The 71,467-nt window shown below is 41.9% G+C and overlaps 3 protein-coding genes across 4 annotated transcripts in view; 2 read left to right on the forward strand and 1 right to left on the reverse strand.

Annotated features, from left to right (window-relative positions):
• The window catches only part of barx1 (BARX homeobox 1), a gene marked incomplete at both ends in the record, with an annotated part of 5,890 nt that extends 3,619 nt beyond the window's left edge, over positions 1 to 2,271 (reverse strand). The window contains 2 exons of the mRNA XM_080728017.1: positions 130 to 427; positions 2,049 to 2,271. Coding sequence (XP_080584143.1) covers positions 130 to 427; positions 2,049 to 2,271 — 521 coding nt within the window. The remainder of the gene's footprint in view (positions 1 to 129; positions 428 to 2,048) is intronic.
• Positions 2,272 to 26,834: 24,563 nt separating this feature from the next.
• Positions 26,835 to 53,873, forward strand: ptpdc1a (protein tyrosine phosphatase domain containing 1a). 2 transcript variants are annotated; one of them, XM_080729073.1, is made up of 15 exons: positions 26,835 to 26,963; positions 32,574 to 32,678; positions 38,533 to 38,704; positions 39,313 to 39,393; positions 40,204 to 40,322; positions 41,337 to 41,474; positions 42,195 to 42,532; positions 43,576 to 43,822; positions 45,014 to 45,139; positions 45,548 to 45,741; positions 46,510 to 46,635; positions 46,708 to 46,869; positions 50,025 to 50,210; positions 50,680 to 50,790; positions 51,723 to 53,873. In XM_080729073.1, the coding sequence occupies exons 2-15, from the start codon at positions 32,582 to 32,584 to the stop codon at positions 51,834 to 51,836; spliced, it is 2,211 nt and encodes a 736-aa protein (XP_080585199.1). In that variant the 5' UTR covers positions 26,835 to 26,963; positions 32,574 to 32,581; the 3' UTR covers positions 51,837 to 53,873. The 2 variants fall into 2 exon arrangements, with proteins under 2 accessions (XP_080585199.1, XP_080585198.1); XM_080729072.1 differs by having other exon boundaries at positions 46,510 to 46,869.
• A 9,731-nt stretch (positions 53,874 to 63,604) lies between these two features.
• The window catches only part of stab1 (stabilin 1), a gene marked incomplete at both ends in the record, with an annotated part of 79,376 nt that continues 71,513 nt past the window's right edge, over positions 63,605 to 71,467 (forward strand). Inside the window, 3 exons of the mRNA XM_080728018.1 lie at positions 63,605 to 63,709; positions 70,326 to 70,459; positions 71,369 to 71,467. The exon at positions 71,369 to 71,467 is cut by the window's right edge and continues 20 nt beyond it. Coding sequence (XP_080584144.1) covers positions 63,605 to 63,709; positions 70,326 to 70,459; positions 71,369 to 71,467 — 338 coding nt within the window. The remainder of the gene's footprint in view (positions 63,710 to 70,325; positions 70,460 to 71,368) is intronic.

The raw sequence follows: 71,467 nt of genomic DNA on the forward strand, positions 1-71,467 counted from the left end.
TGCCATAGGCTATATTTTATTTGAAAATCTTTGAGAGTGTACACAATTAAATTAATGCACTCTCGGAGGTTGAAATAAGCACCTACAACGCAGTAGGCCTACAGGTGTGTGGTGTTTGAGCGGACCCACCTATCCGGTGTGGAGAGATATTTCTGCTTCTCAAATCTCTTCTCTAAGCCCATTAATTGCAGTTCGGTGAAGACGGTTCGGCTCCTGCGGCCCTTCTTGGTCTTCCCGCCGGCCTCGGAGCCGTGCTGCTCCAGCTTGCCGCGGAGGTGGAGGTCCAGCGGGAGGTGGTGAGACGCGGGGCCGACCTGGAGGCCCCCAGGGCCGGACAGGAGCGGGGAGCCGAGCGGGGAGCCCAGCGAACACGACAGCGGCGACATGGGGAACTTCAGCAGGCCTGTCTGGTGGTCGGCCTTCAGGACTGCACGAGAATATCATCCAAAATGTTACACTCGCTGTCTGGGACTGCTAGAAATGTATTAATTTAGCTTATAAATATATATATTTAGCTAAGAGAGCGGGCGAGTGCCAACTATTGCAATAAGGCTATTCAATGCCTTCAACATAAAAACAAACATGACCTCGAAGATTCGCAATTTATTAAATACAACCATATATATATATATATATATATATATATATATATATATATATATATATATATATATATATATATATAGACCTATATTATATATATTATTGTTTTCTTTTCTTATAAAGGCCTATCCCCAAAAATCATGAAGGCTTATTTGACCTTTGAGACAAATACTGGTAAAAAATCCAGTTTGTCCAAAGACAGTTACACATTTGGCTTGGTATAGGGATGTCCCTGTATGACAGTTTAAAATATTCAAAATAAGGTATTTTTCTTCCTTATTATTATGTATTGCGTAGATAATGCTGTAGCGTTTCAAAGCTCGTGTGTGCTTTAACACACAAAAATACATTTAATCAAGGCTAAACGGACGCAGTTTTAAATGCGTTCTTGTGGAATTATTGTTTAACAATAATAGCCTACACACTACGTAGGAATTATCATCCCACATTACTTTATTATCAATTATTATTATAATAGCACACAAATTACCGAGTGGCTGACAATAATTCCTGACGTTTCAATCGAGTCAACAACATCGAACCCGCTCGATGACTTTCACGCATGCAGCAATTATTATTATTTTCTCTGGCCCCTAAAAAACAAGCAGCAGTCATACTTTTCTTACAGCAGCAAATGAATATTTAGTTGAGTTCTTGGTCCACGCGGCATTTCTTTGGGAATTAACCCTGGGATTCATTCAGATCGCGCATTATTATTTTTACGCATTTTACGCGCTGGTTTTATTCTGCACAACTCACCAAACGGAGCCTAAAGCGACCTATTTGGTTACATCTGCTACACTTTCCAACTGAAACGATCACTATTTAGTGCATGGCGTTTTCAACGTGGGTGACGGGGCACCCTGGGGTGCCGCGACGCCAGTCCAGGGGTGCTGCGAGATCATTTGATAATATTTGGAATTTATTTGGACACGTATTTATTATTATTTTATCATTTTAAAGTTTGTAAAGTACAAAGTTATTTTCAGTCAGTTCTAACCAAAATGGCTATTATCTCAACGTTTTCCTCGCAACATAATCACTAAAATATCTTCACTGTCGGGCAGAAACCTCGTATCTACAAGTTTCAAATGTGTACTTCTTTTGGTAAAGCAAAGCCTTGCTTCATCATACAAGACTGTTGCATAAAACTAGTGAAACAGCCGATCTACAAGCATACAACGCCTCCGTTGCGAGTCGTTGTGTGCTTGCTTGTAGATCTGCTGTTTTCACTAGTTTAGTAGGCTACATTTTATAGATGATAAATACAAAGCGAACGGTTTTGGACATACAAGGTTTCCACGCGACAACGACGATATGCTATAAATATAAGGTGCTGGGAGTGAAAATTATAATGTAGGGTTGCCTCGGATTTAAAAAAATATTCATGGGGTGCCCTGAGACAAAAAAAAGTTTGGGAACCCCTGATTATATAGTGAACTCACGCAGATGGCTGTGGAAGGGCCGCGCCGCGAGCAGAGCTTGTACTCCGAACTTGAGCAGGTCCCCGGCCGGGCCGCCGTGGGACACCTTGTGCTCTGGGTGCTCCGTCAAGATCTCCTCGATCATGAAACTCCGGTAGCGGTGCGATCTGTGGTCGGGGCCGTGCAGCGCGTCCCCTACCGCGGGGTAGAAATGCGCCCCCATGTCCAAGGGATGCTGCATCATGGTTTGGTGGTCCTTATGTCACCACCGGACCACGAGCCGGCCTGTTACCGGGGATGAAGGGCTCCCAAGTCCGCGGGACTCGGGAGGGGAGATCCCCCGCGGCCGGTGGATCGAATCCTGGGGTGTTACTTACTGATCTCGATCACTCTTATCTTGATAACTTTGATCCACCCGTTCAGTTACTCTTTCTCCGAACTCGCATTCCTTTGCGCCGATCGTCGCAGCCCTTGCTATGGAGTGGGGTGGAAATTAAATATCCTCAAGTTTCTTAAATCGGGTTCAACTCAAAAATAGAAAACAAAGTCCACAGAAGCAGCAGTCTTGAAGTCCAGATTCTGTCTCGGTTCGGGTTGGAACGGAACCGCGCAATCACGTGTAAAATAGGACCGTAAAAAAACGGTCTTGTTCGTGGCGCTCAATGCGTCGCGCGCGTCACCGTGACAGTGAAATGAGGAATATGTTTATGGGTTTTATGAGTCTAGTCACTTAGCTCCACCTCCACCTCGGAGCAGCACACTGTCAAATCCACAGCAGGGCTGGGGAAAGTACCTGTTTGTTACTTGAGTAAAAGTATCAATACTGCAATGTAGAATATACATAAAAGTCCGGAATTTTGAAGTTCAAAAGTATTGGTATCAAAATGCACTTAAAGTACCAAAAGTATAGAATGCAGAATGTCCTATATTTGAAGTTTTCAAATGTATAACAATCTTTAGAAAATAGCAGATCTACAAGCTCACAATGTATCACATCGTGAGGTGTTGTGAGCTTGTAGATCGGCTATTTTCAAATAAATTGATATGGGTTGGTTAATCATGTATGTTTTGTAATAGTATTCAAAATCTACAAAGTAACAATAAGTTTTCAAATAGCCTAATTATAGTGGAGTAAAAGTACAATATATGCCTCTGAGAGAGTGGAAGTAAAAGTAGGCCTATTGGAAATACTCAAGTAATATGTAGCCTACAAATAGGACTACCTCAAAATTACAAAACCACAATTACCTCAAAAGTAGGCTACAGTAGGCCTACTCAAGTACGTATAAGTTTTCTTAAGTAAATCTACTTTACGCCACTGTATTTTGAACTTTCACAGTCTCAGAGTTGCTAATGGACATGGATTTTACGGGTGTAGCAAATAAATCGACCCGTTGGCAACATTTGCAGTGTGGATATATAGCATCATCATAGTCTCGCTGGGTTCATCTTGACTTTCCTCTGACAAACCAGTGGTGCATGCATGCAAAAGGCGCGCTATTTCTGCATGAATTTGCATCATGTCAAAGGAACAAAATCCAAAGCACCAGGAGGTGGATTCTTTATACGATGGACATTGATTGAAGCCTACATTGCACAGAGGTGACGCGTCCACGTCCACGAGGTTAGGATAGGTGATGATGTAAAAAAAATAGGCTATAGATAATACTCTTGAATATAATTTGAGAGAAAGAGGCTGTGGATTTAAAGAAGAAAAATAGATAATAGGCTATATTTCATTAAGGGGGTTTAATAAAGTAAATTGAAGTGACTATTGGCTGATCGCCCCTTGCAGACTCCCCTCAAGGACCCCTGGGTGTCCGCGTCGCGGACCTCTCTTTGAAATTCTCTGCATATAAATATTAGGCTACATTACTCCATCCAACGGAAAAAGGCCTGCATGGTCAAGATGTTATTTTAAAATAATAAAATACTGGAATGCAACATTTCTTATAGCCTATTAGGCCTACGTATTTTTCGAACGCGGTGAGCTTTCGTCATTGCACAGGAGAAGGAAATTCCATTTTAATTTGGTGTTTAATCTGCAACCCAAAAAAATGTCTCCTTCTTCCTCAACAAAAATCTGTTTTTATGATTGTTATTAGTGATATTTGATCTGCATGCTCCAAAAATATGGTAAAGTATTTTCATATTTCATCATGCCATTATAAAAATAATAATTATATATCAGTTTGATTTAGGGTTTTTAGATTTACGATTTATTTAAAGGATTTAAAAAAAGACGTGGTTAATTTAGCTTAATAGTGCTAATTCATCCATCAGTAACCAGAGTGTACAAATAACCATTCGGTTACATATTTTACAATGCCTAAAGGTTTATTATAATGCACTGTTTAGTCTAGAAACTCAGTTAATGATGATACAGTATGCATGCTGACTGCTGAGTCAACAGGTTGACCTTCATTTTGACCACAGCAGAACTGAGAGCTTACACATAGTGGCGAAAAAAAGAACCTCTGGGAACTCAGATTGACACATTAGTGACACATGACAAGATAAGACACTTTTAAAATAACACCATTAAAATAAAATAAAATGTCAGAAGTTGCGAAATTATCAGAACGCGTCGCCGGTCGCTCACTGCTTCTGTAGCCTATATGCTACTTTTAAAAGTGTAAAAATAAATATAGTAAAAATAATTGGAGACATCTCTAATACTTTCTGAGTGAAGGATTGATATACCGTATAGGCCACTTACTGTAAAATAATGTATAACCTATCATGACCATTTGTCAATCTACGCAACAATATCACGCACACACACGCACGCACACGCAGCATGCACCCCCCCCCCCCCCCCCCACACACACACACACACACAGGCACACACACACACCTGACAAATTGTGACAAATAATGGAGAAACGTTTGTGTCCTATCGAACTGTTACCCACAGCCAGTATGCTGACCACATGAATAGCCGCGGATCATAGATTATAGTATGCCCTCAAAAAAGTCTAGAACACACCACTGCCCACAGCCTGTATATATAGTGTGCGATTTTGCTCCAGGCCTAGCCAATGAGTTAAAACGGCATAAATACATAAATATAAACAGTTCTGAACACCTGAATTTAAAACCAAAAATAGGCTCAATCTTCAACAATATGTTGGTTGATTGATTGATTGACTGACACACTTATTTGCAGTTGCTGCCATAACTTGGCAAACCAGAGAATTTGGCTAAATTCAGCACACATTCAATGCGCTTTACAGTCAAATGTCTCAATCTGGATTATTGACTGGGCCAATGCATCATTTATTTAGCTATATTAAACTGGTACCGATCTAGAATGACACAACTCACAAGTTATTTGAAGTATAAAGTCAAGAGGTCACACTGCCACAATTAAAACCAGTAAGACTCCCTAATCGGGAGATAAGCGACCGTTGGTCGCTTATCTCCATAAATAGGCCAAAAAGTAGTTTGTGCAAAATCGTCCTGATGGTGGCGCTAGATGGGACAGATGCGTTGTGATTACATGACTGTAGAGATACTGTGTACTGGTGTGCATGATTTTAGGGCAAAATCTGTAGGAGCAGGGTGACTGTAGAGATACTGTGTAGTGGTTTGTGGTGGTCATTTGGTCATTTTTGCACATTTGGTAATTTTTTACACCTGGGGGTCCCCCAGGGACCTGGGGGTCCCCGAAACTCCGGGGGTCCTTGGAGGTTGTAGTTTGGCAGGCAAGGAGTGTGTGTGCAAAATCTGGCATGGATCGGGGCAACGGTTGCAGAGATATGAGCAGGGCAAAAGTGTGACGTGTGACGTGTGACAGAGGGAGTGACGGAGGGAGTGACGGAGGGACAGCCGGTGGAGGTTTGGATAGTGTGCAAGTAACTGCGACCTACGGTCGCAATCACAACACTGGAACATGTCTGCCTCTGCTGGCCTCTAAAGGGATGGCAGTCTCCCCCCACTTGTTTTATATTTCGTCGTACGAAGGAGTCGCGCTCCAAAGATAGCCGATCTACAAGCTGACAATCTGTGTCATTGCTGCCAGCTTGTAGATCTGTTATTTTGGGACATACAGCATGACTTGTTTCAAATGTAACTTCATCCTTCAGCAGCACATGTGCAAGGGAAAGGGATTTGATCAAGATGTTTTTGTCCTTAAACATGCCTGAATAAAATATATAGGCCTACCTGCATTGTCAAAATTGCGTGCTGCATTCCTGTAACTGACAGGAAAAGTAAGAAAGAAAGAAAGAAAGAAAGAAAGAAAGAAAGAAAGAAAAGGCAAATGCCAATTAGGAAGCTTTCTTGGAATATAAAAAATAGTAACCCATTATTCATTTGATAAATTATTGTTATTGTTCATGTCTACTCAATATCAATGGTTCAATGGCACTAACATAGGCCTGTACAGCATTTAAATTCTTATGCATTGGTATCACTTTTTAAAAGCGCGACACATTATGAGCTTGTAGATCGTCTATTTTCAAATGTCCGAAAAGGCCTATATATTAATATAGGGATGAAGTTAACATTCTTGTATTTGTAATAGGCCAAATAGCTACCAAGTAATTAGTAAAGTTTTCAAAAAAAAATGTAGTGGAGCAAAAGTTGCCTACAATATTTGGATTCGAGATGCAGTGGAGTGGACAGGAAATTGGAAATAGGCCTACTCAAGTAAAGTACAAATACTTCAAAATTGTACTTAATTAAGTACAGTACTTAAAGGGGCACTCCACAACTTTTCAACCTATGTTCATATAATTGGTCCTCACTCAAAAATAGCTTTTTTCTTCTTTTTTTTTTTTTCTCAGAGGAGGGCTGTGGGCAGGTCAGAAACCCATCGTCTTGTGACATCATCGATTGCCAATCCAGCTTATAGAAACGGCAGGCTTTCTATTCCTGAAAAGTTGCAATTTTAAAGTGGAAGCCATTGTTCTTGCGATAATAAAAATCTAAATATTTTTTTCAAAAATATTGATTAAATTTTCTTTTGGGAAAATGATGATGTCACAAGACGATGGATTCTGAACTTCCCACAGCTCTCCTAGGAGACTTGAACTGAGTAGAAAAAAATTGTGATATTTTATCATGAACATTAGTGAGGACCTATTATATGAAGACAGGTTGAAAAGTGGTGAACTACTCCTTTAAGTAAATCTTCTTGGTTACTTTACACCACTGCTGAAGACTGCCATCTGCTGTGGGGAATTAGTTCACTCCACACATATTGGTGGACTTTGATGAACCCCATGGTGTTCCACTATGCAGTGGATTAGCAGGGGGCCACTCAGCTTGGTGATACATATCGTTGAGACAATAGAATCTCTCCACGATATGCCTTTTCAGAGGTGATACAATGAGGGATCTTTATTAAAAAATCCTGTTGAATTGTTAACACAGAGATTCATTGCAGAATTCATTTAAAGGGATATTCCACTTTCAACAGGGAAACAGTGGAAGGGCTTCTCTCCCCACACACACCCATTGTAACTTCAAAATCCATTTTAACCATGATAGATTCATTAAAAACACCCATTATTTTTTCTAGTGACTCATATTACCCTCCTAATATGTGTGTAAATGAAAAATGTTATTGAAAAAACACGTCCTGCTCACGTATTAGGAGGGTAATATGGGTCACCAAAAAAAATAATGTGTGTTTTTAATGAATTTATCATGGTTAGAATGAAGTTTGAAGTTACAATGGGTGTGTGTGGGGAGAGGCCTTGGGCGTGGAGGGCATGGTAACATTTACATCAAATATCTAAATATTGAATCAAGCAAATTAAAAACTGTTCAGGGTGTTCATAAAAGCCTGATAAATAAAATGACAATGAATGAAGTTTTTTGAAAGTGTAATATCCCTTTAAACTTGCATTTTTGTCTAAATCACTGGTCTAACTGGTCTGTTTATGAAAGGATCCCCATTAGAGACACGTGAATGAGCCTCTAGTCTTCCTGGGGTCCTGAATGAAGCAAATTAAACAAATACACAAATAACAGTTGCATAGTTATGTTACGTGGCAAAATATTTCTTGATATGTTTTTTGAAAGTTATTTTGTTATGGATTGTAGACAGGATGTTTTTCGGCAGAGCATTCCAGAGTTCTATTGACCTATAGTATAGGTATACCGTATACATACCAGTAGGTTTGAGAAAATTTGATTTTGGTGCCACTTTTGTTCTTATTTGACCAGAAACTGCTCCTCTGGTGTTGTACCTATGCTCAGAAGTCATTTGTAACTTCTTTTAGTTGTTGTTACCTTGTACTGTAGGTGGTTGTACTTTTAACTAAGTAAATAACCATAAAAACCAACATGAAAAAGAATCGTGATAAGATCGTGTATTGTGATACAGTTTGGGAAAATATTGTGATATTGTATTGTTTCCATATCGCCCACCCCTACTATAAAGTCTCCTCTTGGATATGGCTGTTCAGGAGACTGCCAGCTTCGGCAGTGGATAATCCCTTCTTTTGTCGTCTCAGACCAAACCTAATCAAACCTTCATACCAACAGGGCGCCCACTGGCCTAGCGGTCCAGGCACGTGCCACATAGACTCTGATGCCTGACAGTGTGTCATGGGTTCGAATACTGATCCCGGTGACCTTTGCTGTGTGTCTCTCCCCATCTCTCTCCCCATTTCCTGACTCTCCATATTTAAACTTTTTATTTTAAATGTCCTTTGTGGAAATGCACTACTTCGCCATACTAGACGGTTTGGCTCTGAAACAGACTAGCTGGTGGTAGACAGTCAAAGTTAAAGTCAAAGTCAGTTAAATGTATTAACTAGACTGCACTCTGTCAAGGTGCCAACTTTCCCCTTGTGCACTCGTGGCCATGTATGGCCTACTTGTGTGCCAGCAGAGCTTGCAAGTACTGTTGTCTGTCTGTATGTATGTGGGTGGGCGGGCAAGTTGGCAAGTTGACACTCAGCCGAGGTGCCAACTTGCGCCTTGTTATCTATATATTGGGTCGCACTTGTTGATGGTGACGTCACCAGGAATGCTGGTCCCTGATTGGCTACGGCGTAAACACAGACAGATACGTGACAGATTGATTGAAGACTTTATTAGAGGTTTCCACGGGAAAAGGTACAGTTTCATGACGGTATAGTTCACTGGGACACGGTCAACTAAAAAGAGATCCTAGAAAGCACTTGGCTTATTTGCACAGGAAACCATTTAAAGTATCTCATATAAAAACTTGACTGTGTTGACTGACCCTTGACTGTTAAGTATAGAACGCGTGCAGGAACAACTGATAGAGCCAGTTGTTTGAGAGCTCTGGACAGACAGACAGACAGACAGACAGACAGACAGACAGACAGACAGACAGACAGACAGACAGACAGACAGAAAGACCCACCTTCTAGCCTCATTCAGAGCTACACACCATAACAATAACAACAGTGTGCCCGCTGCCAGTGCATTCCTGTGGACATTGAAATTCTTGCCACAGGGTCTGTACACCTAATTCATATAGTCTGAAGATGTTATGCAAGTTATTCAGCATAGTCTGGAGCAAGTCAGCACTCCCACAACACATCAGGTGGGAACTGGCGATGATTGAAAACAGAAACAACTAGAACTGCACTCTGTCGAGGTGCCAACTTGCGCCTCATGCTCAAGCAGGCCATGTGTGGTCTGCTTGTGCGCAAGCACAAGAGTGCGCCACGAGGTGTGCACAGTGCACTGCTGGCCTCATGTCCCTATATGTCTTTGCCTGTTAATGAAGACATTACCAACAGCGCTCTTATATACCAATTTTACCAAACCCTTCTGACAGTAACTGAGTAAGCTGAGTGTTTGGAGTAAGCAACTGGTTCGATATACTTACTAGTCTTACTAGTATAGCGACATAATAATGAAAGGTTGCAGCCACTGTCTGATGGCGTAACGTGACGTAAGCGCCGGCTATTTCACAATCATATAAAAGTGAGTGAGCTTGATGCGGTGTCTCTCATTTGAGCTTTCATTATAGTATGGATCTCAACGCAGAGCAACCACACGGTTCGATGTATGGTCAACGTGACCCCGGGGACGTAGGTGCCGACCTGAGGGGAAAGAGCATTGTAGCTGGAAAGCAGCAAGCTTGGGAAAAAGAAAGACAGGAACTTCTTAGAGAGAATGAGGCTATCTCTCAAAAGCTACTCTATGCGGGGCAGAGACTTAAAGATTTGGAGGAACAGATGAAGAAGTCAGAGGAGGAGTCCATGGAGATGAACTGCAACATCTCTGAGATGAAGGTTCACCACTTTAAAGTCATGAACTCCCAACTAACCGGCGTCAGGGGTGAACTGAAAAACAAAGAGATCATATGGGAAAAGAACAGGAATGCCCTCGAAGACATCTTCAGGACGACCATGATTGAAAAGGAGAAGAGATGGGAGGAAGAAAGGGATCACCTGGTCAGAGAAAACAAGGAACTATACAGAGAAACACAGAATTGCAAGGCAAAGTTCCTCTACGCAGAGCAGAGGATGAAGGATCTGGAGGCGGAGATGGAAGCGTCGGCGAACGAGAGACAGGCAAAGACGGAGGCCCTGCTCATGAACCTGGAGGAGCTGCACAAGAAATGCTCGGCCATGTTCCGGTCCGACAAGGAGCACACCAAATACGAGAGGATGGAGATGCAGCGGCACGCTTTCAAACAGCTCCTGGATACCAGGCAGGTGGTTGAGCGTCTACTCCGGTGATCCTGCATCGAGGAGAGTCATTTTGGAGCAGTGTTTGCCTATAGAAGTGATTTTCACTCTTTGTAATTTCAAGCTCCCCCGTCCCCCGTCCCCCAGTTCTCATATGACAGACACAGATCTTTTATCTTTAGGATCCCGATCTACACAGTAAAATCCTCAGTGTTTAACTCTGAGGGTACGAATGTATCCATTTGGTTCCATTTGTACATTTGGATTCATTTTTAGTTTAGTTTTACAGGCCTTGTACCAATTTGGTTCCTAGAGTAACTCAGTCTATTTAGCAGGGGACCCCCTGGAACCCCCTGAGCCCCACGTTGAGAATCAATGGCCTAGAGGGAAAAGACAGGACCGCACGGTGAGGACGTTCAAGCTGGAGAGCGTAACATGAACAGAGGTCCCACTCCCCTACATGTCTTTTCTTGGGAGAATCTCCCCACTGCCCGTCTGTGTTAGAGGAAGCCCATGTGTGTTTCAAACACGCTGGCACATGCACAATGCTGTGCACCCAATGTAAATGCACACATATGCACACATTTATACACATACTGAGCAGTGTGCATGTACGTACTGTACACATTAGGTTAACGTTGAGAAGTGCCAACCAAGCAGCACCTTAAGCGCACTGTGACCACTGCATGACCAATGTACTGTACTGTTTTTATTCTCTTCTTACTACCATTTCTGCTATGAGTTTCTATGGTAAAGATGTGACTAGTGTGCTATTCCAATTGCCACATCTGTTTCAGCAAAACCTGCTCATTTACCGACCTGGTTTTTACAGTTATTTCAGCTAGGCTATTAGTGCTAATAATGATGATACAATCACAGCGACTGTTAGTAGGTTTGAACGCTGAAGGCGTTAGTCTGGACATGCGCTTCTCCGCTCAGAAACACTTTCTGGGGACATGGCCCCTATGATTATTTCTTTGTTGTTGTCTTACTGTTGCTGCTACAAGTCTGTGTTGAGGAACCAAAATGTGCTTATGTACTTGTACACTTACTCCACTCATCAGTAAACACTTTGAGAGGCTGGCGAGGGACTACATTTGTACATCCATGGCAATTTGCATATCGTCAAAACATCCACTGTTGTGGGAAGAACAAATGTGTGTGAATGTTGTTTGTTAGTTACAGTTCGCCATTCAACACTATAGTTACAGCCAGACTCAACTCAAAGCTCAAAGACCTATAGGCCTACACCCGTAAGCCCCTTAGGGGCTCCCTGTCCCTATAGACTAGAGCCCCCCAAGGCTGTGTGCTGAGTATGCCCTCACATCCTCAGGGCATTCTACGACAGCAACAGCACCACCAGCCGCTTGGTATGGGAACTGCACCGCTCTCGACCACAAAGCTCTGCAGAAGTGGTGAAGTCTGCTCAGTGCATCATAGGAGGCGAACCTCCCTCCCATCATGAGAGGATGTTTAGCCAAGGCTGTTAAGTATCATCAAGGACATTATGCCACCCACAGCCTGTTCACAACACTGCTTCACCCACTGCCTGGCAAGCGATACCAGAGTATCGAGAGCTACAACAAGAGACTGTGGCAGAGTTTCTATCAAGCAACTGACAGACTTTTGAACACAACCAAGCTTGTCGCCTGTGCTTTATTTTGGTCTTATATTTTAAGCGACATGATGCTGACTTGCGCTGTATGAATGCGCCACGTGATTTAGGACTTTTCATTTAAATGATACAGATTTTTACATGCTTTCAGTCTTTATATGCTCATTTTATTCTCTGTTCTTTTACGTCTAATAATTATCTATTTATTACTCTTAAACTGCAAGGTGAAAGCCTGCACACAAAATGTTTTCACCTCACTTTTAGCTCCAATTGTGTTTGCGACTGTCACCCATGCACCTCCACTGTGAGTGGCTCTGCTGCTATGCTGGGCTAAGCAAACTAGTAGTTTAACCACATTTTTAAGTTAGCTTACCGATTCAAATAGTTACATTATTTTATTTATTTATTTAGCCATTTCTTGTGTAGTCTACTGATATAAGAAACAATTTCACTGCATAGAATGACAGTAATTCTTTTTAACGTTATTTGTTATTTTGACCATTGTTTTGCTACTTAATTGAACCCCCTTAGACAGCCCCTTCCCCTTTCTGCACATTCCCTGTTGCTGCTATCTAGTTTTCTATGTTATTTTATTTACAGTACAGCCACCTCTTCTTCTTCTGCTGCTTCTTCTTCTTCCTCTTCTTGTGCCGTTGTTGCACAATCTTTCGGACAAGTGACATCCAGGCAATGCATTCATTGCCATTGTACATTACATTGATTTGTATACTAAAGTTTTGCTTTTTAAGTAAAGCTGACATCCCTTGCACTTTTTTCCTATGGATAGTGGTCCGTTTTATTTATTTATAAGTTATGTTTATATTTTATGTATGATCTGTGAACAAGTTCACAGATCATACATCAGATCAGACACTTCTTTTGCAATTAACTCTTTGATGGTGACTCAGTCATTGTCTCTATTAAATTCTGTTATCACTTTGTATCAGATATAAATTGTAAAATGTATTTTATTTGTTATTACTATTTTAATTATTTTTCAAAGTAGACATTTCTCTCCTGGTCTTTGGTCTGCCATGGGGTCTCCATCCTAGTGGGACGTGCATAGAGGCCCTTCCTAGGAAGATGCTTGGGAGGCATCCGTACTAGATGCCCGAAACCACCTAAACAGACTCCTTTTCAAGCGTAGGAGCAGCGGTTCTACTCCAAGTCTTTTTCAGGCGACTGAACTTCTCACCCTAAGGGAGATGCCAGCCCCCGGTCTGAGAACTCATTTTGGTCGATTGTACCCGCAACCTTATACCTTCGGTTATGACCCACACTTCATGACCATAGGTGGGATTAGGAACGAAGATTGCTCAGTAGACAGAGAGCTTTGCCTTCTGGATCAACTATTTTTTCGTCAAAACAGTGCAATTCAGCGACTGCAATACCGCTCCTGCTGCTCCACACTGGTCTGGGAACGCCTCAGGATACCCCCGGAGAAAGTGAATAACGTTTCTCAGGAGAGGGAACACCCCCACGACCCAATTCTGGATAAGCGGTTGAAGATGGATGGATGGATGGATGGACAGACAGCCATTCACACTGAGCACTATAACCATAAATAAGCCGTTCCAAGCAAAGTGGATTGCAGTGTTCATACCAAATATTAAAAAAATTAAATACAATGGTGAAAGATATAGTAGTTATAGTTATGTTTATAGTTATCGTGCACAGTGGGAATGGCACTTTGCTGTAGAATGGCACTTTGCCATTGTGTAAATGGTTTACTGAAGGCTTTCCAAACACAGTGGTGTGTGTGTTTGTGTGTGTGTGTGTGTGTGTGTGTGTGTGTGTGTGCGTGTCTATGTGTGTGTGTCACTCTTCACCTTTTTTTTGACAGATGCTCCATCCATCCATCCATCTATCCATCTTCAACCGCTTATCCGGAATCGGGTCGCGGGGGTAACAGTTCCAACTGAGACTTCCAGACTTCCTTATCCCGAGCAACTCCCAGTGGGACGGGGTCTCCTCCCAGTGGGACGTGCATCGAGGACCTTCCTAGGAAGGCGCTCGGGAGGCATCCGTACTAGATTCCTGAACCACCTATGCTGACTCCTTTCCAAGTGTAGGAGCGGCGGTTCTACTCCAAGTCTCTCTCGGGTGACTGAAATTCTCACCCTATCTCTAAGGGAGATACCACTTGTTTTCACGTTTTTGTTGTTAAGATTTGTTCTTTCTTGGCATGTTGTTTACGTCCATTGTTTACCGTATCCTAATTTTCTTGAGGCACTCCATTGCATTCTCTCTGCACTTATCGTCACTGTCGGGCAGAAACCTTGTATCTCCAAGTTTCACATTTCTAGGTTTCCTTGTAAAGAAAAGCCCTGCTTCATCGTACAAGACTGTCGCACAAAACTATAGTGAAAACAACAGACCTATAAGCACACAATGCCTCGGGGTGCGAGGCGTTGTGGGCCATGGAATTGATTTGCTAAAACACTGAACAGTAAACAGTTTGCTTCATTTTATGCGCACTATTATGTTTTTTTATGGTACAACCTGAATGAGTAGGACAGAGATACCAAAGTTTCTGGAAAGTATTTTACAATCACTGATGACAGATCAGTGTGGGCAAAGAGTATCTGTTTATGACTTCTATGTCATTTTGACTGTTTTGTAGGGGAAAAACCCAACTCCATATGCAATGCATTTTAAAATGTGATCCTTGTTTCCGTGTTTGTTTACCTGAGTTTAGTTCTGTGCGTGGGTCCATCCAACCTTCGGTTTTGAGAGTTCCTGACAAGTGCGTACTTTGAAGGGCTTGCATAAATATATTGTGACTTATGGGAAGGAAATATAGGCCTATGTCATAAGACAGTCATAAAAAGGGTGAATCAGCTTATCAGCTGCACTGTCAGGGGTGATTAAGGAAACATTCCATATAAAAGGTGACCATCTATGTTTGTTCTTTCAGAACTCGGCGAAGAAGAATGGCGATCAAGAGTATTTCTGTCGAATACGACTCTAACAACTCACAAAATGTCTTCAGAAGAGGGGACACCAACACTGGCAGAGTTCTGTTGGTGATTTCCAAACAAACAACAATTCAGTCCTTTTCGGTGAGAGCTATAGGTGCAGCTAAGGTCATGTGGGATGAAGATATGGGAGATGTGACTGTTTTCTATCAAAACTATGACGAGATCTTCTCCATGGAAAACTCACTCCTACAACAAGGAAGAGATGGTAAAGATATCATATTTATTATTACTATTATTGTTGTTGTTGTTGTTGTTGTTATTATTATTATAATGTTTACATAAACACTTAAACTCTCTTTTTAGAGAACCAGACTTGAACTGTCCTTTTTCGTCTACATACTAATCACTGCCACAAATAGCGATCTACAATATAGATCTGCTGTTGGGACCACTTGACAGATTCAAGTTGTCAGAAAGATATGATTCAATAAGACTTGCTTTCCTCTGCTTTTAGCCTACTTCCATCATACATCCATGGTGCCTATCCCGAAAATCACCGGATTTTGCTTTTTATTGCATAATCTTGCAGGTGAAAGTAGGCATTCTAATCTTCATTCAGAATGAAATTTGCTCATATCTTACTATTTTTGGATTCGCTGTGGCTCTGCAGAGTTGTGACAAAATGGTCAAAAAAGGCTGGCACATATACCCACCCAAATTGGAAAAGATTCTGGCACTAAATAACATCTATTTATCAAGATGTATTCAAACTGGTTCAAGGGTCAAATCTTGTGTTTGTACTTGACCACACTGTAGGCACTGAAACGCTGAGTCCAGGGAGACACGAGCGTCGGTTCTCTTTCCAACTACCGGACAGGTAAGCAAGACAGAGATCTTACACTGTAACATCCTCCTCACTGTTGTGTGCAAATGGAACCAGTAAGGGTCCACATTTGTACTGTTACAAATGGACAGATTCACATTCTAGTGTGTCCAGTTGACAACATAAAGAAGAAAACTGCATTCAATTATCCTTCTCTGGATTTGATTACTTTCCCTGAAGTAAGCCATTTACCATGAGAGGGAATGGGTTGTTGGCTGATTTACCACTGTTTCAGGGTTGTGGCACGAGGCGAAACCCACAACCCTCAAATGGTAAATTGCTTTTCTACCACTTCTACCATATAAATGAAAGAAAACACAGTTGTAACTTGCATTGATCTTGGAAATGTGTGTGTGTGTGTGTGTGTGTGTGTGTGTGTGTGTGTGCGTGCGTGCGTGCGTGCGTGCGTGCGTGCGTGCGTGCGTGCGTGCGTGCGTGCGTGCGCGCGCGCGTGTGTGTGTGTGTGTGTTTGTCCAGAGCTTACAGTATCTCGCAAACCGCTGGACCTTTGTGTTATAATGTCAATATTATTATGAAATCTTATCAATTTCTCAATATTATTCAGAAATGGCAGATCTACAAGCTCTCAACAAGTCGCGATGCATTGTGACCGTGTAGATCTTCTACGTTTTAATCGCCGAAGTATAAAATAGTTTTAAAGTGATGAAACAACGTTTGAAGCTATATTAACCCATTTAGCTGATGGCCCCCTTGAATCCCCTCAAGGACCCCTCGAGAACCACTGTGACACCACGGCTGCGGCCACATGTCATTGTGACATAAAGTCTGAGATCCACACAGTGGCGTCGGTTCAGCAAAAGCTAAGGTTTGGCTACCATACCTTTAGCCTGGCGGGGCCCGACGTTATATCTGTGTTCATTCCTTCCACAGTATACTGTGGAAGGAATGAACACAGATATAACGTCGGGCCCCGCCAGGCTACCATACCTTAGCAACAGGCATGATGAATTTATTTTAACAAGTACAGTTTATTTTTCCCCCTGTAGCCAAGGTATGACAGCTACCATACCTTGCCATACCCAATTGACATACATTAACCACTTTAGCCCTATTTTATACCTATAGGCTATTTGAAAAATCTATACAAGCTCGCAACACATCGTAACGCAACACATTGTGATCTACTTTTACTTTTGGTATACTTGTCTTTAAGTACATTTTGATGCCAACACTTTCACATTTTACATTTTTAATTCCGGACTTTTACATGTAACAAAGTATTTCTACATTGCAGTACTGATACTTTTATTAAAGTAAGGAATGTGAGTACTTTTTTCCATCTGTGCTGCAGTGAGCTGCCAATATCCTGGGAGGGAGAACATGGTAAGATCTACTACTCACTGAAGGCCAAAGTGACATGCAGATCCATGAGGAAGGCCAGCAAGGCCAAGACACGTTTTACCGTGGTCTCCAATGCGGACATGTCCCTCCCCGATCTGATGGTGAGTGATGCAAACCTGTGTGACATCTGTCAAAATTAATTATTACATAATTGTCTAATCGCAATTATTTGACACCAGTAAGACTCCCTAATCAGGAGATAAGCGACCGTCAGGTCGCAGCGTGATTTTAGGCCAAAATGTGTAGGAGCAGTGTCCAAAAATGTGTTTGAAAAAATCGGCCTGATGGTGGCGCTATATGGGACAGATCCATGTTGATGACATGAGTGTACACATACTGTGTAGCGATTTGCGTGATTTTAGGGCAAAAATTGTAGGAGCAGTGGTCCAAAAATGTGTTTTGCAAGAATAGGCCTCATGGTGGCGCTAGAAGAGGGCCATGTGAGAATTGAAGGAGTGTGTGTGCAAAATTTGGCATGGATCGGGGCAACGTTTGCGGAGATATGAGCAGGGCAAAAGTGTGACGTGTGACTGACGGACGGACAGCTGGTCGAGGTTTTGACATTAACTGCGACCTGACGGCCGCAATAATCGCAATTATTTGACATAATCACAATTATTTAACATAATCACAATTATTTGACATAATCGTCATAATCATTTCCATGTTGGAGAATGTTCATATATTTTCAAACATTTTCAAAAATAGTGGGAATAGCAGATCTACAAGCTCACAATGCGTTGCGTTGCTTGTGAGCTTGTAGATCGGCAATTTTCAGTATGTGTGTAAAATCAACCATTACGACGCCATCAAGGTACAGCTAAAATACATTTTTGCCGACAAAATCAACCGTAGATTCGGTCATTAAAATCTTATGATATTTAGTTGGCAGAAACTAGACTAAAACTAAAACATTTCAGATGACTAAAACTAAATGAAACTTTTCTCAAAATACTATGACTAAACTCCAAAATATTCAGTTGACTAAAATAGGACTGAAATTAAATTTCATTCAAAAGATAATGAATAAAGGAAATAAAGAAATAAAAACTCGGTCTAGTTCTTATTTGAATGAATAAAACATTACAGGATAACAATTTGTTTGGTAGAGTATGTTGATGTAATATATAGCTGGTACATCTGTACGGTAAATATTTTACAATATAGCACATCCCGCAGTGGTTGGAGAAGGTGATCTCCCTATTTGAGACATTTACACTCTAACTCAAACTCATACTGCCTGAAATCATGAAATAACATACGGTACTTCATTGATCTTAGGAAGTTATCTTCATCTTTCAATGTGCTGCGCAGAACCTGAATAGTTTTGTGTACATTTTGTTTGTTGTTTTCTCTCTCTCTCTCTCGCCTGTCTAATGCCGAATGTCTGCTCTCCCCTCAGAAACCTCAAGAAAGGACCACAATCAAGAAGTTGACCTGTTTCGCTTCTGGAAATATTAATCTCAGTGTTCACACTGAGAGAATGGGATTCCTGCAAGGTGGCCATTCATGTCAATAATACAGACACAAAAAAGGAGGGGAAAGGGTTGCACACTAGGGCTCCATGCACAATTTTTAAGTGACATTTTGGTCCTTAGGTCTTCGGAATCAACAAATAATACAACAACTATTACAATAAATTTAAGTTTCATCCCTATAACTATCTATAGCTACTTGTATCTAAGTCTGTCTGTCTATCTTGTTCACCGTGACTTGCTATTGCTATTCCTACAGTGGCTGAACAACCTTTCCCCCCCTCTTTTTAGCTTGGTGTTTGGTGCCTCCATAAGAACATGCATAAAATGATTCAAATATTAGATACAAATTTAAAAAATGTATTTGTTGTTTGTTGCATTATTCATTAATCCCTATACGCCTATTTAGCACTCTGTAGCCTTACAATACGTATCTGATGAATGCACTATAAAAGTCATTATTATCCCATGATTACGCAAGATCCAAATGTACTTTAATAGATATAACATAATATAACTTATCTCTCGTTACAGGGGAAGCTCTCAAAGTCAAGGTGGATATACTTAACAATTCCAGCCGCTCCGTCACTCCTAAATTCTACCTGTACGAGGAGCAGACGTTCCATGCAAAGATGAGGTTCAACTTGAAGTACCATAAGCTTGCTATCAAGGACATCTTGAAGGAGAAGGGGGAGGTGGTGAGTGCCAGGATAGAACACAGTACTATGCAGTAGATATAGTCAGGGGGAAAAAAGGAAAATAAATGAGTTGGTTAAAGATACCAAAGTGTCTGGAAAGTATTTTACAATCACTGTTGACAGATGGGCTATCAGTGTTGGCAAAGAGTATCTGTTTATGACTTCTATGTCATTTTGACTGCTATGTAGGGGAAAAACCCAACTCCATATGCAATGCATTTTAAAATGTGATCCTTGTTTCCATGTTTGTTTACCTGAGTTTGGTTCTGTATGTGGGTCCATCCAACCTTCGGTTTTGAGAGTTCCTGACAAGTGCGTACTTTGAAGGGCTTGCGTAAATATATTGTGACTTAAGGGATGGAAATATAAGCCTATGTCTTAAGACAGTCATAAAAAGGGTGAGTCAGCTTATCAGCTGTGGTGTAAGACGTACTCATTTTCTTTTTACTTAAGTAAGAGTAGCAATACTACATATTAGAAATACTGTACTCTTTCACAAGCAAAAGGCTGGTAATCAATTTTCTTTTGTAAAAGTACAAAGGTATTGACATCAAAATATACTGATATGTACAAACAGTTAAAGTATACTCATTATGGAGTACATTTAAAAAATAAAGTCTATTGCAGATCTACAAGGTCACAATGCGTTGCAACATAGCGGGTTGTGAGCTTGTAGATCTGTTATTTTCACATAACCAAAGAATATATATTAATATGTATGAGCTACATTATCATAAAAATTCTAATAATATAATAAATGTAGCGCTGTAGTGGTTAATGTTAATAATAATCAAAATCAAGTAACAAGTAACTAAAGTTTCTTAGTAAAAGTACAATATTTGTGTAGTAGAAGTATTGAAAATTGGAAATACTCGAGCAAAGTTGAGTAACTTGAGTACTTGAGTATACGGTTAGTTATTTACCACCACTGCTTATCAGCTCCACTGTCGGGGGTGATTAAGGAAACATTCCATATAAAAGGGGACCATATAAGTTTGTTCTTTCACAACTCGGCGAAGAAGAATGACGATCGAGAGTATTTCTGTCGAATACGACTCTAAAAACTCACAAAATGTCTTCAGGAGAGGGGACACCATCACTGGCAGAGTTCTGTTGGTGATTTCCAAACAAACAACAATTCGGTCGTTTTCGGTGAGAGCTATAGGTGCAGCTAAGGTCATGTGGGTTGAATATTATGGAGGAAGGATAGTTGTTACCTATCAAAACTATGACGAGATCTTCTCCATGGAAAACACACTCCTACAACAAGGAAGAGATGGTAAAGATATCATATTCATTATTACTATTATTATTGTTGTTGTTGTCGTCATCATTATTATTATTTACATAACCACTTAAACCCTCTTTTTAGAGAACCAGACTTGAACTTTCCTTTTTCGTCTACATACTAAATCACTGCCACAAATAGCGATCTACAATATAGATCTGCTGTTGGGACCACTTGACAGATTCAAGTTGTCAGAAAGATATGATTCAATAAGACTTGCTTTCCTCTGCTTTTAGCCTACTTCCATCATACATCTTATAACGTCTATTTATCAAGATGTATTCAAACTGGTTCAAAGGGTCAAATCTTGTGTTTGTACTTGATCACACTGTAGGCACTGAAACGCTGAGTCCAGGGAGACACGAGCGTCGGTTCTCCTTCCAAATACCTGATAGGTAAGCAGGACAGAGATCTTACACTGTAACATCCTCCTCACTGTTGTGTGCAAATGGAACCAAATGGAACCAGTAAGGGTCCACATTTGTACTGTGCATGCTCAGAGTTACAAATGGACAGATTCACATCCAGTTGACAACATAATGAAGAAAACTGCATACATTTTTCCTTCTCTGGATTCAATTGCTTTCTCTGAAATCCACATTTCTTTTCTGTTGGTGGATTTGCAGTCGGCTAGCCGTCTGTAAGAGGGTGTGTGTTTGCGTCTGTGTGTGTGTTTGTCCAGAGCTTATCTCGCAAACCGCTGTCACAATATTATTATGAAATCTTCTCAATTTCTCAATATTTTTTTCAGATATGGCAGAGCTCTCAACAAGTCACGATGCATTGTGACCTTGCAGATCTATGTTTTAATCGCCAAAGTATAAAATAGGTTTTAAGTGATAAAACAACGTTTGATGCTATATTAACCCTGATGGGTGTTAGATTAATTCCCATATTTGTAATTCTTTATAAAGTTATCCTTTCACAGAAGACTCAGCTTCTATCCACAGCGTAAAATCACAGTTAAAGAGTCAGAGTCCAAGAAAGGAGACCACACCATGTACGTCTGTTTGAAATAATTGTATTAACAGGATAGTTCAGAAGTAGCAGCATAGGGTACAGCAAATTCACCTATAGTGCCTTCTCTGGCTAATAGACAGTTGACATGATTTTATATAGTTACTGTAAAACAGTATGATGTAATATCGTGACCGTGGTCACCTCATCGGCTGACCTGACCTTTATCAGTGGTCAGAACACAACAGAGTTGTTGACATGGTGTAATCTTGTTGTTGACAGCTTAAAGATGGTTTAACAGTTGAATATCAGACACTTGTACAGTACAGTGTCAAGGCTGTTGGAATAATAGGGTTTGTTTTGGAACACAGAGTGGCAAACAGCACAATCAAAGAAGTATGATATTTGACCGTTATCCACAAATTGGTACACACTACAATATTAATATTATATTAATAATATTAACCAAACTTTTCCATCAAACCCATTAAACCAAAGGCCCCCTTGAAACAAGGACAAATGGGGGTCCACGAACCCCTCAAGAACCACTGTGACATAGTCAAATGACATCATAGATGACTGATGTCACACACCGGCCACATGTTATTGTGACATGAAGTCTGAGATTTTCAAACATATTGTACTTTTACTTTTGGAACTTGAAGTACATTTTGATGCCAACACTTTCACACTTTTACTCAAGTTTATTTTTTATTACAGACTTTTACTTGTAACAGAGTATTTCTACATTGCAGTATTGATACTTTTACTAAAGTAAGGAATGTGAGTACTTTTTTCCATCTGTGCTGCAGTGAGCTGCCAATAACGTGGGAGGGAAAACATGGTAAGATCTACTACACACTGAAGGCCAAAGTGACCAGGTCCATGAGGAAGGCCAGCAAGGCCAAGACGCGTTTTACCGTGGTCTCCAATGCGGACATGTCCCTCCCCGATCTGATGGTGAGTGATGCAAACCCGTGTGACATCTATGCCTGTCACAATTATTACATAATCGTCTAATCAAAATTATTTGACATAATCGCAATTATTTAGTCATAATCGTTTCCATGTTGAAAATCGGCTATTCCTATACTATCAATGTTCTTTTTAAAGTATAAAGTGGTCAAATATGTCTGTCATTTCTTATACAGCTTATGTGTCATATCTGCCATGTGCAACTTCAAAGCCTATAAGCAAATGTAAATGTCAACGACAAAAACACAATTACATCGTTTATCGCAATTATTTCAGTGACAATTAATCGCCATGTAAAATTATGTGACATCTAGTGTTGATTTTGTCAACTAAAGCTACTGTAGGATGAATTATTTTCGTCTACCACCTTTTCTACAAGCTCAGTGTTTCTACAACAAGATCTACAAGCTCACAACGCGTCGCGCTGCGATGCGTTGTGAGCTTGTAGATCGGATATTTTCAGTATGCATCCAAGTGTAAAATCAACCATTATGACGCCATCAAGGTACCGCTAAAATATTTTTTTGCCGACCAAATCAACTGTAGATTCGAAAGACTAAAATCTTATATTTAGTCGACAAAAGCTAGACTAAAACTAAAACATTTCAGGTGACTCAAATATTACTGAAATTAAAGGACATTTCATTCAAAAGACTATGAATAAACTAAATAAATAAAAAAAAACGACTTCTCTGTGGGCAATCCTTAACTTATTTTAATGAATAAAAGGATAACAATCTGTTTGGTGCGGTAATATATAGCTAGTACATCTGTACGGTAGTATGTAAATATTTTACATTATAACTTGTGCAGTGGTTGGAGAAGGTGATCTCCCTACTATTCCATTTGAGACATCTACACTCTGGCGTAATTTAAATGCAAATCGCTCCAGAATGTACTGTAAAGAAGATACGGAAATCGTGGTGCCCGCTGGCTTATGCATTGCCATAAAGGCATTGATGCCTGACGGCGTCGCCGGTTCAATTCCCGATCCGGTCGACTTTTGCCGCATGTCACTCCCCATCTCTCCCCAAAATTACCTGTCAGTCTGCTTTCCTATCAAATTAAGGCATAAAAACCCCAAAACAAACCTTAAAAAAAGGAAGAAAATCAAGACTTGAGGCATTAAACAACAAACTCATACTGTACTGCCTGAAATCATGAAATAACATACAGTACTTCATTGATCTTAGCACGTTATTTATCTTCATCTTTCAATGTGCTGCGCAGAACCTGAATAGTTTTGTGTTGTTGTTTTCTCTCTCTCTCTCGCCTGTCTAATGCCGAATGTCTGCTCTCCCCTCAGAAACCTCAAGAAAGGACCACAGTCAAGGAGTTGACCTGTTTTGCTTCTGGAAATATTAATCTCAGTGTTCACACTGAGAGAATGGGATTCCTGCAAGGTGGCCATTCATGTCAATCAATAATACAGACACAAAAAAGGAGAGGAAAAGGTTGCACACTAGGGCTCCATGCACTATTTTTAAGTGACGTTTTGATCCTTAGGCCATCGGAATCAACAAATAATACAACAACTATTACAATAAATTTCAGTTTCATCCCTATAACTATCTATAGCTACTTGTATCTGAGTCTGTCTGTCAATCTTGTTCACCGTGACTTGCTATTGCTATTCCTACTAAGTCACAGTGCTGAGCAACCTTTCCCCCCCTCTTTTTGGCTTGGTGTTTGGTGCTTCCATAAGACATGCATAAAATGATTCAAATATTAAAGATACCATTTAAAAAATATTATTTGTTGTTTGTTGCATTATCCATTAATCCCTATAGGCCTATTTAGCACTTTGTAGCCTTACAATACATATCTGATGAATGCACAATAAAAGGCATCATTATCCCATGATTACTCAGGATCCAAATGTACTTTAATAGATATAACATAAATGAATATAACTCGTCTCTCATTACAGGAGAAGCTCTCAAAGTCAAGGTGGATATACTTAACAATTCCAGCCGCTCCGTCACTCCCAAATTCTACCTGTACGAGAAGCAGTCGTTCCATGCAAAGATGAACTGCAATCTGAAGAAACGGAAGCTTGCTATCAAGGACATCTTGAAGGAGAAGGGGGAGGTGGTGAGTGCCAGGAGTGGGCAGAATGTCACCAGAGTGTTGTCCATCCCAGCAGAGCTTCCTCCAAGCATCTTGAACTGTCCAATCCTCCAACTGGAATACAGACTGGCGGTAATAATAAAAATAATAATAATAATAATCTTCAACTGACTCCTCATCAAACTGGAATACAGACTGAAGGTCCAACTCCACATCATCACTCATGTGTTTGTTTTACGCTGTCAAATCCTGACTGTTCATTTAACTCTGAAAGTGTACAAATGGGACCAAATGGACTTCCTGTAAGGGTCCATTTGGACACTCCCTGGAGTTACAGGTCTATTTGGTTCAATTTGGACATTCTCAGAATTACTTACATGTTAACACTGAGAATGTATTTTAAAATGACATGTTTATGCCTACATGATTACATTTGTTTTGCTGTAGCATACATAGTCAGGTTACAGTAACATAGTAGGCTATACCGTTGCAGTCGAGTGAAAACCTCATTATGTCCAAAAGTTGATTCACATTAAAAAATAGCTAAGGTGGCAGCTACAAGCTCAAGACTCTTATATATCTGCTACTTTTGAGTGACACTATATGATAAAGTAGGGCGTTAAATTACAAAAAAACACAAAAGGCCGGACCAAACGATATGTATTCCAGTTTCAAAACGACAACCTACTCAATCTCTGATGATAATGTTTTATATTTTTTTCCTCCAGGTTGTTCTTGAAGTGGCCCACAGCAGAAACCCAGTGGTCAAGATGCCCATCGTTGTCCTAGACAAAACAGAGGGCTCCTCTTCACTGGCAGTGCATGAGACACTGCAAAGACAGGACACACTGCAGAGCTGCTTCAGCTGAAAACCCCAAGAAAGTGCTCAGATCTTTTATTTAAAATGAATGTATAGAAATACTCTGTTATAAAAGGCCTGCATTTGAAATTTGACTCGAGTAAAAGTACAAAGGTATTTGCATAAAGAATATGCACACTATATACCAAAGCTATTCAAAAATAACCGATCTACAGGATCACAACGCGCTGCATCGTGATGCGTTGTGAGCTTGTAGAGTTTATTTGGTTAAAGTAATAATTGTAATAATAATCTGAATCTGCAATGTAACTATAAATGTAGTTAAAAGGTAGTACAAGTACAATATTTGCCTCTAAATGAGGCAAATATTGTATTTGTAGACTTCATTCTTGAAAGCTATTATTCAGGTTGATGTAGGCCTACAGTATCAAAAAATGAAAATACTCAAGTGAGGGTCTAAAAGTATCTAAAAATTGTTTTAAATCTTTATTCTTGAAAGCTATTAGGCCTATACACTACAGTACAGATTTTAAAATGTCTGGATTTTTCAAAGACCTTAATGACATAATTCATGTCATTGGTGCGGTGCCTTGATGCAAAACATCTTCTAGGCTATCACCCTTAAATTGTTATGTATTTTTTTTTTAATTGTGGAAAACATATTCTTTTTGAAAATAAATGAAAACATAAACAATGTCATGAAAATAAATGAAAACATAAACCATGTCATGTAAATTAGTTCCATCCCATCCGTACAACATTTGCCTAGAGTAGACTAGAGTATAAAAATGGGAATACCCAAGTAAAGTAAAAACTACCACAAAATGGTACTTTACTTGAGTATGCACTAAAAGTTACTTTCCACCACAGTGTGGGTTTGGATGGTAGGAGGATGGAACAACTGGGTGTGGTCACATGACATAATGCCGCCCCTGGAACGTGTACAAAAGTAGGATAAATAGCCGATCTACAAGTTCTCAACCCGCCGCAGCGCGACGCGTTATGAGCTTGTAGATCAGCTATTTTCGGCGCGCGGCACGGCACGCGTCCAAGTACAACTCAGGCTGCAACTGTGCTGTGGCTAGCTGCTAGCTCAGCTAGCTGACCAAATGGACACGACTACGGGATGATTTCCTCGCAAATTTAAAATGGATAAGATTAATTTGACAACGTGGCATCACCACGACTTAAGATAGATGTAAACGGACCATGTTAAAAAGCTCACGCGGACACAACGAGAACAAGGTACGTTTAATAAGGCCAGCTCCGGCTAGCCTAGCAGCTAACAGGAGGAGGGCTGGACTGTGTCAATTCCCATAGCCCGTAGCGGTGGTCGCGTTGTGATTGGCTGGCTCGTTGACAGGGCAACCGATGATAACGGGAGATGTCGCGGACGCCATAGAAACGCCGTCAGCCACTCACAGCGCGAGCCGTCCGTCCGGCCCATGGGAACTCAACTCGACCATAATAAACAAACATAAATAAGGTAGCATGCTGGTTAGAATGCAGCATCAGCACCCTCCCTCGTCCTGTCGGTTTGTGTCTGCTTCTGCAGTCTGCATACTGTTTGCATTACAATATTCTATTACATTAATTCAGTTAGGGTCTCTCTCTCTCTCTCTCTCTCTCTCTCTGTCTCTCTCACTCACTCACACACACACACACACACACACACACACACACACACACACACACAATAAATAGCATGGCACAAATCAATGTGCCACAATTGGACAGCTGTGCACCCTGCAGTCATCCATCAATGCAGGTTTGAAGGTGCAAGGTGGTGTAGTAATATTGTTTTGGTAAAGGCATATCATGTAACTTTACCATGTGTTTACATAAAAGGAGTAAGAAAATGACCCCCTTTCTCGAAAGGCAAACTCCCCTGCAGCAAACTCCCCTGCAGCAAACTCCCCTGCAGAAAGCCACAAGACATGGGGCTGATTCATACTCCACTTTTCGAGACAAATTTAATCCGGTTCAGCTCTGTCCAAACTACAATAGATAGGCCTACCTTTATTATCCCAAGGGGGAAAATCAGTCGCCCAGAGGCAGCACAGCAGTTTAAGTTTTACAAAGTTACAGAGAAGTATGAAAAGAAAAAACGTACTGATGTGTACAGTAAAAAAGAGCAAGGCACAATAAAAGATATGATGTCATTCAAAGGTTCGGGGGGCGGGTAGGTACCATCATTAATTCGGCTGTTCAGTGCCACCGAGCTTTTGTGACTCCCCGAACAGAACTGAAATAAATTCGGCTCTAAAAGTGTAGTATAAATCGGCCCATACTTATTCCCACTGCCATAGAGGTAACTCTTTATCCAAGCCAGAGATGAGAGTGAGAAACCATAACATTTGAGCTTTGCCATAAGAATGCCAAAGACCCTAAAAGCAGTATAAATGGTGCATTTATATAGCGCCTTTATCCAAGGCGCTTTACAGAGATTTTGCATTTCATTCACCCATTCACACACATACAAACACCGATGGCAGAGGAAACCATGCAAAGCACCAACCTGCTCATCAGGAGCAATTAGGGTTCAGTGTCTTGCTCAAGGACACTTTGATAGTAACTTTGGGGGAGCCCGGGATCGAACTGGGAACCTTACGGTTGCCCCTATAATCCAGGAGCACACCTCCATCTAGTTTCCTGACATCCATACATTTTAAACATTCATGTCATGTGCACTAATGCAGTGCTAGTTCAACATGCAAGGTATACATATCAACGAAGACTGCTTGCCTAATTTTGTAATGAGGTATTGGTGTAGGCCTATGTGTCAAATTAATGAACAGACACACTATGCATGCATCATAGAACATGCAAAAAAGTAGTCCATCTGTAACCAGGTGTGGTTATTTCAATAAAAAAACATTGTTGGAAAATGGAAATAAGGCATTTAATTTCTTTATTCTACATGTGTACTGTGCAATGTGCATGCATGGATATGCTATTCATTATCTGGTTTAGGCAGGCAGTGGACCTAAACAGAAAAAAAAGAAAACATGAAAAACTATATAATGCAATTGTTTTTACTAATTATCTTGAGTAATATCGAGGTATTCAACAACGTTATTGAATATCGAATTTTTCTTAATATCGCCCATCCTTAACCCTACCAGTGCCAGCCCCTAGATGGCGCCAAAGAATGCCAGGCTTTCTCCCATAGGCGAGCGCATTAGCATCCGGGGACTCACGTTGCAGTGACGCGCGTGCTCACGTTCGTGCACGTCATGGAAAGGTCCCGGATGATAATGCTAACAGAATAGCTATTCCCATTTTGTCATTTTAAAGATCATTTTTCGGCGATTTCGCCGTAAATAAACCTCGCGCCACATCCCTAAAAACACAATCCAGAGATATGGGCCTCCAAAGATGTGGTTTTTCATTGGATTCGGCGGCGATTTGCGGCTACGTTCGCGGCTCATGGCCGGCATGGCTTCCCCAGGATTTGGACCACTGGATTTTAAATTTAGGCTCAGGCTTCAGAAGGCCTCGGATCATTTTATTCATTTCATTAAAAATCCCGAACATGTTCGGGATAGGCACACTGGACTACGTTCCGGAAGCGGCGCTGAACATTCGGTGAACATTGGGGGTCTCAAAAATGTATTTTAAACCATTTTTAATGGAATATATCGTCGGACCATGTAAAATGGCTAGCTGGCTAGCGTAGGACGAGCCAGGACCACCCACGACTCTACAAGCAGCTCAGGGTAAGTCAATTAATTAAAATTAATTAATTAAAAAATTAATTAAAAGTCAATTAATTCAAAAAATTGTTTTGGATTGAACATATCCCGAACATGTTCGGGATAGGCACAGAATGAGTTAATACTAAGACTTTAAACTGTTATCATGAATATCATAGTGTAATCATGTCAGACAGAACATGGTGTTCAAAGTGCCACCTCCTGGTGGCTGTGTGGCCTTTGAGTGCAGTGGAGGCGGCTGTTACATCCCCCACACACTCTGACTCACTGCTAACGTGTGTAAACAGCCCTCGCCCCCTTCATATCATCCACTGATGGAACACTATCACAGTAGTTGCCAGTCATGTTATGCTTTTGGGGAGCAACAGTTAATCCAACTATAAAATAGACCAGGGATCTTCAACGTTTTCAGGCCAAGGAACCCTTAGTTGAGAGAGAGATGAAGCAGGGACCCCCACAACCTTTTTGTAGATTCCATATAGTTTCATGGTTTGACAGCACAGTTTTCAGATATTTAACCACTTGAATCGTCAATACTTAATAAAGTTGATCTTCACTCTGTACTTGTTCTACTCTTTTCCCCTCTTTGCTGAAAATAGCTGATCTACAAGCTCACAACGCCTCGCACTGCGAGGCGTTGTGAGCTTGTAGATCTGCTATTTTTGGCTAAAGTTCTCAGAATATGGACGCTAGGGTTCAAATGGTTAATAAACAAGCAGAAAAAAAGGTTTCTATCACACAAAGATTTGGAGGACCCCCTGCTGAAGACCCTTGCAATAGACAAAAGGAGAAATGCAGTGCTCAAGTCTGGTGAAGAGTTGATAGAACTGGGTACTCTGATTCTAAAAAAAAACATCCAATCAAAAACAAAAATGAATCCAAGGCACTCTTCAAGAAGTTAACAAGAAAAGTGCGCTCCTTGGAGGTCAGTTTGCCTACCCAGAGCCGTCAAAGTTTTGAAGGCAGTCATAGCCAAGCCAACTGGAGTGGAACCCATGGTGCGGATCAATAGGCTGATTTGGGGTGCCGGTTCTTCTTTGGCGTATTGCCAGTTTGTGTGCAAAGTGGAGAGCAAAGCGCTTGCTCCCTGTTATTAAGAAGAGCACTAACTAACTCTTAACTAAAACTTAACTGAACAGGAGCAAACTCTTACAAACAACAAAACCCAAGACAATGATCCAGCAAGGAATTAGGACATTATTACCACATCGTTAAGTTATAAACAGGGACTTCATTTCATGGCCGTGGTAATGATTCAACTTCAGCTCGTACATTTTCCGGGTTGTCACACACACAATCAGGTGGATCAAATGACCGTCTCTCCTCTCCAAAAGTACAGCTATCGTCTGCTTGGACGCTTAGAGCTCTGAAGTGTGACGCCCGAGCGCACCAGCGCATCTTTACCATAGAGCAGGGTTCCCCAATTAGTTTTCCCCAAGGGCCGAATTATGTCTAGGGTAACAAGCCGAGGGCCACAACATTGCAGGGGGCGACGGTGGCGTTCCCGCTTCTCCAGCGACAGTCCAGATATCGTCGTTGTCGGGTGAAAATCTTGTATGTCCAAAACCGTTCGTTTTGCATTTATCACAACAATATATATATATATATATATATATATATATATATATATATATATATATAAAACAATGTGATTAGGTTGATTAGTGAAGTGTTACACTTGGGTAACAACACTGTAGGACCATAATCCTCATTAGTGCTGTGGGTGTAACATGATGAGATAAAGCCACACTCAGCGTGTCAGAGCAGTCTCTTACATGGCACTGACTACAATCACATGTAAACTAAGAAGCAACACAATACACCCAGCTAATAATAACTGTGGTCACACATCAATCATTCATACATATAGTTAATGTGTTGAATATGTGTGTAGACGCTAGACAGCGCATGGTGCAAACTTGGCTTGGAGTTGGGAGTTCTCAGTAGGCGTATAAAAGTTACTTGAACTAACCTATTTACAGTAATTGATTATAAAAATCAATACTTTAATCGAATAATTATCGATCTCTATTTTGGGCATTTTATTGTAGGTGAAAAGTTTCAAAAAATATAAAAGAAAATGGTAAACAAAATACTGACAATATCTCATTGTAGATGTGCTATTTTCATCATTTCTACAACACAACACAGTTATTATTTTTACTGTATTATTTTTTGATAGTCGTGCTTTAAGACACTATGTATATATATTATTCGTTCCCTTTCCTGTTGTACCTTGCTCTTACTGTACTTACTGTACTCTGTACTCTGTTCTTGTTTTTTCTTTTTATCTTTTTCATACTTCTCTGTAACTTTGTAAATAACCTTATACTGCTGTGCTGCCTCTGGGCAACACATTTTCCCCCTTGGGATAATAAAGGTATCTATCTATCTATCTATCTAGTTATGCGATGAAGTAGGGCTTATGAAAATAGGGCTTAAGACAAGTGCTTAATTGAATCATCGACATCTAAAAACATTTTAAAGCAACTTGTCGGTTATGCGATTAATCAAAAAGATAATAGAACATTTGTTAATAACAATCAATAGTAGCAGCCCCACTTCCCGGGCATAGAATATGCTGCATGTTTTAACCACTCAAACCCTTCTTTATTCTATAGAATTGTGTGAAGATGTACGGTAATTTGCATACAGATGTGAGGCGACTTAATTCAATTGAATACATTTAATACATACAAATAAATAACATATTTTCAAAAATAACAAAAATCCTCTCTCTCACTCTTATGCCAGTGTGCCAGTGATAACCCTCCCCCCTCCTGTGCCAACGTCCACACCCCGTGCCTAAGGTCGCCTAAACCCCCTGCTGTAGAATAGATTGTCAGATGTCAGGTCTGTGTCATGGTAACTCGGCACGCCCAACCAACGTCAATCAGCCCATACGCTCCCAAAGGTAAAGTGTCCAGAGTGACACATGAGTCAGTGGCACGTTGCTCTCCTCCCTAGAGGAGCTCCCCTCGCCTGGCAACAGCACTCCTGCTGTGTGCCTCCTCACAGCTCCTCATTGTTTGATTTATCAGCAGCACCTTTAGCAGTCTGATCGCCAGGCTCGCCTCATTCCTATTTTTCCCCCACCCCCCCATCTTTTGACACAATGTTTATTCCCCTTACCTTGCAGCACCTGCCATGGCAGCTGGCGTCAGTCTGCTGACTGGCCTGTCCTACCCCAGCTCTGGAGCCTGCGGAGGAGGACAGGGCAGCACGGAGGAGGACATGGAGGCAGGTAGGAAAACACAACCAGCAAACAGGCAGCGTTTTGCCATGTCCGCTTAGTTATTAGTGTATCAACCAACCACTTTGGGCTTGTTTTCCTGTATAGTTGTGGGTTGCGTCTATTTGGGCTTGTTTCTGTAGTGTTTACGTATTTGGGTGTGCTTCTGTTGAACCACTTTTAAGTTATAAGCGTGTAGATTCCAATTATTTTTTTTACAAAGCTGGAATGTTTTTTGATACATTTTAATACACAGATCGTGTATGGGGGTCACATACAAAAAAAATGTAAATGCTTGAGAACCACTGCTCTAATTAAGACAATTAATTTGACTGAACTGCGCTAGTCACTTATTTTGGGCTTGAGTGACTACTAGAGACACTTGTGTTTGTTCAGTAACGGCTGTCCCCGTCTCGCGAGCTCTTTAGTGAACCATTTTCAGGTCGGGATAATTTGAAAAAAAAGAAGAAAAAAAAGAAGAAAAAAAGTCTCTGATCAAGACAGAGGACTCAGGATAGAGGATAAACAAGTGGGGGGACCAAAACGTGTCGTAGGACCAGACACCTGGAAGCGTTAACCTGGCCCTGGACTCAGTTACAGCCTGGGGTCAGACCTGTACAAACAAATTAGTCTAAGGGAGCCTCAAAACAGACCAACACCTCCTTGTATGGTTTTGAACAACCAGGCAGTAAGTAGAGAGAGGGTGGAATACAGCTCTCCTCTGACCTAGCCTGGGATCAACACCATTTTTGTAGCCTGGTTAATAAACCAGACCGCACAACACCACCCCGTGAACGAAGTGTGTGATAGAGTCTGGTTTATTAACCAGGCAACCATTTTTGGGTCTCTGATCCGGAAATAACATTACATCATCAGGCAATCTGAAACAACGACCGGAAACCTCCGGTGCCGTGCATCTCTAAATTGATTCCCCCTGCTTTAACAAGTGTTTTGTTTGGTAGAATCGTTTCGGCTCTTTTGGTTTAAAAGCGTTTGGCTTGATTGATTGATTGATTGGTTGAATATTTTATTCGACAAAAATTAAGAACAGTACAGTTATAGTCAATACAAAAAGAAATGTAGTACAGTACAAGTACAGTTAAACACCTTGCCTAAAAGGAACACCCCAAATAAGTCCTTTTACGGTCTTGTTTACGGTGGAGGTCATGGCATGTCCTTTTATAGTAATTCGTGGCACAATTAGCACGACTAAACTAATTGATTCGCATTATGTGCGGAACAAAAACAACGCGGCACCAACCGGAACCCACCACCGGAAACACGATTCTATTGTTTCTTCTTTCTGAACCGGATCACACAGGCCAGTTTAGAATCAATACTAGGCAGTTTTCACCTGTTTGGACCGGCCTCCCTAAACACTTGATCCAGGCTGTGGAAAGTCTGCAGAGATTGTGCTGCTGCATCCAGGGTTCCCACGGTCATGAAATTCCTGGAAATATTTTGAAATTAGAAATCTATTTTTCCAGTACTGGAAACGTTTTGTAATTAATCAAGGGTCCTAAGTCTAGTAGCCAGCCCATAGAGCCCCATTGTAGACCCGGACATTTTGAGTACCCTAAAGTTTTATGTTAGAAATGTTGAGTATGGGTCCCCAGCATGTAAAAACCACCGGATGCTAACTTGTATATGTTGGGCAATTTTCATAATCAGCCGCTAGAGTTGGTGTCCCATTAACTTTACATTACAGGCAAAATAAGCAAAAAATTAATCTGCTTTAAGTAGCATATGAGGGGTCTAACTAGGGGTATTTCATGATTCCGAATCCATTGCAATCATCCGTTTTGCACGAAAAACATTCCTTGGAGAAGAATCGGCCTTGGTTTAGTGATGAAAAGTGCCGAGTCATCACTTTTCACATGTTTCTGGGGTCCGTTTTAGCCCAAGGAATATTTTTCATGCAAAACGGATGCTTGCAATGGATTCAGAATCATGAAATACCCCTAGTTAGACCCCTCATATGCTACTTGAAGCAGATTCATTTTTTGCTTATTTTTCCTGTAATGTAAAGTTGATGGGACACCAACTCTAGCGGCTGATTATGAAAATCGCCCAACATATACAAGTTAGCATCCGGTGGTTTTTACATGCTGGGGACCCATACTCAACATTTCTAACATAAAACATTGGGGTACTCAAAATGTCTGGGTTCACATTCTGGCTACTAGACTATCCTGGAAGGTCCTGGAAAAAATAGCTATGCATTGTCTTTGGTTATTGATTTTGTTAATACTGAAATGACAAATTAAACATGGGCCAAATTGTGAAAATAGCAGATCTACATGCTCACAACGCCTCGCGTTTTGCGAGGCGTTGTGAGCATGTAGATCGGCTATTTTCACAATAGAACCGTGTTATACAAAATTCCTCAACTTAGTGCTTGTCAGGGTCCCGGGGTCCCCAGTTAAAATATGATTATTTCTGAGGTCACGGCCTGAAAAGGTTGAGAACCACTGGCATACACTACCTGTCTTTAGGCATTGCGTATAGGCGTAAGCGACTTGTTATTGAGCGGAATTATTGTTATAATATAGTCTTGGAAATTGGGTTAAATATGCTGGAAAAGTTTTGGAAAAGGTTTGGAAATTCATTTGTAAAAATGTGTGGGAACCCTGTGCATCGTTCCTTCCCTACTCTGGAGGCGAGGAGAGAGGATGCCACTCGAGGAGAATTCAATCGACTACTCAGAGAAGGGACCAGTCCAATTACCCACAGCCTGTCTGCACAAAGTGCTGCAATTTAAGAAATGGGAGGACACTTACAGTACACAACCTGTGAGTCGCACACAAAGGCAACAAATGTCCTTCCTCCCAAGAGCATACAAGCTTTACCAGAAGTAATAGAACATCTGTTAATGTTTGATGTATTGTGTTTTGATGTTTGATGGGGTTTTTTACGTTATCTTAGAGCAATCCTCTTGAGTCTGTAAGAAACATCATAAGTCATACTGTTTTGATGATGTTTTCTAATAAACGTGAAGAATCATTTTTCACTCTATTCAGTGGCCTTGCATGCCCTGTGGATGGGGGCATTGTCATCATGGAAGAGACCACTCAGATCTGGATAGAAATGTGTGCAGAGCGCCGTCTCTGCAGATGCAATGACAGCAGCAGGAACTGTGTCACTGATGAATTAGTTAGCAACACAGAGACAGAGGAGATGTTCACCAAGAGTTAACCTGAGATTCAAGGTAAAATGTCAGCTCAGACAAAGAGCCAGCCAGTGAGGATGACGAGTACTCTGTTGTCTTGTCTCAGGGGGCACTCAGGTGGCCCGGAGTCAGTAGGATACAACAGCACTGGCAACTACAAACAATGGGATGGAATTAACCAATTTAGAACGGGTACACATTATTGCGTATCATTATTCTATGCTTTAACTATTGAAAAATAGCAGATATACAAGCTCACAGCGCAGCACCGAGTGCCGCGCTGCGAGCTTGTAGATCTGCTATTTTTGAAAAATCGTGAAAATAAGAATTTTGACCCGATTCTATGAGTGTCTTTTGAATCCTTCTAATTTAGAAAAACCCATGTCTCTATGTCAGCAATCTGGCTCGCCATTGTCAAAGAAAAGGTCCTTTTCAATTAACTGGAGCTCAGTTAGTCTGTTCTTGAGAGACTACTATGTCAGTGGTTCTCAAACCTTTTCACGTGAAGGACCCTCAAAATGATATGTATTTGGCCACGGACCCCCATCTCAAAATATTTAGTTCCAGGGACCACCCAGAAGCAAAATTTGAGTTACAAACGTTCGCTTTGAAAATACACATATTCAAAGATTTGCACACATTTTCACGACTTTTTCCAAAAATAGCAGATCTGCAAGCTCGCAGCGCGGCACTCGGTGCCGCGCTGTGAGCTTGTATATCTGCTATTTTTCACTGGTTAAAGCGTTCAATATAATTCTATGCCTAAATGGGTTAATTGTCACCACAGCGGGATCATCAGTTTCCATCTGCTTCTGTTCTCTGCGTCTTCCTGGGTCACTCCAGCCGCCTGCATCATGTCCTCTCTCGCTGCATCATGTCCTCTCTCGCTGCATCATGTCCTCTCTCGCTGCATCATGTCCTCTCTCGCTGCATCATGTCCTCTCTCGCTGCATCATGTCCTCTCTCGCTGCATCATGTCCTCTCTCGCTGCGTCTAGCAGGGGCGTCACAAGGAGGGGGGGAGGGAGTGGGACTGAGTTACTAGGGCCCAAGGTGGAAGGGTCTTAATTATTTTATACTTTAGCTATTGAAAAATAGCAGATATTCAAACTCACAGCGCGGCACCGAGTGCCGTGCTGCGAGCTTGTAGATCTGCTAGTCGTGAAAATGTGTGCAAATCTTTGAACATTTGTAACTAAAATTTTGCTTCTGGGGGGGTCCCTGAACTAAATATTTTGAGATGGGGGTCCGTGGACAAATACATATCATTTTGGGGGTCCTTCACCTGAAAAAGTTTCAAATAGAAACATTTTTTTAACTGATTCACAGACAAATCGCCAAAAATCGCCATTTTGGGGAGGGCTGAGGCAGCCAGATCGCCAAACGTCGCCTTTCTGATCATTTTCTGATTTTTTTGGTATTCTTTTGACATGTTTAGAGCTATAAATGACCATTCTAGCTTCATATAAGCTTCAGCAATGATATTGCGATGGAAATGGGTTACGTCATCGCCGGAAACCGGAAATCGAGCGTGTCTCCCATGTACACAAGCATATTTTTTTACATTGGAAGCCATTACAGCAACTCCGCTCTATCTCACGATCAAAACGTCGGATTTTGATCCGGTTTGAAGTGTCTGTGTGTCTATTGGGCATCTAAGGCACATAGTCGCTAAATTTTTTAGACCATCAGGCGCGTGTATGGCGTGCACGGGTCCCGCGCCGTTCCATGCTAACGCTAATGCTAAGTGGATGGACTGGTTGCTAATTTGAGGCCTTCTAGCAATCGCCAGAGACCTTAATCGTTGGCGACATCTAGTGTACACTATATAGACTACAGCCTACCAAAATGTCATGCATATGAGGGAGATCTACTGTGACTCTGAAAAATTAATAATATTCCTGGCAGTATAGGCGCACAAGCATAAATTAGAAGGATTTGTAATATTCCGATTTTTCTTAAATGGTTTTCACGATTTTTCAAAAATAGCAGATCTACAAGCTCGCAGCGCGGCACTCGGTGCCGCGCTGTGAGCTTGTATATCTGCTATTTTTCAATGGTTAAAGTACCCAGGGGGGTGCGACACCCCTGCAGCCGCCTGCATCATGTTCTCTCTCACTGCGTCCAGTGACCTCCTCTTTGGCCTTTCCTCTTCTCCTCTTACCTGGCAGCTCCATCTTCAGCATCCTCCCAATGTACTCTCAGTCCCTTGGCTAAAATTACCATGCAAAATACATAAATCAGGGTTTTCAACAGGGGGTCCGGGACCCCTATAGGGGGTCCTCAGAGTTACTACAGGGGGTCCTCCGGATCTTTGTGTGATAGAAGCTTTTTTTTCTCCTTTTCTATATTAACCACTTGAACCCCAGCGTCCGTATTCTGAGAACTTTAGCCAAAAAATAGCAGATCTACAAGCTGTGAGGCGTTGTGAGCTTGTAGATCGGCTATTTTTGGCAAAGAGTTTTCGTGTAGACGGGAAAAAGAGCAGACTAAGTAAAGAGTGATAGGTCACGTTTATTAAGTATTGACGGTTCAAGTGGTTAAATATCTTGGAAACTATATGGTATCTATGGGTTGTGGGTGTCCCTGCTTCATCTCTCTCTCTCTCTCTCTCTCCCTCGACTAAGGGGTCCTTGGCCTGAAAACGTTGAAGACCCCTGACATAAATGTTGTTTTCTTGTCTCCTCTTGTCCCCCAGCCAGCGCCAGGGTCCCCACAGCCAAATACACCAAGGTGGGGGAGAGACTGCGGCACGTGATCCCCGGACACATGCAGTGCTCCATGGCGTGCGGAGGCAGGGCCTGTAAATACGAGAACCCCTCGCGCTGGAGCGATGAGGAGCAAGCCATAAAAGGACTTTACTCGTCCTGGTGAGCTGAGAGTGAAAGGAGGCTGAAAAAAGGCAGATCTGCAAGCTCACAATGTGCCGCGGTGCGACACGCTGTGAGCTTGTAGACCTGCTATTTTCGGCACTTGAGACTGCACCATGCATTGTTGAATATAAAGTGATGCTGTAAGTGATATGTTATGGTTAAATGTAAACAATGTTTACTCTCCCAATAAAGATATTGAAAAAAAAAAAAAAGTTCAATCTCTTTATTAGGAGAGTAAACATTGCTATATCTGTCCAGTTCTTTAATAAACAGAAAATACATTTTTAGATTGGTTGCCAATTTCATACAATCAGGATTAATTAATTCTATAGTGTTCAGTTCCAATTTTGTCAGCTAATTTTTCTGTATCATCACTCTCAATTTCACTTATACTGTTTGAGTTCTTTCCTGAAAATGCTCTTTCTGTTTACTAAAGAGCTGGAGAGACAGTGAGAACCCTGTTATAGCATTAACTGATAAAAATAGAGCTAACACTTTATTAAGATGAATAAATGCATCACTTACTTTGAATTGTTGGCAATTATCAATGATTACTTAACTTTGCATGCAGTGTGCTTGAGCGATCTATTCATCTCTTTCTCCAGGATCACTGACAACTTGCTCGCTATGGCAAGGCCTTCCACTGAGATTATGGAGAAATATAATATAATACAACAATTCCAAAGGTAAAGTTTTCTATTCCCTTGCAAACCCGTTTTGTTTTGAAAATAGTAACATTTGAATTATAATGTCCTTATCTTCCTCAGGGGGGGAAGTTCATGTTTTCGGTGGTGTGTGTGAACGGGTATAAATGGGGTAAATCTTTAAAGAGGCGGTGCCATAGTTTTGTACTTTTTCTGGTTTTCATGTGTCTAGGAGGTTGACAGTACTTCATTAGACCCCCTGGTGTGGTTGTTATGAGCAATTATGTATTGCCTCTCTATTTGGGTTTTAGCTGTAGGCTGCCACCTTGTGGGGTCAAACGTGCCGGTCCAAAAACACCGATACTTATTACATCACAGAATCAACCCCTCCCCTAATTACCATTCACCCAACATACGTGGGTGTGGCTAACTTCAGCTGCGGGTCACCACCCACCATGACAACCACGCATACCAATGAACTGGTGGGTGTGGCCACATAAAAACATAATTTTAACTCTTTCTGTACACTTTTTTTGGAAAAAATCTTCCTCCTAGTAAAATCATAATACCCGATAATCATGTTTTAGAGGGGGGAAAAATCATGTCACCCCATCTTTAAGACGCAGGTAGCCAGTAGCTGGACAAATATAATTGTAGAAGTCACTGCTGACCTTTCTTGTATACAGTCTATGGTGCTGACACCACATAATATGCTGAACAGACCCACGGCTAAGCCTCTCTAATAAACCCTGTGGGAACATGACAAACGTTACACAACCTAATCTGTTGTTCCCCAGAGATAGTGGGTATGCTGACATCATGACATGGTCATTTCCCCCCTCCTGTACACAGGTGTGGTTTGAAGACGGTGATTAACCTGCAGCGCCCCGGAGAGCACGCTAGCTGTGGCAACACACTGGAACCAGAGAGTGGCTTCACATACAGACCTGAGTCCTTCATGGAGGCTGGCAGTGAGTGTGTCCTCATGCACCTTATCATCATCAACATGAGCCAATTAAGACCTGAGGCAGATTCTACAAGTGCCTTCTGAATCAGTTGTGCCAAGGACCCACACATTGATATTTACATTACATACAGTATATTTGGTCACAGACCCCCATCTGTTTTCTGCCACGTCCCCCCAGTATAGAATCTAAAATGTTGAAAAATAGCAGATGTACACATTAGGGCATTCACCAAATATTAGAATATTCGAATATCAAAGTCACTTGTTGTTCACTGAAGTCGAATATTCGCTTATTTTTATTTTCTTATTGTTTTCTCTTTAAAAAATATATAGCCTAGTTTATAAAGCTTGGCTAGATAGGAAGTCATAAGAATGCCCCTGGTGGATGAATTTGTTAATGCTCTATACCAGGGGTTCTCAAACATTTTTAGGCCTTGACCCCCAAAATAAACAAATTTTAACTGGGGACCCCCACCCTCATAAGCACTTGGAATTGTAGGTATTACATTTAATGTGACTCGGTTCCGCAGATAAATATTGTGAAAATAGCCGATCTACATGCTCACAACGCCTCGCAACGCGAGGCGTTGTGAGCATGTAGATCTGCTATTTTCACAATGTTCGCCTCTTGCTTACTTAATATTTGACAGTTTGGCCAGTCCTGTAGAATATTCGACTATTCGAATACTTTGAGGTCGAATAATTTGAATACTAAAAATCACTATTCGTGAATGCCCTAGTACACATGCACCTTGACATTTCTGAATAGATTAGATAAGTCATGTATAGACAATTTGTAACAAACTGCAATACTGGCTCAATAGGTCAAAACGATTTTAGATTACTATTGCAAAACACAAATCAACCAATTAAGCTCTATTTTATACTTCATCAATTTGGAAAAATAGCAGTTATGTAAATTGCAAGCTCATTGAACCAATTCTGTAGCACATGCTGCTACAGTTGACAGTTGACTAGTTTTGTCTGTGTCTTTTTTGTTTTGTTTTTCTTCTTCCAGTTTACTTCTACAACTTTGGCTGGAAGGACTATGGCGTGGCGTCCCTGGCCACCATCCTGGACATGGTCAAGGTCATGTCCTTCGCCATCCAGGAGGGAAAGATGGCCGTCCACTGTCACGCTGGTCTGGGAAGAACAGGTCTGGATAAATGACACATTATCATTCATTAATCCAGGGTTCCCACGGTCATGACATTCCTGGAAATATTTTTGAAATTAGAAAAATATTTTTCCCAGTACTGGAAAAGTTTTGGAATTTATCAAGGGTCCTGGAAGGTCCTGGAAAAAATAGCTATGCATTGTCTTTGGTTATTGATTTTGCCTATACCTCTGAAATTACAAATTAAACATGGGCCAAATTGTCAAATATTAGAGGCAGAAATTGTGAAAATAGCAGATCTACATGCTCACAATTGCGAGGCGCTGTGAGCATGTAGATCTGCTATTTTCACAATAGAACAGTGTTATACAAAATTCCTCAACTCTTCTCTTAGTGCTCGTCAGGGTGCCGGGTCCCGAGTTAAAATATGATTATTTTGGCAGTCACGGCCTGAAAAGGTTGAGAACCACTGGCATACACTACCTGTCTTTGGGCATTGCACATAGGAGTAAGCGACCTGTTATTGAGCTGAATTATTGTTATATAGTCCTGGAAATTGGGTTAAATATTCTGGAAAGGTTTTGGAAAAGTTTTGGAAATTAATTGGTAAAAATGTGTGGGAACCCTGTTAATCGCTTCTAGTTATTGAGAATAGGGTTGGATTGGTCCCGTCACGTGAGTCTGTTTTGTTATGTGCCAGTTGTATTGTTTCCATACAATAACTTGCCCTTGCCTTGCCCTTACCTTTCCTTTGTCTAGGTGTGCTGCTGGCGTGCTACCTGGTGTTCACCTCCAGGATGAGTGCCGACCAGGCCATCCTGTTTGTGCGCGCCAAGCGGCCCAACTCCATCCAGACGCGCGGCCAGTTGCTCTGCGTGCGCGAGTTCGCCCGCTTCCTGGTGCCGCTGCGCAGCGTGTTCCCCGCCGCCGAGCCCGGCGCCTGCGCTGTCACCCTGCCGCAGTACCTGGCCCGCCAGCGCCACCTGCTGCACGGCTACGAGGCGCGCAGGATGAAGAACGTGCCCAAGATCGTGCAGCTGGCGTGCAGCCTGCTGCTGGACATCGCCGCCGACCGCCGGCCCGCGCTGGAGGAGGAGGTGAGCGGACGTGTTTTTTTTTTGGTGCCTCAAGGAACACCGTAAGACAGTGGTTTTCAACCCTTAACTTAAAGGCCTGTCCATAATGTCTCCGACCACTAAACTGTCATCTTCTGAAAAGCATTACCCCGAATTACAGTTTGAAAAGCTGCACGTTGGAAAGTCGGAACTCTCAGACGAAGCGTTCGGTGGTCGGAGACAGTATGGACAGGCCTTTAAGCTAAGGCTTGAGAAATGGTACTGTACTTAAGACAATCAAAATACAGCCCTTAGCCTCTCAGATCCAAGGCTTTTAGAATATTTTGTTGTTGTTGGATTTTGTCAACAATTCCGTGCTGTATTGTTGCTGTACCACAGGAGAGTTGACAGGTAAACGTTGACCACAATATATATGTTTTTCTACGTTCTCTAATTGTGTAAAAAAAAAAAAAAAAAAACACTGTTTAACAATAATGAGAGTGTACAATGAAACCATTTGGTTTCATTTTACGCTCTCAAGAGTTAAAGACCTATAAGCAGGGTTCCTACGGTCATGAAATTCCTGGAAATATTTTGAAATTAGAAAAATACTTGGTCCTGGAAAAAATAGCTCTGCATTGTCTTAGGTTATTGATTTTGTTAATACCTCTGAAAAGACAAATTAAACATGGGCCAAATTGTCAAATATTAGAGGCAGAAATTGTGAAAATAGAACCGTGTTATGCAAAATTCCCAACTCTTAGTGCTCGTCAGGGTGCCGGGTCCCCAGTTAAAACATGATTATTTTGGGGGTCACGGCCTGAAAAGGTTGAGAACCACTGGCATACACTACCTGTCTTTGGGCATTGCGCATAGGAGTAAGCGACCTGTTATTGAGCTGAATTATTGTTATATAGTCCTGGAAATTGGGTTAAATATTCTGGAAAAGTTTTGTAAATTAATTGGTAAAGATGTGTGGGAACCCTGTATAAGGGTCCATTTGGTTATAAACTCTCCATCATTCAGTTATTACCCCCCCTCAAGGACCACTGGTTGAGAACCACTGATCTCTCCGTCTACTGTAGGTGCTGGAGATTCCAGACCTGACGGCCGAGGTGGAGAAGACCGTATCGCAGCAGGCCCTGCAGCAGCTGGGGAAGGAGATGAGGGTTAAAGGCATCGCGGTGCCTCCGCCCTGCACCTCCTCCGCTCCTTTCAAACAGACCATGCTGCTGCTGCCCTTTCACAACCAGCCTCTAGGTGGAGACAACGAGCTGGACCCACTCTGGAGACTCCAGCACCTAGAAAGCCCCCTCACGTGTCCTCTTATAGGTAGGCCCTGCAACTATCAATTACTTTTGACGGGGCTCCTGGAAGGAGCTAAGCTCCAACATCTGGCTTTGTCCGGGCTCTGAAGTGTGGCCTACATCTGGCCTACATCTTGGCGTAAAGCGCTCAAAGTTTGTTTGCGCCCAGGGTCACATTGGTCGAGCATCTCGGGACGCTTAAAGAAATTAACTCATAAATAGCACCGCTCACTTCACACTAGGTGTGATTTTATTTGTATTACTTATTCGATGAATTGAATGATCAAGAATCAAGAATTTCCTTTTCCTTTGATTATTAGTTTTCTTTCTTATATATCAATGAACTAGCCCTTACCCGTTCAAAGATATGAGCTCCGAAATGATGTGCAGTGTGTGGGTTATGGGATGTGCACTGTGCACACAGTATATGAGGGATGGAAAGTAACTTTAACTGGTGCTTGCATGCTAATATGTAGGAGCATCAATGTAAGAAATACCCGTTCCATTTAACGGCTACAGAGATACTGTGTACCGATCTGCATGATTTTTGGACAACATCTGTAACAGGGCCAGAACCCCCCCCCCCCCCCACCCGCCCGCCCGCCTGCACACACACACACACTCCCCCCCCCCCCCCCCCCCCGTGTGTGTGTGTGTGTGGGTTTGTGTGTGATTGTGCATGGCCTGAACAACAGCGCCCCTCCCTTAACATGTGTGGTCACAAAAGGTACTGTAGGCTAAATAGATATAGATACACCATAAAAATGCTAATATACAGCATATGATTTGTGAAAGTGACAAACGGGCTTCACAGTTATGTCAGGTATGTTCATATGCTAATGGTGATGCGATTTCAGATCAATTGCTCCAGCCACTGAGGAGAAACGCTGTGACAGACACTCACTCAGACACTCACTCAGACATTCGCAAAATTATAGTATAGATTGACGCAATAACTTGTCTGATTAACCACTTAAGCCAATGAAAATAGCTGATCTACAAGCTTGCAACTCGTCATGATGAGACCAGTTGTGACCTTGGCTATTTTCACTTTTAAAATCTTTTTCACTTTGCAGTTTATCATTTAAATGTATGACATGCCCAAATAGGGCAATTAATAGTCAATAATTACTTTATGAAATTATAGACTATCAATTATTTGTCTTAATCAATTAAATCGATTAGTTCGACCAACCGCTGCACCCTTGCGTTCCAGGCAAGCGGACCCTCAGCTACAGCGATTCGGCCCTGCACAAGCTGAGCCGAGGAGGCTGGGACCACACCTGCCAGCTCCCAGACCACCAGCTCAACAAAGGTTTCTGGTCTGTGAACAGCCTTACAGGTAGGGATGGGTGGATATGAACATTTCATGTCACAATTATTGTGACCAAATAAATTGTGAATTAATATCTCCAACATCCATTATCCTGGGGCGGAACATTTGCCAAAAAATATCAGATCTACAAGCTCACAACGTGTCACGTTGCGACGCGTTTTGCGCTTGTAGATCGGCAATTTTTAGGCAAAGAGATTTGGTGGAGAGTGGGGGAAAAAAAGAATGTATCAAGTACGTTATTTCCAGGTCCATTTGACCAATTATAGAGGGTTTATGCAGCTAAACTTGAATTGCTCCAAGCGCATGAGGGAGGATGATTTCACAATACATTTACATTTCCACGATAGGATTATTGTGAGAGAGTTTTATCACGATAAACGATAATAACGATTATCGTCCCGTCCCTACTTACAGGCGACCTCTACAGCGCATGCCAGGACCTGCCCACTCAGGAGGACGGCGTCCACACCACATGCCAGGGCCTGCCCACTCAGGACATTAACAGCAACAGTCAGGGACTGGGTCCACTCTCCATGTCTGCCAACCCTGCTGCCTTGCAGAACACTGATGCCAATCCAGACACTAAATACCATTGCCAGTGGAGGAAGGTATATTTACTCAAGTGCTGTCTGTCTATGGGGCTGTTAAGTATGACATCATTTTGTAGGCAGAGGAGAATGTCTGCCCCCAGTTTCCGTGAATCTTTTTACTATTTTTGCTATTTACACATTTTCTTCTCTTTGTTGTTGAAAGGAAAGTGTTAGAATTATACTTTAGTCGTTATTTTTGTCTCGGATCTGTTGAAATAGCGAGGGACAGAAAATGCTCTGGGGGCAGAGTTCTCCTCTGCCTACAAAATGATGTCACGGCTTAAAAGCCCCATACCTCCACCGGCTGTCTGTCATTCCCTCCGTCTGTCCGTCACATCACGTCACACTTTTGCCCCTAATCTTATCTCCGGCACCGTTGCCCCTATCTATGCCAACCGTTGCACACACTCTCGTTGGCTGGCAAACCACAACCTCCGTCCCTGATTTCTCACATGCCCCTGTTCTAGCGCCACCATGAGGTTGCGTGTGTATACATGCGACCTGACGGTTGCTTATCTCCCGATTAGGGAGTCTTACTGGTAATAGATTTTGTACTTTATCTGAGGATTAAAAATTGTTATACTAATAACTATTTTACTACATTTGGTACTGCAAGTATAGACAAATCCGCTTCGTCTATATTTTGATGCCAATTTTTAATCAAGATTTATTTTCTTAAATACATGCCTTTTTACTTGTAACACAATATTTCTACATTCTGTTATTGTTACTTTTTCATGATTAAAAACAAAAGAAAAATACAATTTTGGGTACTTCTTCCACCAGTGTGAGCCCCCGGGTCGGTCAGAGCAGAGAGAAAGATTTGACTGTGAAGTTGTATCAATGAAGAGCAGCTGTTTGGCCGGGGAGCGAGACGAATGCACGGAGAGAGTGGTGGCCGGGGACCAGGTGGTGGCCGGGGACCAGGTGGTGGCCGGGGACCAGGTGGTGGCCGGGGACAAGGGAAGATGCACGGGGAGAGAGGTGGCCGGGGACCAGGGAAGATGCACGGGGAGAGCGGCCAGCGTTCCCTTCGTCACGCTGCAGCCGGAGCTCCCAGCGGAGGCCAGGCGTCTGCTGGTAGCCAGAGCTCTGGCCATGGACCTGAGAGACCACGACCTGAGCTACAAGGTGACCCTGTGGCAGGTAGGACACCTCCTTGAGCCATGCATTCAACTTTCGGCGTAAAACAAGTATGTTTGAAAAAAATATATACTGTATTTCAGGGTTCCGCCAATTAGTTTTCCCCAAGGGCCGAATTATGTCTAGGGTACCAAGCCGAGGGCCACGACATTGCGGTCTAGCATCAGCTGGACACAGATACACACAAACCTTCCCTCTGCAGTGCTCTAAAAGTGACTGGAGTCTGTCTCATTTCTATCCAAAAGCCCTTGAATATGATTGAAAATGATTAAGGATTACTGTGATTATGGTAAGCTTATGTTTCATATCGCACTGACCATAACTGTAACTTTCACTAGTCCCCCCCCTAAAAAAATATAATTATTATTTTTTGACTGGGGTTGGTGGGGGCCAGACAGCCCACGGGCCGCCTATTGGGGAACCCTGCTGTATTTATAGTACTAGAAGCTGGGCCGCCCTTCGGGCGGCCCAGCGTCTAGTCGGCGACCTGGCCAACTCGGAACAATGTAAATAGGGAACGAATGCCCCGCCCTTTAATGCAAACCCCATTATACCTGTTTTCATAGGACCCGTTTTGACCATCTGTCTGCCTGTGTCCATTTATGCCCATATATGGAGATATCCGTATCTGTCTGTCGGCGTCCATTTTATGTCCATATATGGAGATCACTGCAGTTATAGTTCTGGGTCCATTTTATGCCTGTGTCTGTGCCTCCAACTGTGTTGCAGACACAGTGCCGGTTCCCCCTTTAATGCAAACCTCATTATACCTGTTGTCATAGGACCCGTTTTGAACATCTGTTTGCCTGTGTCCATTTATGCCCATATATGGAGATATCTGTATCTGTCTGTCTGCGTCCATTTTATGCCCATATATGGAGATCTTTGACCATCTGTTTGCCTCTGTCCATTTATGTCCATATATGGAGATATCTGTATCTGTCTGTCTGCAATCCATTTTATGCCCATATATGGGGGCATTCATTTTATGCCCATATATGGAGAACGCGCGTGCCCGTGGGACGAACGGTTCTCGAGATACGCGGATTACATACATACATACACACTCACAGAGATTTTTTGTTGACTCATGTGGCGTACGTGATGTCAGAGCCTTTTATGAAGTGATGTCACAATGAGTCAGAGCTTTCGCCGATGGAGATATCTGTATCTGTCTGTCTGCAATCCATTTTATGCCCATATATGGGGGCATTCATTTTATGCCCATATATGGAGAACGCGCGTGCCCGTGGGACGAACGGTTCTCGAGATACGCGGATTACATACATACATACACACTCACAGAGATTTTTTGTTGACTCATGTGGCGTACGTGATGTCAGAGCCTTTTATGAAGTGATGTCACAATGAGTCAGAGCTTTCGCCGATTTCCTCCGGAACAGCCTGATGTCAACAATCAACCCCGCATAAGGAGATTCCGAACGTTTCGCGCCGGTTCGGGAAAACCGCGCGTCGGGTCGGGTTGAGACCCGGCACTGCACTCCGTGCCGCGGCGGGGAACGCGCGTGCCGAATCTGAAGCCGGTGGGACGAACGGTTCTCGAGATACGCGGATTACATACACGCAGACAGACACGCAGAGACTTCTCGCATTTATAGATAGAAGATAAATACAGCAGGGTACTAGTCCTTGTCCGTTCGAAGATACAGTATGTGCTTTGAATTATGTGCAGTTTGCGTTATAGGGTGTGCACAGTACATGAGGGATTGAATGTAGGAGTCAGAAGTAATGTTGGAGAACCCACACGTATCAGTGATGTCAGTGTCAGTCAGTCATCTCCAAATTTGGGCACTGTTTCAGCATACAGCTGTTACCATTGCGGTGACACATGCGCAGTACAGGCGGCGGTAGCAGTGGTGTCAGTTATCCCCAAATTTGGGCACTGTTTAGTATCAGTGATGTCAGCATGCGTGTATATCAGACGGACATCGGAAAGACAAACATTGGGTTGTTTATTAGTAGGATGTTTGATAATCGATTAAATCAAATAATTTGATCAATTCTTTCGCTCCTACATAATAGAATATGATACCCCACCTCACAGAACATTGTTAGAGCCTTTAATCCAGACTTGCTGCTCTGGAGGAAGACAGATTGAGAAAAAATGTGAAAAAACATAAAAACAAACGCTGAACAAGCGTCTCAGTCTGGATTCCAGGCTAACCAGAGATGCTCTGCTTCCATCTGGTCATGTTGCGTTGTGTCTAGGCCTAATCCCAATTATTTGACACTAGTCCTTACCCGTTCAAAGATATGAGCTCCGAAATGATGTGCAGTGTGTGGGTTATGGGGTGTGCACTGTGCACACAGTATATGAGGGATGGAAAGTAACTTTAACTGGTGCTTGCATGATAATATGTAGGAGCATCAATGTAAGAAATACCCGTTTCGTTTAATGGCTATAGAGATACTGTGTGTCGATCTGCATGATTTTTGCCCTGGCCCTGTTACATCTGTAACAGGGCCAGACAACCCCCCCCCCCCCCCCCCCCCACACACACACACACACACACACACACACACACACACACACACACACACAGAGCTGGTTAAACATTTTTCCTCATGCTAGATGCAGAATAGATATGCCTCATGCTAGATGCAGAATAGATACCATAAAAATGCTAATATACAGCATATGATTTGTGAAAGTGACAAACGGGCTTCACAGTTGTGTCAGGTGTGTTCATATGCTAATGGTGATGCGATTTCAGATCAATTGCTCCAGCCACTGAGGAGAAACGCTGTGACAGACACTCAGACACTCAGACAGACAGACACTCACTCAGACATTTGGAAAATTATATGTTTGGTAATGGCAACTATTTTGTCATAATCGTCATAATCGTTTCCATGTTGAAAAATGTTAATATATTTTCAAACATTTTCAAAAACAGTGGAAATAGCAGATCTACAAGCCGTGACGCGTTGTGAGCTTGTAGATCGGCTATTTCCACTATCAATATTCTTTTTTAAGTATAAAGTGGTCAAATATGTAATTTTTTTGTATATTTAGGTTATGTGTCATATTTGCCATGTGCAACTTCAACTTCATTAATCGCAATTATTTGAGTGACAATTAATCATCCTGTAAAATGTCATGATCGTCACAGCCCTAGTTGTGTCTGTGTCCACAGACGGAGCTGAACTCCAGGGAGGGAGCGTGGGACAGGCTGGCCACGGAGAGAGACGCTCTGGTTCTGTCTGGTCTCATGTGGTCCTGGCTGGAGCAGCTCAGGGACCCCCTGATCAGCACCGAGGACATCCAAGCCCTTGCGGAAAAGAACTACAACCCCCAGCATGCTTTGGACTCCCTGGAAACGGTATATATCAGTTTGTTTTGGTTTTACAGTCAAGACAGTCGTTCACTCGGGTTGTGCTGTGTGCTAGCATTGGGTCCAGATGGAAATGCTCATGTTTCTCTTATGTGTTTTTATGTGAAAGCTTGAGAAATAACACACAGTACATGCTCACAACGCACCGCGAGTTGTATTTGATGATGCAATACGGTACAACTTTATTGTCAGCTTTCACAGAAATGTGTCTCGCAAAACACCGCAGCCTTGAATGCAACAACATAATACACACGCTCCACTGACGGACATGATCTGCAGGTTTTCATACTAAATGAATAAAACAATATTCAAATTCTTCCAGCTGGGGCCATCTGTTCACCATGAATAGTGATAGGGGAACTGTGTCTCGGTGCACCGAAAATGATCTGTTATTATCGCTCCACTCAACCAGTGTTATGTTGTTTTGGTGGTGATTTGTTTGATGTGTTGTTTACAGGGACACAGGATGACCTTGCTGTGTATCCTGGACTGTGTAGCTCACCTGCAGGCCATCCCCCCCGATGTGGAGAACTCTTTCCTCAACCAAACTATCAAGGTGTTTACTAAGGTGAGCGTTTCCATTCCACCACATCTACAAGCAACAACAAACAAGTTTAGTCCACTATTAGGGGGCACGGTGGCGCAGTGGTTAGCGCTGGGGGATGCTGTGGGCGCTGGGGGTGTGTTCCTCCCTCCGCGTCATCAGCACCCACACCCTAGGTGGGGTTGACGATAGGGCCTTTCTGTGTGGAGTTTGCATGTTCTCCCTGTGTCTCCCCGGCTAATGCCCTCACAAAAACATGCAGTAGTCCTGGTTTCTATACTACCTCCCCCTAGCCAGCCAGGTGCTCCCCAATTAGCCCTATTCACGGCCCGCCCACCTACTTCCGTTTCTCAGTATCCCCCGGGTGCTGACTTCAATTTAGAAGGGGAAACTATACTGGACTTAAAGCCAACAAATCGTTATTTCTAACGGTAAAGTAAATTATAATGCTTTGTGCCGTTTACTATCTTGTGTTCTTGATCATGCTAGCCGTATTTTATACTTTACTATTCGGAAATTGCATTAAATTTGCGATTTCTGTGCTAACTCTATAGGCTTATAGTAGGATTTTCCCCTTCAAAACGGGACTTCAGCACCCGGGGGATGCTGAGTGGGCGGGTCGTGAATAGGGCTAATTCCCCTGGCGCGGCAGGGGGAGAGCGGAAACCAGGACTACAGGTTAGGTAGTTGGCACTGGGTGAGAAAATGGGTTGTAAAACTGTGGGATAAAAATTATATAGAAAAAAAAAAGTTTAGTTTACTATTAGTAGTCCACTATTTAAAAAATAAATAAATTAGTATAAATATAACAAAACATTTAAAAAAAGAAGTGAAAATAGTCGATCTAAAGCTCGCAACACGGCACGAAACGACGCATTGTGTGCTAGTTGATCTGCCATTTTTTACTAGTTTGGGTCTCGTGCGAAATGTCAACATGGTGTATGTTTCCTCTCTAGATTGCGTCAGAGAAGAACCAGGATTTATACGACGCGCTGAAAGCCATCCTCAGGCCCCTTCTGCACGAGATGCGGGAGAAAGCGCTCAAAGAGGACCACTGCTTCACCAGCTAAGTTTCACTCTGGACCTTTGGGGCATTATATTAACCACTTAAACGCATTTCTTTTTTTACTTTAGACGCACGGCGGTGTACTAGTGTATTTCAAAGAATAGCAAGCGTACGGGAGAGTACAAGCACTGTGCACAGTGTGTGCTTGTAGATCTGCAATTTTCTATATTTTTGAGAATATTTAAAAAGCATGTTTCGCCTTTTTAATGACATGCCCAAAAACAGGGAGTCCAGGTTGAAAGTCTCTAAACTGGTTCCTCAACTCAGACGATGCTGTGTCTTGTCAAGATTCTATCTTAAAGGAATTGTTCACCAAAAGATTTATTTTTTATCTATCATTTACTTCATTCATGGAGATTGTTTTGTTTTTGTCGCATTCCTGAGCCAATATTCCAATATTTTACTTATTGAAATTAATAGGAGACACTATATTTAAAACATTCACTTTCCTCTCGGTGATTACACTGTCAGAGTTGTTTCGGAGAATATATTATTCTTTTATACAGCATTTCATTTTGCATCGGTGTCTTACTGTCTGCAGTGGTCATCAAATATTGGATTATCGGCTCAAGAATGCGACAAAAACAAAACAAATCCTAATGCACTTGCGGTCAACTATTCCTTTAATTTGAGGCTGAAGCATTTAATTGTTTTATTTTCCCTTTGCCTTTATGTGTAACAAAGCACTGCCATTCTATATGTTTTAATGTGCCACAACGCTCTGTTTTAACAGCCTTGCTTTGTCATCAAGCGTCCTGCTCTACTGTAATAGTTAAGATGGTTTGCGTACTACCATTTGATGGACTGTACTGTCATTACATCATGACAAAGTGCACAACCCTAACCTAGCTCTACCAAAGTGTCCTAATGAAATCATTTTAAAGGCAAAGCTAAAATGCCTTCGAAATCCTGACCTAAGTTTTTTCTGAAAGACTTCAAATATTTATTCAAAGATTACAAATACTTTATGTTGCTATATATACTGTTACTGTACATAGAAACAGCAACCCCAAAAGTGGTTCCTGGCTTGAAATGTATAGTTATTAGTTACAAAAGGGGTTCCTGGCTTGAAAGGTATAGTTACAAAGGGGTTACTGGCTTGAAAGGTATAGTTACAAAAGGGGTTTCCGGTCTAAATGGCTTAATGTCATTGAGGACTTTGTCCACCACTGTGTTTTACTTTATGGTTAGAAATTAGTAAATGAAATGTTCTACTTTCAACATGTTTGACCCATTTGTTAAAGCTGTTTAGGGAAGGTCTTAATTCAAACCAAAATGTTATCATTTTTGTTTTTTACACTGTGCAAAAGTTAAAATGTGTCTTATTTATTTAAATATAAAACAAACGAGCAATGGAAGGGAAAAAAAAAACTTCCATGATTGTTATAGCCTAGAAGACAAGAGTCAAGATGACTTGGTTTTAGCTAGAATGTGAGTTTTATTTTTATCATAGAACGAAATGCAAACTGTTATTGTCATGCAAATTAGGTGGCACATTTACTTTAGCTTTTCCTCACATTTTTATGTCCTTATTTTAAGAATACTGTGTGCACAAAAAAGAGACATTAATCTGAGTGTAACAATGCATTGTAAATTAATTTGTAAAATGTCAACCGGCCTCCACTTCACAGCATTTGCCTCAACCTGTCTAAAGGGAGCGTAAGTGAGAGATTTAACTTTTGGTTAAACAGTTACAGGTCTATATTGTGATAGTAATTGTTGCTATAGAGTGTTTGTTCAGTAACAGGGATCTCCCCAGTTCTCTGGTAAACAGAAAATATATTATTTACCGGTTGGGATACCAATTTCATCCAATCAGGAACAAGAAATCCACAAATCAGAATCAAATTCACAGTGTTCCAGTTTTTGCCTGCCAATTATTTAGTTTTGTTTCATCACATTTTTTATCCTGTATCACAGGGGTCTTCAACAGGGGGTCCGGGACCCCTAGGGGGTCCTCAGAGCTACTACAGGGGGTCCTCCAAATCTTTGTGTGATATTTTCTCCTTTCTTATATTAACCACTTGAACCCTAGCAGCCATATTCGGAGAACTTTAGACAAAAATAGCAGTTCTACAAGCTCACAACGCCTCGCGCTGCGAGGCGTTGTGAGCTTGTAGATCGGCTATTTTTGGCAAAGAGCTTTGGTGTTGAGGGGAAAAAGAGCAGACTAAGTACAGAGTGAGAGGTCAAGTTTATTAGGTATTGACAGTTCAAGTGGTTAAATATCTGAAAACACAAATTGACATGAATCCAAAATACACTGATGATTGTGCTATCAAACGATGAAACTATATGGTATCTATGATAAGGTTGTGGGGGTCCCTGCTTCATCTCTCTCTCAACTAAGGGGTCCTTGGCCTGAAAACGTTGAAGATCCCTGCTGTATCACTATCATGTATAGTTCTCCCTCCTGATCGGATAAAGTTGATATCCCTTACCACCACCAGTCTGTACTACGTCGCTTTACAAAACAGAACAGGTCTACAAACAAACCAATCTGGCAACCCACCGTTTTGTTCCTTTTCATTTGAAGTTGCGCAGCACTTCATCTGTTCTTGAGAGATTACAAACCAACTAACACGTTGTTAGTTTGTAGATCTGTTGTGTTTTGATAAGTGACATCCTGGTGTGATGCATATAAATGAAGCCTTACTGTAATAAGCTGCTGTCTATGCTGTACTGTGTGTCTGCCTGCGTGTTCTGTGTTCAGCCAATGCCCAATTTATTCTCCATCGTAAGGCGATGTCGTGCGCCATAAATTGCCGATCTACAAGCTCACTACACGCCTGAATGTGACGCGTTGTGAGTTTATAGATGGGATATATCTGGCGCACGACAACGTCGTATGACAAACTTGAGAGGCTTTGACGCATCCTCTCTGGACGCAATGGAACACCGCTGATCCTGCTCTTAAAGGAAATAATAATAATAATAATAATAATATTAATGCATACTGTGGGAATTTTCAACATGCACTACTATTTTTCATTTGTTACATTATTACACGTCTTACTTGACAATAAAACTTTAAAGTCATACTGTAACAGTCCTTTTAGTTTTGTCTTTTTTGGGGATACATCTTTTCCATCTACGGTGTGTTAACTGTGGTTCCCAGAATTCCGTTTTAAACAAAGCTAATAGAAGTACTGCTCCAAAAGGAATTTTGCAGGGTCTTAATTCTTCCTCGTCAAGTGCCAGGCTGCCGGCAACATACATTCACCAGCCATATTATTGGTTAGACCATGCTAGTACCGGGTTGGACCCCATTGAAATGCCGCAATCCTCATAGATTCAACAAAATGTTAATTCAATCTGTTATTGTCTCCACCAGCCGAAGGCGTGGGGGAGAGTATGTTTTTGCCCCTGTCCGTCCGTGTGCCCGTCTGTGCGTGCGTCCGTCCGTGTGTCCATCCAGTTTGTTACCAGCTAATCTCCGGCGCCATTGGCCCGGTCGCTGCCAAAATGAGCACTTAGTTGCAAGCACTGTTACAAACAGTACAAGTTGGGATGTGAGATATGTTTTGAAAAGCAGAGGTTGATTATACATTACATTGTGAATAGATAGTAAGTCATGAAACATTTGAGTTTCATTCCAACGCAGAAAAGCCTGTTCTGTGTTAATTTAGCTCTCTAGTGTGTTAAGATGCTGTCTATTCATTTTACTACTACCACATTACTTTGGCCGCCATTTACACCAAAACGTGTTTTCAGATTTTACCGCACTTGGCCGCCATATATGCCAAAACGCATTAATCGTTTTTACGCGCTTTCATACTCAATTTCCCATGATCCTTCAGGAGATGAAGCCACCCGGACATCTGGTTTTCCATTCGGATTCTACTCCCAGATTGGGTCTCGGACACGGTCTAAAATGTTCTCCACCGGGGGAAACGAGACATGATCGTTGGATGTTACAAACACTCATTGAGGTGACCTCCGTGGGTCCTTCAAAATAAGGTAAAATCCATGAAAATCGCTGGCGGAGTTGCATTTCTGAATTATACAAACTACCTAACTAATTGATGACATCGGGGATCTCCATATATAGGCATGAATATCCAGGTGATGATAGTCAGCAGTCTTGACAGTCAACAATGTGATGTCAGAACAGCTATAGACATTGAGGCGTTACGGAAGGACGGACAGACGGACTGCCGGACAGGATGTGCTGGTTTTCTACCTACGGTCGCAATTATTTCCGGGGGCTACTGATAATTTTACTTAAAGGACAACTCCAGACTAAAATGACAGGATAATTTTCCTTATTCCTTTTTTTTTTTTTTATCAGTTATTTACTTGTCATTACACACCATCCATGCCATCGTTGTCCCACACGAGCTGCCACACTCTGCTAAACAGATGTTATGCTGTTATATGTTTTGCCAAGTCCCGGAAAATAGTATAGTCCCGGAATAGTCTGTGACGGCTTGTGTGGTAGGACTACAACCAAGGCATGGATGAGGTGTGTTTGTAATGACAACTGCAATGACAAGTAATACATTCATGAAAAAAAAAAAAAAAAACACTTTTGACAGGAACAAATAGTGTAAAAGGATAGGCTTATGGGCTCCACTCTATATATGAGGGCTGCTGAGGAAACTGGACGACAGGGACATTTCTGCCTAATAGACCCCATGGACAGTCATTTGGGATCAAGTAGGAACTAGATGTTATTTAGTGCATTTATGGCAGAAATGGATTCAGCACATAAAAATCATATAGAAACAACATATTAAGTGCTTTTCCTCAAAAATGCCTACTATGCTATTTTCTGATGTGCCCTAACAGTGTGGTGTTGAACACTGGCGCTAACTGAACTGTGGGCCAATGCTGCCACCTGCTGGTTCATAACAGAAGTAACAGTTCTACTCCAAAAGGGTCTTGTGTGTTTCAGTCATAAATACCCTTGCGGGTTCAAGCGCCAGTTAACATTGGACGTTTGCAAAATTTTCTGTGTCACAGTGTGTGTGCGACACTGTGCGTGCGTGCGTGTGTGTGTGTGTGCTATGAAATGTAAGTTAGTTATCATTATCATAGAGGAGGAGAGGGTTGTAGGTAAAATATCCACAGCTGGCGCTCGTTGACGCTCGTTAATGTTAAGGCAACATGCTTTTCTGCAGTCAGGGCCTATGATCAAAGCATCAGAGCCAAAGATTATTATTTTTGAAGCGACCCTCTCTGGTATTATATATTTTCTTTTAGAGCTGTTGTAAATAACTAGTAGCCTACTTGGTTGATAAAGTCCAGATGACAACAACTGCCACCATCTGGCGGAGTCAGGATACAATATGACTGAGGTTAGTGGAATTTATATACTGTATAACCAAGTAGGTCCAAGTATGTCTTTGGTTACTTAGTGGTTCTCAACCTGTGGGTCGGGACCCAAATTATTTTGGGGGAGTCCCCAGATGATTCACTTAATTTACAACATTGTTTTCTCACTCAACAGTAAACAAACCAACATAAAGTTTATGTGTATAGAGGGTATCTGCACATTTCTAAAGTGACAATTTAAGGACTGTTTAATACCTGTAAAACTATAAATTAAACATTGGCCAAATTGTCAAATATTAGAGGCAGAAATTGTGAAAATAGCTGATGCTCACAACTCGAGCATGTAGATCTGCTATACAATAGAACCGTGTTATACAATGCCTCCACTCTTAGTGCTCATCAGGGTGGGGGGGGGGGTCCCCATTTAAAATGTGATTATTTTGGTGGTCACAGCCTGAAAAGGTTGAGAACCACTGCTTTACACCCCCGAGAACAAACTTCTACATTCAGAAAATGTGCTTGAAGCGGCACTTTCCAGTCTGATCCTAGCTCCTTCCTGTGGGAGGATGGTGTGTGCTGAGTCAGGTGTTCCCCATGAGCGGCTTCACACCGACAACCTCTGAACTTCCAGGGTTTCCTGTGTCCTAACTGATGCCCCGCTTCCTGGTGATGTTCTGAGGAATGCTTTACGGCAAAGAATGTCTGTCAGACAGACAGACAGACAGACAGACAGACAGACAGACAGACAGACAGACAGTTTGTAGTATAGTTCTGAGGACATTTTAACCATAACCCCCAAAGGCCTAAAGGCTGCGGATGCATACTCTACTTTTAGAGCCGAATTTATTTTCGTTTTGGCTCTGTCCAAACTACAATAGGCCTATGGCACAATACAGAGGTTCGGGGTAGCAGGTACCGTCGGCTGTTCGGTGCTGCCGAGATTGTGTGACTCCCCGAACCGAACCGAAATCAATATGGCTCTAGAAGTGGAGTATGCATTGGCCCTAAGGCCTGACATCACCATGCAACTAAGTGTCAATCAGGCGTGATTATGGATCCCACTGGGAAAGATGGGATAACCACGCCCCGGACCACGCCCCGGACTCAGCTTGTGATTGGCCAGTGGTGTAAAAAGTACTCACATATTTTACTTAAGTAAAAGTATCAATACTGCAATATAGAAATAATCTGTTACAAGTAAAAGTCTGGAATTCAAAATGTACTTGAGTAAAAGTACAAAAGTATTGGAATCAAAATATACTTAATGTACCAAAAGTAAAAGTACAAAATGTTTGAGTAGTGTAATGTCTGACATTTCTAAAAGGGCCTTTTGGTGAAAATATTGAAAATAGCAGACCTCCAAGTGAGAGCTTGGAGGTCGGATATTTTCGATGCTTGATTTCTACACAGAGAGGGCAATTCTTTCAACTTGAGATGCTGCATTCAAGTTCAGGAGAGTTTACTGGACAAGGCAATTCTCTTGAATGCTGCCTTCGGGTATGGCATGGACTGAGGTCATGTGCATTTCTTTCACCATAGTAAAAACGGTATTTATGGTCTGGAGAGGGCACTTTTTTACAGATTAACATTTAGAACGGGTACACATTATAATGTATTATTATTTTATGCTTTAACTATTGAAAAATAGCAGATATACAAGCTCGCAGCGCGGCACCGAGTCTTTTGTGTCTTTTGAATCCTTCTAAGATTTCTTTTGAAAAACCTATGTTTCTATGTCAGCAATCTGGTTCGCCATCGTCAAAGAAAAGGTCCTTTTCACTTAAATGGAGCTCAGTTAGCCTCTTCTTGAGAGACTACTATGTCGGTGGTTCTCAAACCTTTTCATGTGAAGGACCCCCAAAATGATATTTTTTTGGCCACAGACCCGGTCTCAAAATATTTAGTTCCAGGGACCAAATTTGAGTTACAAACGTTCACTTTGAAAATACATATAGTCAAAGATTTGCACACATTTTCACGACTTTTTCAAAAATAGCAGATCTACAAGCTCGCAGCGCAGCACTCAGTGCCGCGCTGTGAGCTTGTATATCTGCTATTTTTCAATAGCTAAAGCATGCAATAATTCTAGGCCTAAATGGGTAAGGGTAAAATAAAATGTCTATGTGTGCACGTGCCTGCTGCTACTGTTTGTGAACCTTTCTACAGTCTAACCTTACCTACTACCTGGTGCTACTGTATGTGGAACTATGGATGTGTTGCCACTCTTTTGCACCTTATGTCTCATACTATACATACTGTACCTTCTTCGCTGCTTATTATGCTATTTATCGTATCGATGTTTTTTCCTACTTGCTATCTATGACTCTTTTCTTTCTTTCCTTGCACAAAACAAATTTCACCCACTGATTAATTGCATCCATAATCCTCTGATTTGACAATAAACAGATCTACATGCTCACAACGCCTCGCAGCTATTTTCACAATAGTTATCTGCGGAACCGAGTCACATTAAATGTAATACCTACAATTCCAAGTGCCTGTCAGGGTGGGGGTCCCCAGTTCAAATATGTTTATTTTGGGGGTCACGGCCTAAAAAGGTTTGAGAACCCCTGGTATAGAGCATTAACAAATTCATCCACCAGGGGCATTGACAACTCATTCTTATGACTTCCTATCTAGCCAAGCTTTATAAACTATTAAAAAGAAAAAGGCGAATATTCGACTTCGGTGAACAACGTCGAATAGTGATTTTAATATTCGAATATTCGAATATTTGGTGAATGCCCTACTGAATCGACATAAAGGAAAGCCATTGCAGACAGTGCACATTTTGTATTTACTGGAACTGGGATTTTGAGGAAGGTTTTAGTTTTGTTCGATTTTCTAATGAATCTGCACCCAGCCACCTGACTAATGCGTACACAGAACTCATGCTACACCCACAACCGCATGCACTTACGCAACAGCATGGCATGTACAGTACAGAATTGTGTGCGTGTGCGTGTGTGTGTGAGAGGCCAGACAGAAGAATTGCTGATAGATGCATGTTCCTAAGAGATTATCAAACAAAATGTAAAACAATCGGCCAGGTGTTGCGCTGGACATTTCCTTGCGCATGCCCATGCAGGCGAGGATGCACTGCCTGCCGAAAGCTAAAATGGTTACAACTCGGCCAACTCGCTGCCAAGTGAGCACCCAGGCTTTTTCTGATGAAAAAAGCCCATCTATATTTGTGTTGTTAAAATTCTTTTGGGGGAAAACAACAGCTATGAGCTTATGATGTAGGTGTGAGGGCCACCGCGTATACGAACCCCTTAATTGTTTCAGATAAATAGAAACTTTTAATAGCAGACCTAACAATCTCACTTCAGGGGTTCATTTTTCATGTAGTGTTGTACGTTTGGGCCCCAGGGAGACACCAAATGTATTCAGTGGAAAAAGTACTCACATTTTATAATAGAAAGTATAAATTCTGCTATGTAGAAATACTCTGTTACAAGTAAAAGGAATTCAAAATGTAGGCCCTACTTGAGTAAAAGTACAAAAGTATTGGTTGCAAAATGTACTTACAGTACAGTACAAAAAGTAAAAGTATTCATATCCAGAATGCAGAATATCCCTTTTCAAGTTTTCAAATGTGTACAAATATTTTGAAAATGCCAGATAAGCTCACAATGGGTCACACCACGATGCATTGTGAGCTTGTACTGTAGAACGGCTATTTTCAAATGGCCGAAATGTATATATGGTTGAAGTGGTTAATGTAGGTTTTGTAATAGTAATCCAAATGTACAAAGTCATTAGTAGCTAAAGTTTCCAAATAAATGTAGTGGAGTAAAAGTACAATATTTGGAACCGAGATGTAGTGGAGTAGAAGTAAAAGTATTGGAAATTGGAAATACTCAAATAAAGTACAAATACCTCAGAGTGGAACTTAAGTACGTATCGTTACTTTTACACCACTGAATGCATGTTTTGGGTCTGAAGCTGAGAGAATTTGGGAACCCCTGAAATAGAGGATGTGGTGCAATGTCTAATAATGGCCTGCTCTTTCCTCGAGAGTCACGACGCACAGATCACCATAATGCACTATTACTGCTCTCCAGAAATCACACTGTATGTACTGTATGAACTAGCTATCTTAAGTTGTTAAGTTTGTTTTGTTAATAATTACTGGAAAGGAGCAGAATAGCTGGCGTGTTGTTGGAGTCATGCCGTGGCCATCGCGTTCCACTGATATTAAGACTCTTTTCACTTCCTCTATCTTCCCCTCTGTTTCCTGTCTGCTTGGCCAATCACAAGACGACCCTTTTCCTGCCCAAAGTGCTGATTGGACACTTTTCCTGAGGTCTGAGTTGGACGCAGAGTGAGAGACGCTCATCACCTCTGTCGTCAGATAAGATATGTTTACAATGTTTCTCAACCTTGGGTTTGGGGACCATTAGGGGTCCAGAAGGACCATTTACTGGTCTGTAACTCAGAGTGCACAAATGGAACCAAAGGGACCCTTTCCATTTGTACACTCTAAGGGCTGTATTTTACCAGCTTTATAGTACCAGCGTTGCGAGGCGTTGTGAGCTTGTAGATCAGCTATTCTCGGCAAAGAGGTTTGGTGTAGAGGGGAAAAAGAGCAGACTAAGTGAAAAGTCAAGTTTATTAAGTATTGACGGTTCAAGTGGGTAAATATCTGAAAACACGAGTTGACATGAATCTAAAATACACTGATGATTGTGCCGTCAGAAAATGAAACTATATGGTATCTATGTTGTGGGGGTCCCTGGCTCATCTCTATATCGACTAAGGGGTCCTTGGCCTGAAAACGTTGAAGACCCCTGGGTTAAGGCATAAGAGCGGGTACTTAAGACCATCAAAATAGAGCCCTGAAAAAAATGAACACTGAGAATTGTATATCGTCGTTGTCGGGTGGAAACCTTGTATCTCCGAGTTTCATTCACAATTTGTACGTTCTTTCGCAAAGTAAAGCCCTGCTTCATCATACAAGGCCGTCGCACAAAAGTAGTGAAAACAGCAGAGATCTACAAGCACACAACGCCTCGCACCGCGAGGCGTTGTGTGCTTGTAGATCGGCTGTTTTCACTAGTTTAAACCATTTTTAAAATGATAAATGCAAAACCAACGGTTTTGGACATACAAGGTTTTCACCCGACAACGACGATATCCTGCAATGCATGGGGGGAAAGAAATCTGCCGAACAGAGCAATTCAGTCTGGATCCCAGGATAAGAATGTAGATTGGGGTCCCAAAGAAGATAAGATACAGACCGTCTCTTATCCACGGGCCAGACGTTGAGAAACGGTGTCATAAAGCACATTTTAGAACAACAACCGCTGACCACAGCGCTGTTAAATCAACCACGACAAGAACGGTAAAACAATAAACTATAAAACAGAGAACTCTGTTAACAAGTTAAACCCTATAGTTAGTTGACTGGATTCCCATGGGCTCTATGCTAGGGCCCCTCCTGTCTTTGTCTTACACTGAATGGGCTTGCCTGAAAATAGCAGATCTACAAGATCTACGAGCTTAGATATGCTATTTTTGCTGACTGTTTTCGCGAGAATAGGGTTCATGTGGTTAAAACTAAAGACAAAGCATGACAAAACAACATGCCACTTGCTCATGCACCATTCTGTTTGCTCTGTCTGCGTATCTGTGTGAGTGTATGAGTGTGTGTGTGTGTGTGTGTGTGTGTGTGTGTGTGTGTGTGTGTGTGTGTGTGTGTACACGTGTGCATGCGTGTGTGCATGAGTAGTTTTAACGGTCAGGGGTCATGACTATGGTTTACATTCCACACCAACAGTATAACACCATTATGTTCCTCCAAGACCCATGATGATCTACTTCATCTACATAACACAGACAGACAGACAGACAGACAGACAGACAGTGTGAGCTGTAGACAGATATAGAGGCTGGCATGGAGTCTGGTTATGGCCTCTGTGTGAGTGTACGTGTGCACGTGCGTGCGTGTTTGCGTGTGTGCGTGCGTGTGCGCGCGAGCTGACAGAGGATTTCCGTCCAAACACCCTGGAACAACCAGGAAACGGACCAACCTTCCTGTCTCCTCTCTCTCTCTCTCTCTCTCTCTCTCTCTCTCTCTCTCTGTCTCTGTCTCTGTCTCTCTCTCTCTCTCTCTCTCTCTCTCTCTCTCTCTCTCTCTCTCTCTCACACCTCTCTCTCTCTCTCTCTCTCTCTCTCTCTCTCTCTCTCTCTCTCTCTCTCAGTGTGTAGGTATTTACGTTGGGAGAGTGAGAGAGAGGAGGAGAGGAGATAAGGAGGTTCTCACTCCTCCTCCACCAGAAGTTGTTTTCCTCTGGAGAGAGAGAGAGAGAGAGAGACAGAGAGAGAGAGACAGAGAGAGAGAGAGAGAGAGAGAGACAGAGAGAGAGAGAGAGACAAAGACACACATAGAGAGAGAGAGGGTTACAGTGGGGAGGAGGAGAGACGTACCAGACACCACACAGACGTTTCACTTCCATTCAGTGGAGGAACCAGAGACGGTAGGATCTACCAATGAGGGGAGCTGAAGGCAGGTTGTCGGTACGACTCCCGTCCAGCATGCTGCTGCTGCCGCTGCTACTGCTGCTCTGTGTGCCTGGCTGCACGGCTCAAACACAGGTACACACACACACACATGCTCTCTCTCTCTCACGCACGCGCGCGCACACACACACACACACACACACACACACACACACACACACACACACACACACACACACACACACCACTTTAACCATAAACGCATTGTAGGCCTACAGTATACATTGGCCATTTTTAAATTGCCGATCTGCTCTATAAAAAAAAAAGAAACTTGAAAAGAATGTGGAGAATGTTTGAAATATGTTAACATAAATATTGTACTCTGAGGGTCCCTGGCACAGAATGTTTTCAATGTTGATATGAAGAGGTTTGAGAACCATTGTGAGTTTGTAGATTGGCTATTTTCTTATATTATTAGAATGTGGCTATGGTACAGTGCAGCACAACATAAAATTAAGTACGTAGTAGTTGATGTATTTTAAAAAAAAGTCTTAAAAGTCCTTAACTCAAGTCAATTCACTGTCAAAGGAATTACAAATAAATAAATACATAAAATCACGTGGGGACCCCCCAGAGGTTGAGAACCACTGAAGCACCAGCAGTGCTAAATACCTTGATCAACCCACCCCAAACAACCACTGAACTGTGTGACGTACTATGGACCAACCAAAACACATGTAGAACATCACATGACAGGCATGCAGGGCATTGTTTTAAACATGGAATGCAGTGATTGGGTACCAGAACATACAGTACGGATGTACATACTGTACACTTATGCCCTCATGTCCAGGGGTTGTGCTGTACATCAAGCTGTCTCATGCAGGGGTCATCAATACTGTATGTCTGTGTCTGTACACGGACAGATGTGCCCGTGCAAAACGTTCTATTCTATTTACCATTATAATGTACTTATTTTGATCTTAAAGGGCCACTTCACCTCTGGGACAACCAGATCTTATTTTGTTGTTGTGTGGGACACGATCAACACAATCTTGAGTTATTTTTTGTGTTCAATCTGTTTTATGAGATATTTTAGTATTTCAGCATGTACTAGTGATGCGTTTTGCATCATATGATGCAAAACGCATCACTGATGATGCAAAATGCATCACTAGCTGAAATACTAAAATATCTAAAAACACAGATTGAACACAAAAAATAACTCAGTATTGTGTTGATCGTGTCCCAAACAACAATAAAATAAGATAGGGTTGTCCCAGAGGTGAAGTGGCCCTCCAATTACTGTGTGTCAGCTAGTCGCCAGGATTTCTTCCGAATATGTACACTGATTGCGACCGTAGGTCGCAGTTACTTGCACACTATCCAAACCTCCACCGGCTGTCCCTCCGTCACTCCGTCACTCCCTCTGTCACACGTCACACGTCACACTTTTGCCCTGCTCATATCTCTGCAACCGTTGCCCCGATCCATGCCAGATTTTGCACACACACTCCTTGCCTGCCAAACTACAACCTCCAAGGACCCCCGGAGTTTCGGGGACCCCCAGGTCCCTGGGGGACCCCCAGGTGTAAAAAATTACCAAATGTGCAAAAATGACCAAATGACCACCCCAACGGGGCTGCTCACGGGGCATTCCCGGGGACCACCCACTCCTGGTGCTCCAGAACGGATGCAAAAGTGGTGGCGCCCCCAGTGGAGGACCCCCTGCCACTGCAGCTCACATAAAATGCCGTAACTCGGGCTAGGAGCGACCGGGAGAGCCGGGGCCGGTACCTATTCGTCCGCCTTGGCGGCGAGGAGACCCCACCCCTCATTTCTCACATGGCCCTCTAGCGCCACCATGAGGCCGATTCAGATTTTGCCCTAAAATCACGAAAATCACTACACAGTATGTCTACACTCATGTCAACAACATGGATCAGGAAGATTTTGGAAAAACACATTTTTGCTCTATTTATGGAGATAAGCGACCAACGGTCGCTTATCTCCCGATTAGGGAGTCTTACTGGTTTACTATGACTATGGCACATTAGGACTCCAACTAGTAGGCTACTAGTGGTTCTCCCCTTAACTCTGAGAGTGTATAAATGGAACCTAATGGACCCGTAACGGTCCATTTGCATGGTTCCATTTTGTACTCTAGTTAAAAGACCTGACCTGACACCTGATGAAGGCCAGCCGATGGCTGAAATGTCGTCAAACTTTGTTTTAAAACGTAATAAACACTGTGGAGCATCAGCTGTTGTGCGAGCTTCTATTCTTTTTAATCCATTTGTACACTCTCAGAGTTACTGATCTGTTATCTGTCATTCAGGGCTAGCTCTTTATGTGTTATTGTCCACTCGTTTTGTATGTCCGTGGCAAAAATTGTAATTTGACAAAAATGTCCACCACAAGCCAGCATGTTGATGGCCGCTGTGTCTCACACAATGGGCATTTGTACAGTTGGTATTTGTACAGGTAGCCCACTGTATAAGTAGCTAAATGTACAGACCGTACTTATACTTTAAATATACAATTTAAAATTAAGGTATTTAGCAGACAACCATTAAGACCTGAGGGCCGACTCTACAAATGCCTTCTAATTCAGTAGTTCTCACACTTTCAAGGTTTACAAAAAAAATTAAAAAATAGCAGATGTACAAGCTCGCAGCGTGGCACAAAATGACGATGATTTGGGATTTTGAGCATGTATACAGTAGCCTGCAGGTCCAAAGCAGCCAAAGCAAAAATGACACATTTATGCTTTCCCGGTTTTAATGGGTTTTAAGCGACTTACAAAAAGCAATTAAAGTAAACATCAAATATTGTTGTATACTATATTTTTAACTCATGGTACAGTAGACCAGGGGTTTTCAAAGTGGGTGACGGGGCACCCTGGGGTTCCGTGACAGCAGTCGAAGGGTGCTGCGAGATAATTTGATAATAAGTAATTTTTTTGGACACTTGAAAAAATATTTAGTATCATTTTAGTACAAGTACAAAGTTATTTTCAGTCAGTTCTAACCAAAATGGCTATTATCTCAACGTTTTCCTCGCAACATAATCACTAAAATATCATCACTGTCGGGGAGAAACCTCCAAGTTTCAAATGTGTACGTCTTTTGGTAAAGCAAAGCCCTGCTTCATCATACAAGACTGTCGCACAAAACTAGTGAAAAAAGCCGATCTACAAGCACATCGCGAGGCGTTGTGTGCTTGTAGATCGGCTATTTTCACTAGTTTAGTACAATTTATAGATGATAAATACAAAACGAACGGTTTTGGACACAAGGTTTCCACCCGACAACGACGATATATGCTATAAATATAAGGTGCTGGGAGTGAAAATTATAATAGGGGTGCCTCGGATTAAAAAAATATTTTGGGGTGCCCTGAGACAAAAAGGTTTGGGAACCCCTGCAGTAGACAGCAGAGACAGACAGATTGGTTGTGGAAATATGTGAGTAAGTGACAGGAAAATCTCCGGTGAGTTCACGTCAGCTAGTTGATGATCATACAAGATGATCTATGAAAACATCCACATTCAGGCTGGGTCATGTTTTGGTCTGAACATCTCCTTTAATTTGTGGTGTGTGTGTGTGTGTGTGTGTGTGTGTGTGTGTGCGTGCGTGTCTGGCTGTGTCTCAAAAGTTTCATATTATGGCAGGAAAGGTAGGATGGAGAGAGAAAGGGGAGACTTTTGTACAAAATTCAAAAGAGTATGAAAGGTACGGTATAGGGTTGAAAGGGAGTAGAGGAGAGGAAATAGTTATAACCAGCTGGCTGGCACACTGTGGTCTAAATAAAACATTGAAGATGTTAGGGTCGCGAAACACATAGATAGATAGATAGATGCTTTATTTGTCCTTGCGGAAATTCTTTTTGCACCAAGCAGTCATCAGGACACAAAAACACAACACATAATACACAATACATGAATGACAAGACAAAACTCATAATTCACTGACAACATGATACACACCACAATACATGAATGACAAGACAAACTCACAATTCACTGACAACATGATACAAAACGAGAATACCAGTCATAACATTTCATGCACGGAACTGAGCTGGGGCTTGTTTGTTCAGAAGCCCTATACTTGTAGGGACAAATGTCCTGGAAGCCCTCGCCTTCAACCCAGGTACTGTGTACCGTCGTCCTGAGGGCATAAGGTTATATTGACTGTATAATGGGTGTGTTCTATCCCTAGAAATGGCTTTGCCCTTCCTGAGCACACGGGTCTCATACATAGAGGTCATACTCTCCAGCCGTACCCCAGCTATCTTGCTGGATACATTTATGATTTTATGGAGCCTGTTCTTGTTGACCAACGATAAGGAGCCATACCAGGCAACAAAACAAAAAGTCAATGCACTTTCAACAAAGGAGCATACAATGTATCAGGACATGTGAGGAATGTCAGGAAGAGGTGTCGTGAAACATGTACCGATGAGGTGTAGCCAGGAGTGTTGCACCAAATTCTGGGCCCTGGGTACAAGGATTCACTCCGGGCCCCCCATGAATGTTATATTCATAACCCTTTTAGACTGGGAACGCATTATTACACGTTATTTTGTGCTTTAACTATTGAAAAATAGCAGATATAAAAGCTCACAGCGTGGCACCGAGTGCCGCGCTGCGAGCTTGTAGATCTGCTATTTTTTTTAAATCTTGAAAATATGTCAGTGGTGCTCAAACTTTTACATGTGAAGGACCCACGGACCTCCAACTCAAAATATTTAGTTCCAGGGACATCCCAGAAGCAAAATTTGAATTACAAATGTTCGCTTAAAAAATACATAATATCCAAAGATTTGCGGTGTGCGGTGTTTCATGACTTTTCAAAAATAGCAGATCTACAAGCTTGTACTGTATATCTGCTATTTTTCAATAGCTAAAGTATAAAATAATTAAGGCAGCCATTCGCAACTGGCAATAACAAACCTAGCCCAGCCTCCCCTGACCCTGTATTTACCTACTGTATATATTTTTTGCACTGTTTTTTTTTCTTTTCTGTTTTTTTTTTTTTTACTTTTTTTTACTATATCTACTGCATAGTACTGTGTTCTATCCGTCTGTCATTCAATGTTATACAGTATGAGAAACTTCAATGGTTTTCTGTGTAAATAAGCCAAGTGCTTTCCTAGGATCTCCTTTTAGTTGACCTTGTACCAGTGAACTGTACCGTCATGAAACTGTACCTTTTTCTATGCAAACTTCTAATAAAGTCTTCAATCAATCAAAGTTAATGGATGGAATAACATCAGATTAACATAAGAAAAGCATGAATGAATATGAATGCATGTCAGTACCATAGGTCAGCACATGACAAGCTAACAGCTGCCATTAATTGACCTCTGGTTGGCTTAATTCTTCCCAAAGAGGAAAGAGAAGTCACCAGATGACTCAACAAAATGCTTAAAAAAAATGCTTTCAAATCTCTTAACAAATTGAGAGGTTTTTGTTATGTTCAACAATGGAGTCCCAGCCAGTGCTGCATATGAGCGGCTTTTCAGCGTTGGCAAGGATGTTTTCAATTCCAAACGCCTGTCTGATAAGAACTTTGAGAGACTGCTCATGTGTCATGTAAACAAAAGGATTCTGCCCTGGCATCTAAAAGAATATAGTAACAATTGTTCAGACAGTTGATTGTTGAAGGTTGACATATAAAAAGAAAATAAAACATTCCAGGAGAGAATGTGAAATTGTTTTTTAGTTAGTACTGTAGTATGCATACTATAGTTGTAGCTAACTATACAAGAGACCAATCTTTATATAACATCTGAATAATTGGATAATAAATACTGAATTTCCCTCGCGGGAGGAGTAGGTAACTATTATTATTATTATTATTATTAAGTACAGACACGCACAGTGTCAGTGTGTTGATTGATGATCAAATGTCATACAGAAAAGCACCTCTCATTCAATGATGAACTGCATAACGATTTAAACATTCTGGATGTTTAGTGTGTGTGTGTGTGTGTGTGTGTGTGTGTGTGTGTGTGTGTGTGTGTGAGTGTGAGTGTGAGTGTGAGTGTGAGTGTGAGTGTGTGTGTGTGTGTGTGTGTGTGTGTGTGTGTGTGTGTGTGTGTGTGTGTGCGTGTGTGCGTGCGTGCGTGTGTGTCATAGACTGTATAAAAGATATGGACAAAGTGAAGCCATTGGTTTCTATGCAGCGCAAATGACACAATATGGGTCCTTGGCATGGGTGTTGCCGGCACCAGAGGATGCTATTGGCTGCCAACGGTCACGTGCAACCGCAGGGATACATGGGTGAATGTGGTCGGAGCCTCCCGAAATACAGCACACGAAGAAGAACACAGCCGGCTGGTATCAGTTTAGTTGGCCACGCCCCCCGCAACTTTATCATTTATTTTAAAATAAATTGGACCAAATTTCGACAAAATGCATATGATGGTGATTGAAAGGCAATTTTTAACTAGCGATAGGAACCATAAAGTATTCATGAAAATGTTAATTAAGGTTAGAACACGAAAGGGGAAAATGAATGTGATCCAATGGAGAACAATTCTTTTTGCGACCGGCCGGGGGGGAAAACAGCGCAACTAGCGGCCAATCATAGGAAGTTTTACTTCCGTATTGGAGTCATTTTAAATCGGCAGAACTATACCCCTGGTGTGTGTAAAGGTGTAATACTAACATTCAGTGTCTATGCTAACAGGATCCAGGTCGTTGTAAAGGTGTAATACTAACATTCAGTGTCTATGCTAACAGGATCCAGGTCGTTGTGACGTGCAGCAGACCCTGATCCACCACACCGTCTGCACTTCCTGTGCAGCCTCTTTCAAGTCCTCCTGCCCCGCCCCCTTCACCAAGACCACCACTGGCATGGGCGTGGCCAACTGCAGGTAGGCCTATAGGAACCGTAGATTTATTAATATATAGCCTACCTAGGATCAATGACATTTTCTCATGCAGCACATGCTCCCCCAGAAGTATACTCTACTCTTGGGCACCAATAAATAGGCTTTATGCACAGCAGCCATTTTGGGGAGAAGTTGGGTCTCTTCTTACTTCCATCAAAGGTGTTACCAATTCACCCTTTGTCAAGCCCCGCCCGTTGTCCCGCCCCTCTTCACACCCATTGGTTGCTATGTATTGGTGGGACACTCGGTGGGACACTCCATCCACTATCATTCTAATTCAGTTGCTTCGTATTGTTATTCTGTGTGTTCAATTCTAATTTCAAACTTGGTTTAAAAAAAAAGGCAGCACCAGGGCGGGACAAGGCAGATAGAGCCTGCTGGTTTGTCAGTCATGGACCAACCAGAAGGCTGACAAAGGGTTCAACCCTTTGTCAGCCTTCTGATTGGTCCCTGACTGACCAACCAGCAGGCTCCTTCTGCCCTGGTTACACCTTATGGTTGTTTATGTTGAATTAGCTAAAACGTCATTTTTGGAGAAAAACTAAACAAAACATGATATGACCAGTCACTATACTGTTTCTTTTTACTCAGACCAAGTTTAAGATAACACTGAATACCAGTATATATGGTAGTGGATGGAGAGAAAGGAGTTTTGTCCAATCAAGAAACAGCAACCTATAGTTGCGAAGAGGCACAACCACAGGTGGGACTTCGTTTCACCAGAATGGAACAGAGCCGTCATTACAATTATTGCTAACACCTGTACAACCACCGTCTTCTACTGTTGTACAGGGAGCTGAGTGACCAGTGCAACTACTAGAAAGAAAGAAAGAAAGAAAGAAAGAAAGAAAGAAAGAAAGAATGTGAACAGTAATGTGATTATGTGTGCAGTTACGTGGTGGAGTTTGCAGGCAAGGAGATGGAGCTTCAAGGCTGCAGACACACCTGCAGCAGAAACATCCTGAAGACACACTGCTGTCCTGATTACTG

The sequence above is a fragment of the Nannobrachium achirus genome, assembly GCF_963921795.1.
Source record: "Nannobrachium achirus genome assembly, chromosome: 6".
Classification (NCBI taxonomy): Eukaryota; Metazoa; Chordata; class Actinopteri; order Myctophiformes; family Myctophidae; genus Nannobrachium; species Nannobrachium achirus.

Coding starts and splice junctions, on each gene's coding strand:
- ptpdc1a (XM_080729072.1), top strand. CDS start 32,582: ATGGCAGCTGGCGTCAGTCTGCTGACTGGCCTGTCCTACCCCAGCTCT. Junction 38,705..39,312: donor AAAGGACTTTACTCGTCCTG/GTGAGCTGAGAG, acceptor CTCTTTCTCCAG/GATCACTGACAACTTGCTCG. Junction 50,211..50,679: donor CTTTGGACTCCCTGGAAACG/GTATATATCAGT, acceptor TGTTGTTTACAG/GGACACAGGATGACCTTGCT.